The 72,089-nt window shown below is 39.9% G+C and overlaps 1 protein-coding gene and 2 long non-coding RNA genes across 3 annotated transcripts; 1 reads left to right on the top strand and 2 right to left on the bottom strand.

Annotated features, from left to right (window-relative positions):
* Positions 1-41,394: 41,394 nt before the first annotated feature.
* On the top strand, positions 41,395-45,162 carry LOC125277844 (helix-loop-helix protein 2-like). Its single transcript, XM_048206376.1, has 2 exons — positions 41,395-41,903; positions 42,970-45,162. Exon 2 carries the CDS (start codon positions 43,004-43,006, stop codon positions 43,370-43,372), a length of 369 nt encoding a protein of 122 aa, XP_048062333.1. The 5' UTR covers positions 41,395-41,903; positions 42,970-43,003; the 3' UTR covers positions 43,373-45,162.
* Positions 45,163-54,358: 9,196 nt separating this feature from the next.
* LOC125277842 lies at positions 54,359-56,452 on the bottom strand. Its single transcript, XR_007187004.1, has 3 exons — positions 56,067-56,452; positions 55,300-55,395; positions 54,359-55,188 (listed from the first exon to the last, which is right to left on the bottom strand). It is a non-coding gene; the product is annotated as an uncharacterized LOC125277842 (long non-coding RNA).
* A 2,990-nt stretch (positions 56,453-59,442) lies between these two features.
* Positions 59,443-65,007, bottom strand: LOC125277841. Its single transcript, XR_007187003.1, has 2 exons — positions 64,913-65,007; positions 59,443-59,611 (listed from the first exon to the last, which is right to left on the bottom strand). It is a non-coding gene; the product is annotated as an uncharacterized LOC125277841 (long non-coding RNA).
* Positions 65,008-72,089: the final 7,082 nt, after the last annotated feature.

Here is a 72,089-nt window from a genome sequence, read left to right as displayed (position 1 = left end):
TGATGGCACGGACAGTGTGTGTACTGTACAACAGCCCATGCAAGAGTGAACTAAGTGCTTGAAAACAAAGGTCCTCTATAGTGCGCAGTATACACGCCGAACGCGTCTTTCTTCAGCCAAATACTTCAAAAGGCTCGCACGTGCTTCTGTGCGCGAGACAGAACCTGTGTACATATGTTCAGAAAAATTAAGTATAGTATTAATGTTGTCAATAACTTGCTATAGCCTGTAAGCTAAGCTATAGAACAGAATTTTAAATGAGTCATAATGGTTTTCTGAAGAAAAAAAAAAACGACTACGTCTGCACATTTTAAGGTAGGCTACTGCACAAGATGTGAATAAAAGTAACTCATACTCGCTGGGGTTGATACTCTTTATTCAACGAAATAAAATGCACATAAAACGTGACGGAAACATATTTAGAGAAGAAACTTTTAGTAGGCTTAATTTGTTAGGAATAAAACATGCATTAAAAAAGTCTGTGACAGAATAATTAATTCATAACTTCATAACATAAATCTTAGGACTCATCGCATCTGAAATGATGCTATGATCATTCTTAAATTCCAAAGCTTGAGTCGAATCGGTCGAATTCAAACGTAGACTGTGTTGAAAAGCCGTTTTTTGACCATTTTTAAATGCTAAGTCAAAATGATGGAGGAAAGCACATGGTGTTGTCATTCCTAGAATTTTTTTTAACAAGTTTTGTCTGCATGTTAGTGATAATATCTTATTTATATTAAAGTTCTTGGACTCATTCGCATAAGACGCACATCCCGCGAAACCGAGTGGGGCCCGTGAAAATTTTTTGCATATGGGCCCGGGGCTGACTTGCTACGCCACTGAGCAGGAATATTGGACTGCTGTCCCTTTAAGAGTCTATGAACGGTGTTCAACGGACCCAATACTGTTACACACAACATGAGTTCACTTTCTTAGCTATTTAACGATTAAAAACTGACTGTTTATCTGTGTACTCGCCAAGATTGCCTGTGCCGCTGGTTTTGACATACTTTTGTATGTATTTGACAGTTTAAGCGCAGGAAGGCGCTTATTTTGGTACTTGTGACTCTGTTTGACTTCTGTCTCTGAGACTGAGCATGGCTTGTTCGCTTCACGTATATAGATCAGTAGTGCGCGCGCTTTTGGTGTGACCGCGAAACCTGCGGGAATGACTAAAATTAGGCGTGATACAAGCACTACTTAACCGGAGCGAATGAGACGAGAGAGAGGGAGAGAGGAGGCGCCCGCGCGGGTGTGTGTCACTTCACCGTGACAGAGAAGAGAGCGGGAGCGCGCAGCTGACCTTATTGCCTGATTCTCTGACCCGTTTGTTTGCTGGTTTCCATGGTTGCAATACGCGGTGTTTTCCGCCAACTGGCAACCTGTGATGTCGAAATACTATTGGATAAACTGGCAGCACATGGTTTCGCACAGACCAAAACAAAAACAGACATTCCAACAGGGAACGCACATTTTCAAAGTAGAATATCTGGCTGTAGCATGTCTTTCTGAGAAACAAGTAGGTGAACTTAGCATGTTTCTTAAATATCTGCAAACATATTGGGGTATTTTTATGCTTTATTAAAGTAAAAATCTTACATAGAGCCCCTTTAAAGTGTGTACTATTATGCACAGTATTGTGCTGTTGCAACATTAATGCAAAGACTGATAGTTGTGTACAGTGTGGTGTTTTAATTTGAATGGAAATTAATTATGTCTTAGTTAAATCATTTTTATCGATCAGGATTAGTTATAACATATGCTTGAATGTGGGATGTAATGCCATATAAGATTAACATGCTATATATTTTTAAAACGTATTAAACGACAATAGGCTATCTTATATCCCTTTATATATAATATATATATATAATATAATCCCTTAATATATATGTATATATATTATATACTTTATATCCCCCACTGAAGTATATATTGGGAGTTATTTTTATTTTATTTTTTAATGAATAAATTATATAAATAATGTTCGTCGTACGTAATACGATCGGGGAAATTGCTGAATGAGTAGCTGCGTAGCCGTAGCCTAAACTGTTTGACAGCTGGTAATATAAATCCACCTGCCGGTAAATTTGAGCACCGGCCTGAGTGGCCGTATAAGCTACAAACAAGTAGAAAAAAAATGTATTTGTAGATTATATAACAGCAACTTGGAAAACAGAAAAGGTAAGAAGTGATATTTGAGAAAAGAGCATATCAATCTAATAGCCGTAGATGCATAGCGGAACTAACTTTACCCAGCTTTATGTATTTCCCCACCGTCGAAATCAGGCACATAATGTCAGGAAACACGACTCCTGGCTGCATGTCAAGTTGTAAAGAACACATTCAATTCCAACCTTTAGTGTAATCGTTTGTTTTACTCGCGTTTTCGCAGTTTCCCCTGTTAAATCCAGTCGCGCAGCAGGTTCTTTTGCCACTCAGTCCAGCTGAGGGAGCGCGCTTTCGGCGGGAAAGTGACGTCGATGCATACCTTCTATCCGCTTGTTAAGTCGTGACGTAAAGAACGCCGTTTCCGGGTCCAAGCCTCGACTCGTTTCACTTGAGAATGCCATCGACGGCCGTTTATGAGCGCTATTTATTCATATTAAACATCAATCATTTAAAAAAGTTAAACATTTTAAATACTTACAGTCTACACAACAGTCTCCGTGCTCACAGCGTCACAGATATTAATATTTTAATGATTTATAAAAGATGAATCATTGTCTGGCCATCTGGAATTTTGGTATGGAGATAAAGGTTGTAATTATATATTTTTTTGTAGTATTACACCACATCGTGTATGTATATTAGCACCATTTGTTGTTTTCTTGTGGTATGAGATAGAGCGTTAGGACCCGGAAGCGCTGCCGCGTGACGTCAGACTTAACAACCGGATACATCTGTTGCTCATTTTCAATGGGAAAGTGCCCAAGCAACGTTGCTCGGCTATATTGCCCGGTGTTACAATATATTCGGTTCCTGAAATATTCTGTTCCACTGGGTGGCGCTTACGCGAATATTCATGATAGCCTCATTTTGTGGGCGTGTCCTTGAGACAACGCGCAAGCGAACGGAACTGAAAATATTAGTAGACGCTTCTCAAATCGAATCGGTTTAATGGATTATTTCGAAAAGGTAATAAAATATTCCTTTGAATATACCTTTGGAACTTTGTTTTGATGACAGTCTTCATGCCAGCAGCTACTTAAATATTATTTTTGCTCAAAATATTATAATTATGATAGGAAATTATAGTTTAGTTTTATTATATTTAAAGTTTGACAAGGCAGGATATTGCAGCACAAAACCCTGAAATGTGTCAAACATAACACATAGGCTAGGCTACTCAAACAACCTTATGTAGGCCTACCTGATTTAAATTATTTAAAAAGCAGTCAAATAAAATAATTCTGATAATAATAATATCATTTATTTCTGTGAGGTAATACAGCACAAATGCACAGAAAAAAATAAGCAGCTACTTTACAAGATGACGTTATACTTGTTATTATTACCAATGTCATATGGTTTTGTTTTGCTTTTGTGATGTTTCCACATCATACTCATCATCTTGTAAAGTCGCTGTCTGTTTAACATTGGATTTGAGAGCTGAAGTCTTGGATAGCTCTGGCAGTGTGTGATCTGGACATAATGAAGGCTGTTCCCGAATTCCAAGGCCCTGTTTTAATATTTACCTCAGAACCTTTAGCATTTCTTCTTTTCACATATTGTTTTGAATGTCTTTTCAATTTGAGTTACATTCATAGAGTATTTACTTCTGTACTTGTTATAACATTTAATGTAATTAGTATTTATATGATTTGTTGTTTAAAAAAAAAAAACGGTAAATTTTCAGGATAATATTTTAAAGATTATTTTGTGCATTCCAAATAAGCTTTACAGATCTTTAGAAAGGGTTTTAACAATGTTTGTCATGTTTTTTTTCGATTATTGCACATGCACCTACAGTATAGGTCATCAGTTACAATAAATTAGAACACTAAAGAGACCTTTTTACTGACTCTGAAAAACACCAGAATAAAGATGACCAGGGTCTCTGATCACCTGTGAATGTGCTTTAGTCCTGCTGCAGGAGACAAGAGGACTGCAGATGTGAACAGAGCAATAAACTGCAATGTCTGTAATGTAAGATGTCTGAGACAGTGCTACAGGGAGACAGAAGGACATGCAGCTGATTGTCCTTATAGTGCCAAACCACATGTGACCATAAGTCCCACCAGACATGTTTGAGAACGTGAATTGCCTTGATGGAAGAGTGGAGTAACATCTCACAGCAAGAGCTGCAAATCTGGTGCTGAGGATGAGATGCTCTAAAGCAGCTGGTGCAGACTTTCAAATACTGTCCATCAAATGTCTGTGAAATTTGTTCAGTTTATGTCTCAGTTGTTGAATATTTTTGTTTGTACAAATATATTTTTTAAGAAATTTGCTGGGGGAAAAAAAAGAAATTTGCTTTTCCTCAAGTGTGCATTTACTTGTTTGACTTCAATGAAAATTTGTCATGATATCCAGTAAAATATGAGAAAACAGGAAATATTTGTAGTTTAGAGTTGATAAGGGTAGCCTTACTGTGGTGAAAAACACTGAAAATATCAAAATAATCAAGAAATTAAGGATGACAGAATATTCACACCAGTCTATAGCTTAATTTATTAGGACACAGATACATTTGTAGAGGTTTATTTCAAGCTGTCAACACTATGCAGTAGTTATAGTCACAGAATGACAACGAAGGAAGCAAACTAATCAAACTATTCAAAAACTTTTTAAAGCCTCACAAATAAAAACACTAAACAGAAAACACATCAGTTAAGGTTATTCGCTCATGTTTGCTCTGCTGTATCCTTCTGTTTATCTGAATGCCTGCACTCAATCAGGCAAAATAGCTCAGACGATTTATCATATTATACAAACTATGTATTACTTTGAACATGTGAACTGTTGCTTAACACTGAATATTTTATTACCTTTTTGAAATAATCCATTAAACCGATTCGATTTGAGAAGCGTCTACTAATATTTTCAGTTCCATTTGCTTTCGCGTTCTCTCAAGGACACGCCCACAAAATTAGGATATCATGAATATTCGCGTAAGCGCCACCCAGTGGAACAGAATATTTCAGGAACCGAATATATTGTAACACCGGCCCGCAAGTCCGCAGTGGAGGCTTGGCGATGTCCGACAACAAAACAAAAACAAAAATGTTGACCCAGGAACATGTTGAACTCAGCAAAATCAGGTTCTGCTGCTAGGCACAGTATGATGTTGATTTGTGTCATTATGTTTCTGATCGCATTAGTTGTGAAAGTTCATTAGTGTTGCTTGGCTGATTATAGACCTCTTGTACCTGAGTCACATGTTTACACAAATATAATAGGCACACATTTCAGTCTTTCAACTGGACTCATGTGGAGGTCTGTTTTCATTTGTGTATTCACAGCATAAGAAACAGAAGGCATGTTCCATAACTCTGCACAATGGACCACATTATTGTGTACCCTCTCAGTATTAAAGTTTCAATGCTGTAATCAGAAGATGGTCTGTTAATTTTAGGCTAAACATAAGCAGCACTATTACAATATTGTAATTACAGCAGCATAATTAGAACCAGAGAGGCAGGGTAACACTTTACAATAAGGTTCATTAGTTAACATTAGTTAACTACATTAGTTAACATGAACTAATAATGAACTGCACTTATACAGCATTTATTAATCTTTGTTAATGGTTAATTTCAATACATTACATTCTTAAAATCTTGTTGACATTAGTTAATGCACTGTGAACTAACATGAACAAACAATGAATAACTGTATTTTCATTAACTAACGTTAACGCAAATTAGTAAATACAGTAACAAATGTATTGCTCATGGTTAGTTCATGTTAGTTAATACATTAACTAATGTTTAACTAATGAACCTTATTGTAAAGTGTTACCAGAGGCAGTTCTATGGTCTGATTACACACACTGTAAAAAAAAAAAAAAAAAAAAATTTGTTCACTCAACTTATATTTTTTAGTTATCTTTTTGCTTTGACTCAGTTAAGTTTTATTGACTTAATCTACTAAGTATGTTCAACTTAAAAAATTTAGTTGACACAGTTAAAATAGTTGGCCCAACAACTTATTTCAACTAACCTGGACTTGTAAAGATTAGTTGAAATACGATAACTTAAATTTTCAAGTTATCTGTACTAAAATTTATGTTCATTCAACTAAAATTTTTTTCTCAACTTGCAACAGCACATTCAACCAAATAATTAGATTTTTCCATACAAACGATTTTATTTTCCCTTACAATTCAATAACTGTTAAGGGCAAACTCAGTTAACATTCAAAGGATTAATTTTGTCAACTTTTTAACTGTAAAATATAGCGTAAACTTCTCTTAGTAGAAATTCGAAACAATTCTGAATATTTTCAAATACAAACTCAAAACTACATTATACATTACAGAAAAATAATTTAATTTCAAAATAAAACAATCTGTCAAATAAAAAAGGTATTGCAATTTCATAAATTTTAATGGTGAAAATGCATGGAAAGTGTATTCATGTATATATATATATATATATATTATATATATATAAAAAAAAAAGTCTCAGTTCACACAAAAAAAAAATGGTAATACCATTGTTAATTGATCACTCTCATGCCATCCAATACCTGTTAAGACTTGCCTTTGTTGGAAGACGAATTAAGATACTTTTAATGAAATTTGTGAGCTTTCTGTCCCTCCTTTGACAGCCTACGCAACTAGCACTTTCAAGGTCCAGAAAACACATCCTTAAAGTAATCCAAGTGATTTCAGTGGTTTCAGCTCAGTTTTATGAATCATTGCTAGTGTTTCATACCATTTTATTTATTAAATAGTTTTCTCCATCGCATGTTTCCAAAAACATGACAGCACATGCTTCTTGTTAGGGCTGGGCGTTATATCTAACGATATGATCATGCCCATCTAGTCAGTAAAGCCGGTTCCGTGATTACCGCTAAATCGCCATCACCTGCTTTCAAATGGAGCGGCATTTAATAGACAGAGCCATAGATCACTGACAAGCTATGCAATATCGCGTTCATTATCCCAGATGAATCGCCTTCGATAATGAACGCGATATTGCGCACAGCTTGTCAGTGATCTACGGCTCTGTCTAATAAATGCCACTCCATTTAAAAGCAGGTGATGGCAATTTAGCGATAATCACGGAACCGGCTTTACTGACTAGATGGGCATGATCATATTGTTAGATATATCGCCCAGCCCTACTTCTTGTTTGAATGCGAAAGCAGATACTGTTGCATGCAAACAAATATATAAACCATGTAGTCACTTGGATTACTTTAAGAATGTCTTTTACTTCCTTTCTGGACCTTGAAAGTGATAGTTGTGCAAGCTGTCAAAGGAGGGACAGAAAGCTCACAAATTTCATTAAAAATAACTTGATGTGTGTTCAAAAGACGGTTTAGAGCAACATGAGGTTGATTATCTAACAAAAGAATTGTCATTTTGGGTAAACTAACACTAAGACTTTTACATTAATAACACCCCTTAAATTCTGAAATAACTTTAAAACATGAAATCTTGTTTAAAATAGATGTCAGGCCATCGATGCAGAGAACAGAGAACAAAGAAAAACTGTAAAATATTCAAAAAACACAGGCCTTTGATAGTAATACACAACACCTTACCTCAACAACATCTTTAACTTAACAATGTATTTTTAAGGGAGTGCACTCTTGCACTGCACGTATCCGCTCCAATGTTCATCAGCAGCCGCTGAATTACCTCAAAAGTGTATTTGAGGTTTTTTGGGTAGTTTATGTTAAGAGCATAAAGCAATCCCATCATGTTCACATACGCATTTGGTATGTCACCAAGTCCTCGCAGAACAACCGCTTCCTCTATAACAAGGGCCACATCAGAGTCGCATGGAATGGGGTCATTCTTCCACCACTGTGATGATTCCTAGAGTCATGCCCCTGATCATTTCTTCTTCGGAATCTGTGTGCTGTATTAAAAAAAGACAAACTTCAAAATGTGCTTTCACACATACAACACTGCAGCTCAAAGACTTAAACACAACATGAGTATTATTGTTAAGTGCTACCTTCATGACAAGTGGTGCTCGAATACTCATTTCAATCACTTAATCATTCTCTAATATATCTATAAATCAACTTTATATGGATAGTAATTGTATTTCATGGGGATGTAAGGAAATTTCAACATTTACAAGGGCTAGTATGTGATTTTTTTTGTGATTAGTGTGAATAAATTATCCAAATGCATAGAGAGTCCATGAAAATTCATTTTTAAGATGTCCCCAAGGGAAACAATTACAGTCCAAAGAGTGCTATTGCTGATATTACATTGTCCTATACCATAGCCTCTGCTACATTTAATCTTAAACATACTCCATCCACATAGTTAGAAATAATACATTAAAGGGATAGTTCACTTTAAAATGAAAATTCTGTCATCATATACTCACCCTCATGTTGTTTAAAACCTGTATGAATTTCTTTCTTCTGATGTTACAGTTAACTGGTCCCACTGACTTCCACAGTATATATTTTTTCCTACTATGGAAGTCAATGGGACCAGTTAACTGTTTGGTTACTGACATTCTTCAAAATATCTTCCTTTGTGTTCAGCAGAAGAAAGAAATTCATACAGGTTTGAAACAACACAAGGGTGAGTATATGATGATAGAATTTCCAATTTTAAGTGAACTATACCTTTAACTTCAACTATTCAACTGCCTCCAACGTGCCTCCATACTTTCCACATACCTCACAGATCTTTATGAATTGCGATGGATTCTCATGCATGAACCATGGCAGACCCTGCAGTACTGCAACCCGCTTTCGTTGATTTGATGCCTTCCCCCAAAGAAGAGAGAAAAGAAAAAAAGAAAAAAGAAAAAAAGTTTAATGATACTGTTATTAGAAGTTTATTTACTGGCCTGTTGCATTGAAGCGGTTTCACTTTTTACTTTAGTATTCGTTTTTTTCTTTCATCTTCAGAACACAAATTAAGATATTTTTCATGAAATCTAAGAGCTTTCTGATCCTGCATAGACAGCAAGGGAACTACTCATGTATGTTCAAGGCCCAGAAAGGTATAAAAGACATTAAGTTAGTCCATGTGACTATAGTGGTTCAAGCGTAATGTTGTGAAGATACAAGAACACTTTTTGTGCAAAAAACAACAAAAAGCAAACAAACACTTTATTCAACAATTTCTGCTCTTCCATGCCAGTCCTTGACGTGTGGTCACAAGAGTAACACGACACATGCGTGTGCATTCCTCTGCTTGTAAACAAGGCGCAGCGTATCTGGATCCTAAGTCAGAATGCCGGCTCCTACGTCAGCAGCATCACATGCATGTGTTGTGGTACTTTTGTCAATGCACGTCGAATGACACAGAAGAGAAGAAATTGTTATACAAAGACATTTTTATTTTACTTGCCCACAAGAAGTATTCTCGTAGTTTCATTAAGTGAAGGTTGATTTTTGGATGAACTATCCCTTTAAACTGAGATAATTAAGTCCAATACTATACACTGTGAATAAACGGGGTATTTTGCATATTCATAGATCTGTACAATAAATGAAGCAAGTTACAATCAAGCTAAAATATTACGGCCTGTAGAAATTGATTTCACAGGGAAAAAAAAAAACTAAAAAAAATAAATAAAAATAAACTTTAATATGTCATTTTGATTATCAAAGATAAAAGTAGTAATTCATTTTAAATACTTCTGCATTTACAAATGGCATTTAACCTTTGTCTTCAATATTTTGCAGCACTAATAAAAGCTATGCAGGACAAGAAAGGAAATGCTCATAATGTTTATGAAAAAAGTACAGTAGAAATATATGTACTTGCATTTTTATCTAGGCTGTCCATTATGGTCCTAATTTCTGCAATCCCAGCACAGCGCTTTGAACGGTAGGCACAGCAGTTTTTGTAGATTTCGGTCGAGACCCTCATAAAAGGACTTGCTCAGGTCCAGCGACATTAGTCTGTTGAATTCTGCACTGATCTAAAATAATTACATTAAATGACAAACATAACAGCAACATGTTAAACAACACTGCAAAAAATCTAAATATTAAAGTAAACACCATTTTCAGCAGTCTGGGACTTTACCTGTCTCTCACAAAAAATAGCTGGCCACCTCTTTTTCATTTCATATACTGGAGGTTTGGCAAATTTCCCGCTCAGTCTCTGTCACGCACAACCACACACACACACACACACACACACACACACACACACACACACACACACACACACACACACACACACTGAATTCGGTGCAGATATTTCAACTTTACTTTGTCTATTGTGATAAGTTTTATTTTAAATACGAGAGGATCGAAATATCCTGAAATTAAATTAATCTAACGTTAGCATCCACCACATTTCGTAAACTTAATGAAATAATGTAGCCTACGTTAAATAATACATAAATAAAAGAAAAAGAAGTAATAGTTGGCTAGTTTTATAGATTTTTAGCTTTAGTTTGCTGACTATAAACTAGCTAGGCTACATAACCCTTCAGCTTCTTCATGTGCAAAGATGCCTTCAAGTTAACTTTTATGAGATTTATGTAACCATTTATAAGTTACACCTTTCTCCATTTAGGCTATAGTAGAGTAAATGTAACAGTAGCCTATAATAAATCACCTCACCCATTTACTACAAAGCCACCAACCTATCATCAGTGTAAAGAATCTGGATAGATCTTTTTAATTCAGGAACTAATGAAATAGCTGATTCAAAAACAAGTTCATTAAAGCAAGAGACCCAAATCAAAACCCAGCCAAAATATTTTTTCCACTTTGCACACTACCATGTGATCATGCCAATAGCAAAATAGATCCCAAGGGAGTAGCAAGCTACCCCTTTGCAAACCACACATACACTTCTGCTCACATACCCCTTTGATTTAACCAAAGCATCATGGAGACTTGGCATGGCGATGAGTTTAATGAACCCATCAGCCAGCTGGAGCAAAAGGACAAGAGTCAGTCAAAGAGGAGCGCAAAGAGAGAGAAAGGAGTGATCCATTCTGCTACATGCATCTCAAGCCAAAGGGCCAGAAAGATAAGAGGGAAGGCAAGCCAAGGCCAAGAGAGAAAGAGCAAGAGCATGACAAAGGAAGAATTAATCTTTTGAGAACCTATAATGAAGATGGGCCAAAAGTTGAGAATAGGAATAGACAGACTATGTAAAACAGGGCATACAGAGATATGTGAGAGAAAAAAAAAAAAGGTAAACTAAAGGGTAAAGCTGAAGTGGGGGTGTTTAGAATAGATGTAGAGAGAAGTGAGAAATGGGAGATCATGCATTGTTACTGTACATCCAGATGCTTAGACATCTGCACCCACCTGAATTGTTAACTAACTAATGGGGACTTCAGACTACAACACGTATCCTATGCTTTGTCTCTGAGATCTCTCCCCAATGAATTTGTTGGCTTTATTATATGTGTAAATTGGACATACTGTTGACTCAAACTTCACAATTAATTCAAATGTTTGGCAAACAGTAATGAGCAGTTGTCCTGTAAAAAGCTGTCAAATACGTAAATGAGAATGACGTGGCATACAGGATGCTTATAGACCCTTGTGGATGTTAATATAGTGCCTCTCTCTCTCTTTCTCTCTCTGTGTGTATTGAACTACATGTGTTTGTGTGCATGTGTGTGCGTGTGTGCGTGTGCGTGTGCGTGTGGGGGGGGGGGGGGATGCTCCCTGCTGAGACTACAGATGGTAGAAGGGGCTGGCTAGGGCCATGGTGATGGTCACAATTTCACATGGGACCATAGACCCCCTGATCTCACACCTACACCTCCTGTTTGCTACTGGCTAGCTCCACTGTCATTACCACAGCCTGCTGCCTCTGTAAAGGCCAAGCCAGGAGTGGCAAATATGGCAAAGGATGTGCCAATCCATTATAACACACATGCATAACACATGTTTATGTGGCTTAAATTACAACTATACTTGCCATAAAAGCCCTCCCCTTAGATGCAGCATGGAAGTGCATTAAAGGGTTAGTTCACCCAAAAATGAAAATTATGTCATTAATGACTCACCCTCATGTCGTTCCAAACCCGTAAGACCTCTGTTCATCTTCGGAACACAGTTTAAGATATTTTAGATTTAGTCCGAGAGCTTTCTGTCCCTCCATTGAAAATGTATGTACGGTATACTGTCCATGTCCAGAAAGGTAATAAAAACATCAAAGTAGTCCATGTGACATCAGTGGGTTAGTTAGAATTTGTTGAAGCATCGAAAATACATTTTGGTCCAAAAATATCAAAAACTACGACTTTATTCAGTCTTCTCTTCCGGGTCTGTTGTCAATCCGCATTCACGACTCCGCAGTGACGCTGCTGATGTGTTATCTGGTGTGCCCGAGCTTCGTTTACTAGGTGTTACGGTGTGATGCAGTAGAGACGAAGCGTAAGCGGAAATCCAATGATGGGTAGTTTAATGAATAGACACGAAGCAGAAGCATACACACACACACTATACAACGATCAGAACAGACAAGGAGTGAAGGGAGTGAGTCCATATATATATATAGGCAGTGAAGAAGATTAAGTCCAGGTGTGGATGATGAGTGCTGATAAGGAGATGACGAGGGAAGTGAGTGCAGGTGTGGAGAACAAGAGGATCCTGGGAAATGGAGTCCGGGAGACAAGGGATATGTAACAGTACCTCCCCCTCCCGGTAGACGCGACCTCGCGCCGTAGATGAAACACCGGGGAGGGGGGGTGGGCGTCCTGGAGCAGGTAGGACCTGGGTAGGATCGGGCTCATGGCTGGCTGAGGCTGTAGAATTGGCGGCGGAGGCTGGAGATGCGGGCTCGGCGGCGGAGGCTGGAGATGCGGGCTCGGCGGCGGAGGCTGGAGCGGAGGGCTCGGCGGCGGAGGCTGGAGCGGAGGGCTCGGCGGCGGAGGCTGGAGCGGAGGGCTCGGCGGCTGGAGCGGAGGGCTCGGCGGCTGGAGCGGAGGGCTCGGCGGCGGCTGGAGCAGATGCAGCTGGGAGAGGTGTCCAGTCCATCCCCTCATAGGTGATTAAAATCCCCACAGGCACTGGAGCTGGCTCTGTGGAGACTGGAGCGACAGGCTCGGAGAGGACTGAAGCGGTAGACTCGGAGAGGGCTAGAGCAGCCTCTGGAGTGAACTCCCTGGCTGGAGCGGCTTTCTTCCTCCTCCTCCGCTTTCTGGACCCAGCAGAAGAGTGTGGGTCCAATGTGGAACAGGAAAGTAGTTCACTGGAGGGGTATGCGGAGGAAGAAGGAGACTGACTAACTGGCCTGGCCACCTCTGTTTCTGGAGGGACTGGACGAGATGGACACATATCCTGAACCTCATCAACAAAGAAATTAGATCCGTTTAAATACAAAATTAGATTAATGGTTTCGCTCAAGGAAAAAGAATCTTCTGGTTCATCAAAACGGATAGTGTCATCATCCAGTCCGTCCAGAAACAGGGCGTTCAAAAGTGCATCTGACCAGTTAGTCAGAAAAGCAAGCTCTACAAACTCCTCCACATACCTCTCCAGTGAATGTCCAATCTGGAAGAGCCCGATGAGCCGGTCCGCCGCTGACATTGTAGAGAGAGGCACTGGAGAAGCTGGAGCCACCGCATGAAGGAAGATTCCCATCTTTTTAATTGTGGAAGTCCAACGGTATGGGTCTGTTCTTTTGTTACGGTGTGATGCAGTAGAGACGAAGCGTAAGCGGAAATCCACAATAATGGGTAGTTTAATGAATAGACACGAAGCAGAAGCATACACACACACTATACAACAATCAGAACAGACAAGGAGTGAAGGAAGTGAGTCCATATATATAGGCAGTGAAGAAGATTAAGTCCAGGTGTGGATGATGAGTGCTGATGGGGAGATGACGAGGGAAGTGAGTGCAGGTGTGGAGAACAAGAGGATCCTGGGAAATGGAGTCCGGGAGACAAGGGATATGTAACACTAGGGCTGTTAAATTCTAAAAGCATTTTGTTCAGGAACAGACTCATGCACACTTTACACATAAACTTTTTTTAGGGCCTTTACACATATAAATATTCTTCGCGTGAGTGTGATTGATTGTTGTTGTCGATTGATTTATTCTTCTTGTCCTAAACTACAACGGGTAAGATCAAACCCCGCCCAGCAACCGATTCTAAAGATTTCACTGGGTCAGTCATTGCGCTGATTGCCTACACAATGCTGAAATAATCATCCTACCCTAAACCATACTCTGTGTCACGACTGGATCCATTTATTTAGTCTGAACTTTATTTCTTTACATGTGACGTGATTGTGTTGACAAATGAAATCGGCTACAGGCCACGGTTTGTGTTAAAAAAAATATTAAAGAGGAGTTGATTCCCCTTAATGGAATTGATTCCAACCTTTGGAATCAACTCTCAATTCCCAACGCCTCGGAATCGATTCCCAGCCCTATATCATTTACAGTCTGAGGGAGACGCACGCTGTAAACAAAACAACCTTCGCAAACAACGATTTCGACAAAGAGGAAGACTTGCATTTTTTTGCTCAGCCACACGGACGAAGAACTAAGAGCGATGGAAGAAGCTCCTACACAGCAGCAACCTCTGTCACAAGCAGCGTCACTGCGGAGTCATGAACACGGATTGACAACAGACCCGGAAGAGAAGACAATGCTGAATAAAGTCGTAGTTTTTGTTATTTTTGGACCAAAATGTATTTTCGATGCTTCAAAAAATTCTAATTAACCCACTGATGTCACATGGACTACTTTGATGATGTTTTTATTACCTTTCTGGACATGGACAGTATACCATACATCAGGGATGGGCAGTATTTATGATACATGTATTTCAAATACGTATTTCAAATACATAATAGTATTTTGTAATTTGTATTTGATAGGGTTGATGAAAATGGCTTTGTATTTTGTATCAAAATACTTTCGTTTTTTGTATTTTTGTATTTTTAAAATACTGTAAAATACTTTGTAAGAAGTCTACATGATCAGGGATGGGCAGTATATATGATACATGTATTTCAAATACGTATTTCAAATACATAATAGTATTTTGTAATTTGTATTTGATAGGGTTGATGAAAATGGCTTTGTATTTTGTATCAAAATACTTTAGTGTATTGTATTTTTGTATTTTTAAAATACTGTAAAATACTTTGTAAGAAGTCTACATGATGACATGATCATAAAATTGTGGCCTCTGATTGGTGCTTACTCTATAGTTTGCAGAGACTTGTTGAGATCAGAACAGAAAATTGATCCATATGGAAGAAGGTGGTCAAGAAACATGCAGGCTGCCAGCTTTCAATCAATTTTTAGCATGAATTGCTATAATTTTTAACAGTTCATGTTAAGTTTTGGTGTTCATTTTGGTAGCCTAGGCTAAATAGTATACCAATTTACGTAATGTTCATTACTGAGCAGCAACCCCCTATATTTATGATTAACAATCAAATGATTAATTGGTTAAAAACTAGTTGCTATGAATACAAGGTGCCATCAGTTGTCTTCTTGAATGACTTGTTTGTCATTAAGTCAGTGTTGCTGATGCAAAGTAGGCCCTTCGTTACCAAACACCAAGTAACTAAATTAGGATACAATTATGAGTCATTTGCAAACATTATACTGTTGGTTACTTTAAAACTAACCTTCAATTGGGAGATCACAGGGATATGTGAATATTTGTTCTGTTAAAGCCACAATATGTACATTTTCGTCTCTAAGGATCGCTAATTCAAAACAAAGGCAAAGCTCGATGACACCTTGATTTTATGGAATCATGGGATGTATTGTCTTCATGTCTACAGTGGAAAAGAATCGGAACAGGACTCAGGCAGAAATCATGTTTATGGAGAGATTATTAATGTTACTGTGGTATGAAGCAGAGCAGGACCGAATGCTGTGAGAGCAGTAACGAGCCCGAGCGATTACTAATGAGAGACGAGTCGCCGCTTCCGCTTCTTTCTGTCATGTGCACATAGGGTAAAGCAGTGCTGCTTATCATATTAGATATATTTGTGTGTTGAAAGTTGGTATAGTGCTACTTTGTGCGTTCGCTCAGCGGCTACTATGAGACACTTGTTGCACACTGAAGTAAGCTAGATCGATATTAGTCATGGTAAAACATGGTTGTGGCAAGGGGGGCGTGGTTTAGCGGAATCTGCAACGGGAGAGAGAGGGAGGAGATGCGCGGTGTCTGAGTGGATTAGACGCAAATGATAAACACCTGTTTCTTGTTTCAGTAATTGGGCGTGGAGAGAGTATTTAACGCCAGGAGAAACAGGAGCCTGCGAGAGAGAGAAGGACTACTGGCTGTTTCCCCACTCCTGGATGTCTGCTGCTGGAGTGAACTGTGAATTTGCTTTGATTGTTTTGTGCCTATCTGCACACTGTTTTGTTATTATTTGTTTTTGCTTAAAATAAACAGCCAGTAGTCACCGCTGACCCTGTCCTCTTCCCTCCTTATTTACGAACTTTGTTACACTGGTGCCGAAACCCGGGAGGGAAGATGGATGCCGCCGCCATGCCAGAGTCCTCCGCTGCGCCATTTGCGGAAATAATTACATCCCTCACGGTCATGCAACATGACCAACACCAGGCCCTGCAGGACTTAAGACAAGATCAGGAGAGGCGGTTCCAGGCCGTCCTCCAAGCCCAGCAGGAAGACCGCGAGAGGTTCCGGAGCTGGATGGACCGGGAGGCTCGGCCGGGAGCCTCGGACCAACGTGCTGTGCCCGCCCACCTCCCACTCAATAAAATGGGGCCTGAGGACGACCCGGAGGCATTCATCGACCTATTTGAAACATCCGCCGAGATCTGTGGCTGGCCTCGGGACCAGTGGCCGATGCGCCTGGTCCCGTTGCTCTCCGGGGAGTCCCAGGTAGCGGCACAGCAGCTTCCGGTGCGGAGCCTCCTGGACTTCGACGACCTCAAGAGGGCCATCATCCAGCGGGTCGGCCGGAGTCCAGAACAGCATCGCCAGTGTTTCCGCTCCTTGGAGCTAGGCGAGTCCGGCCGACCCTTCGTGATGGCCCAACAGCTCTGGGACTCCTGCCGCAAATGGTTGCTGGCCAACGGAAGTGACGTGGAGGAGATCATCGACCGAGTGGTGCTGGAGCAGTTTACCACTCGGCTCCCAAGGAGAACGGCCGAGTGGGTCCAGTGCCACCGCCCCACGTCGCTGGAGTCGGCTATCCAACTCACGGAGGATCATATGGTGGCGTGCCCCGGGGTCGGCGAACCCTCGTCATCAGCTTCTCTCTCTCCCTCTCTTCCATCTCCTTCTCTCTCTCGCCCTGTCCCTTTACCCAGGTCTCGTCCACCCAGCCCTCCTCGAGTCCCGCCCCGCCCCCGGGGAGGCCATATTCCCTATGCAGCTCCCAGAGTTGCACCAGCCGGGTTGGACGCGGCTCCTGTGTCTCCGCTCTCTCCACGCCAACCGTCTAATCCACCCTCTGCCACTGGAGCGGCGGGGAGGTCTGGGCCGGCCTGTTGGCGTTGCGGGGACCCGGGCCATTTCGTGGACATGTGTCCTGTAATGGAGGTGGGAACAATGGTCCGGGTCCCGGATGCCCCGCAGGCTGCCCCCGGTCAAGCTGGGTGGTACCAAATACCTGTGAGTATCGAGGGGGGTACCTATCAGGCATTGGTGGATTCAGGATGTAACCAAACCTCGATCCATCAAAATCTGATGACAATCCGGGGCATTGGATAATAGCCGCGTGGTTAAGGTGCAGTGTGTGCACGGGGATGTGGTAGAGTATCCTATTGTGCCAGTCATCATTCAATTCAGGGGTCAAAAGCATAGTGTTGAGGTGGCAGTTAACCCGCACTTCCAGCATCCGTTAATTTTGGGAACGAATTGGCCAGCGTTTACAGAATTATTAGGGGCTTTATGTACGGATGCTTCTTGGGGAAAAAATGCACCGAGGGGAGCGTGAGTTTGCAGGCGGGAGAGACTGAATCGGGACCTCTGAGTACTGCCTCAGGGGAACAGAGCGAAATCGAGAGACTTATTCTCTCGGAGCGCGATGACTTCCCCCTGGAGCAGTCTCAGGACGAGACGCTGAAACGTGCGTTTGAACAGGTCAGTACCATCGACGGTCAGCCTCTCCATCCTGGACAACCGCTTACCTATCCATATTTTGCAATTATAAAAAATAGGTTGTATCGAGTGACCCAAGATGCTCAGACAAAAGAAGATACAACCCAGTTGTTAGTTCCAAGGAGCCGCAGGGAAATGCTTTTTCAAGCGGCTCATTCTAATCCAATGGCTGGTCATTTAGGACAGGGAACGACACTAAATCGCCTCATGACCCGATTTTTTTTGGCCGGGCATTCACGAGAATGTGCGCAGGTGGTGCGCGGCTTGTCGTGAATGTCAGTTGGTAAACCCACCGGCCACCCCAAAAGCGCCTTTGTGCCCCCTCCCATTAATGCAGGTCCCCTTCGAGAGAATTGGCATGGACCTCATCGGGCCATTAGAGCGATCAGCAAGAGGACATCGTTTTGCATTGGTCATTGTGGATTATGCAACACGATATCCAGAAGCAGTGGCTCTCCGCAACATTTCCGCTAAGAGTGTTGCTGACACACTGTTTTCTTTAATCTCCCGAGTGGGGATTCCTAAGGAAATCCTCACTGATCAGGGCACGGCGTTTATGTCACGGACGTTACGCAAACTTTACGAATTATTGGGCATTAAATCGATTCGGACCAGCGTCTTTCACCCACAAACGGACGGGCTGGTCAAACGTTTTAATCGCACGCTTTAAACAATGATTCGTAAATTCATTCAGGAAGACGCCAAAAATTGGGACAAATGGTTGGAACCCCTGTTGTTCGCTGTGCGAGAGGTCCCGCAAGCCTCCACGGGGTTTTCCCCCTTCGAGCTTCTCTATGGTCGTCAGCCCAGAGGGGTGTTAGACGTCATAAGAGAGGCTTGGGAGGACGGACCTTCTCAATCTAAAAACGAAATTCAGTATGTGCTGGACCTGAGAACAAAACTCCACACTTTGGGGCGGCTTTCTATGGAAAAAAATTTTTGCAGGCCCAGGACAAACAGAGCCGGCTGTATAACAGGGGGACCAATTTGCGTAAATTTGCACCGGGAGATAAAGTGCTTGTATTACTCCCAACGTCAAGTTCAAAATTACTTGCATCGTGGCAAGGACCGTTTGAGGTCACACGGTAAGTTGGAGAGCTCGATTATGAGGTAATACGCTCAGATAGGAGAGGAGCACGTCAAATTTATCACCTCAATCTCCTAAAAAAATGGAATGAGGGAGAATCAGTGATGCTGGCGACAGTGATTAGCGGAGAGGATGATCTCAGGCCAGAGGCGAATATAAAAAATCAATCTCTCGCACTGGCCCCAGGGGGAGATCACCTCTCGCCCTCCCAGCTCATTGATTTAACCAAATTACAGGCAGAGTTTGCTGACGTGTTTTCTCCCCTACCTGGCCGTACAAACCTCATTCAGCACCATATTGAGACAGAGCCAGGCATGGTGGTTCGCAGCCGGCCATATCGCTTGCCTGAACACAAGAAAAAAGTAGTTCAGGAGGAATTAGGTGCGATGCTTGAAATGGGAGTAATAGAAGAATCCAACAGTAACTGGGCGAGCCCGATAGTTTTGGTTCCTAAGACGGACGGCTCGGTCCGGTTCTGTGTGGATTATCGCAAGGTGAATGCTGTGTCGAAATTCAACGCATATCCAATGCCACGGGTTGACGAATTGCTTGACCGGCTTGGTACGGCTCGTTTTTATTCGACACTGGACTTGACAAAGGGTTATTGGCAGATCCCCTTGTCTCCATTATCCCGAGAAAAGACAGCTTTCACGACGCCGTTTGGATTACACCAATTTGTTACACTTCCGTTCGGGCTGTTCGGGGCACCAGCTACCTTTCAGAGGCTGATGGACAGGGTTTTACGGCCCCATGCTGCATATGCGGCTGCCTATCTAGATGATATCATCATATTCAGTAATGATTGGCGGCGGCATATGCAGCATTTGAGGGCGGTCTTAAAGTCGCTGAGGGGAGTCGGGCTCACGGCCAACCCGAAGAAGTGTGCAATTGGGCGCGTGGAAGTAAAGTATCTGGGCTTCCACTTGGGGCATGGACAGGTGCGTCCCCAAATTGATAAGACTGCAGCAGTTGCGACCTGTCCGTGCCCTAAGACCAAAAAGGAGGTGAGACAGTTCTTGGGGCTGGCGGGATATTATAGAAGGTTTGTGCCTAATTATTCGGACCTCACCAGCCCCTTGACTGATCTTACTAAAAAGGAGGCACCAGATAAGGTCCAGTGGACGGAGCTGTGCCAGCAGGCATTTACCCAAGTAAAGGCTGCTCTGTGTGGCGGGCCATTGCTTCACTCTCCTGATTTCTCTCTCCCTTTTTTGTTGCAGACTGACGCGTTGGACCGGGCGCTGGGTGCGGTCCTGTCCCAGGAGATAGAGAGGGAGGATCGGCCGGTGCTGTACATTAGTCGCAAGCTCTCTAAGAGAGAGACTAAGTACAGCACCGTGGAGAAGGAGTGTTTGGCCATCAGGTGGGCTGTCCTCACCCTCCGCTATTATCTCCTGGGACGGGAATTCACCCTCTGTTCGGACCACACCCCTCTGCAGTGGCTCCACCGCATGAAGGATACCAATGCGCGGATCACCTGTTGGTATCTAGCTTTACAGCCTTTTAAATTCAAGGTGGTCCACAGGCCGGGTGTTCAGATGGCATGGCCGATTTCCTCTCCAGAAATGGGGGGGGGTATGTGGCAAGGGGGGCGTGGTTTAGCGGAATCTGCAACGGGAGAGAGAGGGAGGAGACGCGCGGTGTCTGAGTGGATTAGACGCAAATGATAAACACCTGTTTCTTGTTTCAGTAATTGGGCGTGGAGAGAGTATTTAACGCCAGGAGAAACAGGAGCCTGCGAGAGAGAGAAGGACTACTGGCTGTTTCCCCACTCCTGGATGTCTGCTGCTGGAGTGAACTGTGAATTTGCTTTGATTGTTTTGTGCCTATCTGCACACTGTTTTGTTATTATTTGTTTTTGCTTAAAATAAACAGCCAGTAGTCACCGCTGACCCTGTCCTCTTCCCTCCTTATTTACGAACTTTGTTACAATGGTACTTGCGATAAAGCCTCTTTTGGCATTAAAAAACTACTGTTGGGATTTACTAAAGACACGCAGTATAAAATTAGCGCTGAAAACGCGCGGACTGAGTTGTGTTTGCAGCTGACCTTATTCCATATGTATTTTTAGGAGTTTCCCTTTCAGATGCAAAACTTATGGGAGGAGAGTATTTAAATGAATCACACAATGCGATTTACTAATGTTTGCGCTCGTCAATTTACTGGTATTTACACCATTATTTAACGCCCTAAAAAAGCATGTCTGAACCCATTTTGTGACATGGCTGCAGTTGTTGCTGTTAGGAGGACACACCGCAGAGAACAGAGAGTGTGTGGTAGAAGGATTATTAATTTCTTTGAAATGCCAGAGTAAGACCTTATCCGAACATATCATTTGCCAAGATATGTTGGCCTATAGGCAACTCAACTCTAATTTGCACTGCTCTTGGTATATTGCGTTAGTCATTATGTAAATGTTCTTTAATTTGCATGTCAGCAGATCACGTGCAAAACTTGCCACTCCCATCAACACATTTGTGGATTTGCGCTCTCATGCTAATTTGCCCCGTTTAGTAAATCTGGCCCTTGATGTGTTAAGCAATATAACATGATGAGTTTTCTGTTGATGAATGTATCCAAACAGTTGCTTCCTTGTCTAATAAAACAGTACTAAACAGTAAGTTCTATACAGTACTAAAGTGTCTTTGATGTTTCCATGGTTTTTCGACAAAATAAAATGGGAAATCGAGGGTAACGATGTCATTGATAGGCAACACACGGACACGGTGTGTGTCCTGGTTAAAATTGCCTATTTCTCTGGATTAAAGCCGCCTTTCCACTGCACACGACATTCGCATCCAATTGTCGCATTTCGCCCCCTAGCGGCAGTCGCACGGAACTTTGAAATTGGTAGTGAAGCAACCGTTACCCCCGGCTTATTCCAACCCAGCAACCACCATGGTAAACTGAACGATTTTAATGAATGTAACATTAATGCATGTATGAATATATCCATACAAAGCAAATGACCCTCAATACATCTGAAATAAAAACAAACTAGTATATTTTATAGAGCTTCAACGTAAAAAATTATTTAATAATCATAAAATATCTTTTTTGTTTTACATAATTATTGATAATCACCATTTTAAAGAAATAGTGTTTATATAATAACGTTAAAGTGTTAAAATATTGGTAATTCTAACTTCGTGCTCATCGTTTTGTCTAGAATACATCATATCTGGTCGGCCGGTCGCATACGGTCTAGCCGCAGAAGTTCAAATATTGCAACGCATCCGAAGCTCAAATCGGATCCGAAATTTCCGCATTCGCATATGATCGGAACTCCACGCAGCCCCCGTACTACTCTCCATTGGAAATGAATGACTTCCGGTCCAACGGCTGTCGTTTGTCATGTGAAGTGGAAAGGCGGCTTTAGAATTTCTTGGAAACATTTGGGATAATGTAAGTACACAAGTCAACAAAAATATAACATTGTTTTAGTGGTTTTTGAATATTTTAATCTAAAAATCCTACATATTTGTGCCTTTAACTGGTTGCATATGTCAGATTTATTGCATGACTCGGGCAAAGAAAAGCTGTTGCTTTCAAACATTGTTTACGTAATCAAGTCTGTAATGGTGAAGGGATCGATCAAATAGGCCAATTGATGGAAGGTTTGCGAAGAAATTTCATGCTCCCTTGTAAAAGTATTTTGTAGTATTTTCAAAATACAAAAATGCAGTAGTTTATTTTGATACATGGTGTGGCTGCTGTATTTTGTAGTTTATTTTGATACATTTAAAATTAAGGTATTTGGTATTTTATTTTAAAATCCATTTTGATGTATTTCTGCCCATCCCTGCCGTACATACATTTTCAATGGAGGGACAGAAAGCTCTTGTCAAGCTTATGTCATTAATGACATAATTTTCATTTTTGGGTGAATTAACCATTTAAGGACCTCATTTTTAAATAGGGCCAGTAACAGCTCCTGATTTTATTTCAAAATTTAAGGCCCCGATATACTTCATATAAAATCAAAGAAGGAACTAGTGCGATGTCATTTCAAACAAAATCAAGCCAAAATGAAGTTTGTTTGGAGTTTGTTCCAAGAGTTCGAAACATCTTACCAAAGCCAATTTTCCTGAAAAATTCATTCCGACAGATAAACACCTTTGAACTGCCATTGGTGATTACGCTATAGGTAGGTGTGTTCTAGGGCTCTGCTTTCTTTGACATTTCTGTGTGAATCTTCTCCGGTTCTTCTGTGCAATCTATTGTATAAAGTGCTATTGTCACTTTTGTTTTAGGTTTTGTTTATGTTTATGCTTTCATGTCTTTTATTTTGTAGTTTATCGTAGTCATGTGTCCTATTTTGTTATGTCATTCCCTGTTCCCCTCATGTGATCTGGTCATGTGCTTACTTTGTACGTGTTTTGTTATGATTGGTTCATTGTTTGATTGCTTTTTAAAGGTGTGTCTTGTTTAGTATATATAGCCCTCATGTTACCCCAGTCTCTTGTCTAGCTTTGTTTGTTGTTGTAACTTGCTGTCAGTGACTGTACTTAAGTCAGCTGACAGTCAAGTCATGTTCTAGTACTCAATTTTATGTCATGCTTTAGTTTGGTTTGTTTTGTGTTCTGTTTCATTAAACTGCAGATGGGTTCTAAACTCTACTCACCTTCAGTGGATACCATTACAGCTATATGAACAAACATGACATGACTTGACTGGAGTGTCAAATTGCAGAGCTTGTGCAAATATTTCCATATTGCTATGATCAGGGGGGTATTCCAGAAAGCAGGTTATGTGACATACCCAGGAATGTTTAAGGGTAAGCAAGCGGATAACCTCAACTTTTGGTTCCAAAAAAGGGAGGTAACTTTCAGGGTATGCAAGTAACATAGCAACTTACTCTCTGAACATAACCTGTTCCAGAGCAGATTCTGTTAGTTTACTTCAGAGGTATTAAGAATAAAATAATCATTACCTTGATTAAATAGTGCTTTATATGTGTGGCCTATTGATGAGGCTCCAGTGGGCGTGACAGATTGCGCACAATATTATATATCATTATATTCAAATATAAAATATAAAGCACTCTTAAAACAAGATAGTTTATTTTATTCTAATATATATACACACACATTGTTGATCTGCATTCAGACTTTTTTTTTGCAATAAGATGTTTTCTAAGCTATAATGTATTTCTATAATAAGAGGATTTATGACATCTTACCTTTCAAGCAATGTGGAAGCATAATGACTGAACATAAAAAATAAACTTTTACAGCCATGTTATGTTTGCAAACACAGAATATAGTTCATTCACAGTGATCAAAGATTATTAAACCAAAAGATTGAAAAATTATTGCACAACTGCCAAATAGGTGGTGATATGCATTAAGCATGTAAATCGCCATTAAACAAAAAAAGAAGAAAGAAGTATGACATGCTTTTCATCATCCATTTCCATGGTGACTTGTTGATTCGTCACTCTGTTGAGAATGAGAATGTCAGAGTTTAGGTTGAGGGATGAGAGCAAGGACTCAATTGCAGAAATGAAGGGCTTTTTTATTAATAAGAAATAAAAAACGTCTCAGGTTACCCTGAGAACAGGGAACGAGACTCTGCGTTGTCACGCTTTGGGGAACGTCACACGTGACTCGGTGTCTGAAAAACCAACTATCCAACAACGCCAATGCTCATTAGCCGGCGACAGCCTATGACGTCATCGGGGCGCGACCCGGATGTATAAAAGCGCGCCCGCGGGAGCAGTCATTATCCATCGTCTTGAAGGGACTGCCCAGCAGGCCGCCTGAAACATGGCAAGGAAACGCAGAGTCTCGTTCCCTGTTCTCAGGGAACCATGGTTACATGAGTAACCTGAGACGTTCCCTTTCGAAGGGAACTCAACTCTGCGTTGTCACGCTTTGGGGAACGATATACCAACGCCGCCATGATTGAGGAGAGTGCCTGCCAAAAAATATGGCTGAAACAAAGGTCTCAAAGCAGTCCTCGAACTGCTCAGCAACTCCCCCTCGGGTCACACCAGGCTGTCAGTGACAGTATTCCCTTTGGCCAACAGCCCAAGCTGAACTTCCAAAAGGCTTCTACCCTTCTCTTTTAACAAATAGAGCCTAAAGAAATCGCTAAGGCGTCCGGGACCCACTTTCCCGAAGGAAAAAGTGGTCCCTTTAAGGGAATGTGGCCAAGGAACCAAAGGGAACCTCAGCCAGCCACTCTTGAGGGGAACGTCCCTCATTGCCACCAGGGAGGCCGACCTGGTCTTCTAGGGGAACAGACTTAGTCCAGGCCAACCCTGTCTGAATACAGAGCCTCTAGAATGCATTCTTCAGGAAGAAAAATAGGTAAGAGTGACTGCAGAAAGGCAGAAACCAGCTCAAACCCACACGTAGAGACGGGCATCCTGGAGAGCAGAACTCAGCTGAATGCTATGAACCCTCATATCGAGGGGAGATAATCTGCTCACCTAGGATCTACCCAGTGCTTGATTAATGCACTGAGGAGGCTGTGCGCTGAGAAACCCTGAAAGGGGAGCACAAACCAGCCTGCGGCTGATTCTTAAGATGGGGCCTGATGAAGGCCCAACCATCATAATCAGCTTAGGGAGCTAAGCACTATTACAAACCCAACCCCAAGGGGGAAGCGCAGAGCTCACCTAACAGGTAGACTATGCCAAGAGCCCATAATCATGGAGGCCCGGGAGGGACTTACAACATGACAACAGAAGTACACTTCAGAAAATGATACGTTTTCTTGGTAAAACGCCTTCCTGAACACCTGTCTACGTACAAGGACAGATAACTTCCATAGCAGCCAAGGAAAGCTGCACAGTGCTCCTTAATAATCCACCCAACACAATCCGACAAGCAGTGTACTCAGTAAAAACACTTTTTACTCTTTAAACAAGAGGAGTACAGCGTACGGCAACACGTGTTAAGGAAGGCCTGGAAGGCCTATAACCTCAACAAACACGTGGCATCAGCTCGTGGTAGTGTTTAGGTCCCAAGCCAGGTAAACAACCCGCAAAAGAGGGGGTTGAATCTACCACTTGGGCCCCTGGTCAGCGAAAGTGTATATAACCAGTTCTCAGAGAGAAATACACTCAAAACAAACACCAGTGTGTCCAAAAAAAAAAAAAAAAAAAAAAAAGGCGGCCCGCAGGCTTAGCATCCTCCAGGACACACGGCGTAAGTCTCGTGGCCGTTTCCAGGAGCCTAAAGATCCAACCTAGGTGCTAGGTTGCTCTTAGCTCAACTAGAATCATTGACTCAGAGAGGCAACAATAGGCTAAACCAAACCTCAGTAAGGTTTCACTACTGTCATCTCATCCTAAGCCGCACAGAAAAACACAATCTGTGCCAACATGTAAACTAAAAAGGAGGCCTGAAGGGGCCTGCCGATTCAATGACACGTGGCTTCTGCTCGTGAATTTCCAGGGAACCAAGCTACAGGGAACCAGCTCAAACCCAATTAACCATGGGAAGCTAACTGCTAGGCTACACTTTCCAAACAGGCAAAGTACCCTAAGTTATGTGACTAAAGGGAACCATACACAACCAACATAGCTTAAGGGAGGCTAGTTGAGCCTGCTACCTCAAACAACATGCTGCAGGGCCTGAAGCAGTGTAAATCCAAAACAGTATGTGAGCAGACTGAAATCTATTATACAGCAGAATAAAACTATTGCTAACTAGAAGGAGGCTGAACGGTCTAGCCTACAATCACCGTTATATGCAATATAGCTGATAAACAGATAACTGAAAGGGAGCTGACAGATACTAACTTTTCTCAAAAAGTGATCTAGCTACCCTGAGTATGCAATCCAACAGGTGATGCACTCAATAACCCTGGGGAAAGGATTCACCAACACTTACATAGAGGCCGCTTTTTAAGAAGGCCTACCATAATAAGCGGGTGCCAACCTGTGGCAGCATATCAAGCTCACATACCAAATGTAGGGCAAACGTCTAGAACTCAAAAGAAACTTTGAAATACATGCTATTTGACAGAGAGAAAAAATAAAATCATTGCTACAGATTCTCAAATCTGTTCCAAGCCTTAGAGGACAGAGCTAAAATGCTGGCATAGTAAACTAAAACTTGAAAATATCAAGTGGCTCGGAAGAAAATATTTTTTCCTCTCAGCATGAAAGTTCTAGAGCAGGGGTACTCAAGTTCAGAGGCCAAGAGGGCTGCATTTTAACCAAATGAAATGCGAAGGGCCACAAATTATAACTTTGATCGTAAGACTTTTATTTAGGCCTACTTAAGACAATATTTGTAGTTTTACTGTTTATTTACTAAAAGTGCAGTTTATTATCTAGCTAAGTCTTAATAGTATGGTGTCCTTTTTAAAGTGTCACTGAACATGATAAATGGCATTTAAAAAAGGGACTAATAGCTTGTCTTGCTGTATTCTTAATGTACAAATGCATAAAGAAAAACAAGAACTGATGAAATGAAATCCTTGTTCATTTGAAATGTCTGCATTGTTTTCACAAGAAATTTAAGGTATGGCTGTTGTTCACTGGCTGATGAGAGTTTGTCCGTAAGACAAAAACATTGCAATTTTTATAGTCTTTTTATACTCCATTGCACCTTTTTAACACTTTTTATAGCACCTATTTATACTCAGAGAATAAATGTTTTATCATTCGTATTATTATTAGGCTACCTACCTTTTAATTTGGTCAGAATCCAAAAATCTTTTTTTTTTCTTTCTTTTTTTTTATGTTCAATCACAATCTCATGAATTATTTAACTATAACCAATGTTGTAAACATGATAAATCAGATATTCTCCGTGAGCTCAATGATGTGAGGACAGATCTGTAATGGGAGCGCTGCTTGCTTTCTGTTTATAACACATTGACATTAAGAATAAAAGGTTTGTTTTTCATGCTGCTCGACAACTTGCAAAGTTTGAGGAATGTCAACTGAATTTCATCATGGAAAAATAAGGTTACTTTGTTTTTACTTGCGCGCACAGTCTCGAGCCTTTGATGGCGTTCACGAACACAAGTGCTCGACACATGCGCACTAGAGAGATTCATGCTTGTCTAGTCTTTTTCGCTCAAATAGTTACAATAAAATGTCTTTGTACTTGTTTAAAATTAGAGTTGCTGGTATCTTTTAATCCCCTCAAACGAGCGCTCTTCAACACGGTCGGCTATTGTGTTTGTTGTTACTCTTGTTCTGTCTTCTCCGTTTCTTTTCAGACTGAAACAACAGCCCGTTTCAGTGCTGACACCTTGTGGACAAAGTAAATTAGTGCAAAAACTATTCAATGCGCGCTATTAACTATTCAAAGTGCCTTCAGTTTACATTGTTCTTTGCGGTTAGAAAAACTGCGCTGCGCGCGTTCACTATATGCGTTCTCTGCTGATGATTACAGCGTCACGCGCACTGCACGCCTACCCTAGTGTACGTGTAAAAAAACGAAGTAATATTCACGCTAATTTTGAACGCAAATTATAATAAAAATACATTTATATGTAGCATGATGCGGGCCACAAATTTAATGCTGACGGGCCGGATGCGGCCCGCGGGCCGCCTGTTGAGTACCCCTGTTCTAGAGAGTGGGGCCTAGCAGTAACAATAGCATAAACTTATCCATGCAAAGATAAGGGCCTACCACCTGAGAAACAGCATCAGGTCTTTAACAAAGCAGTCTAAAACCTAGCTGTTACATTCATCGTTGCACCTACATAAGCAATGGGATAATCTGGGCAAAAAATTCAGCCACTCCCTCAGGAGAAGGCCAAAAACTAACATACATATGGGAATTATTTATACATACACCATACATACACTCAGTTCTAGCCTGGCCAAACAACATACAGGCCTATTCAAAATAACAGGCGCTATAATAAGCCTGATCTCTACCTCGAAATCTCAAATAAGAAATACAGCAAAGATCACAGCTATTGCGCTGGTCGGCCGGTTAGGACCACCACAGACGCATAAACTGAAGTGATGAGCGCCAGCTCAAACTATACTGACAATAGTCGAACGGCAGAACATACAGAGAGAACAGCAGCCATTCTGTGGCTCGCTCAGTCAGTCTCAACACTCCAGTTTTTTGCCCAAAAAACCCCTAACATATTTACTGTTACACATTCAGGAAATAATACAGGAATAAAAACAAGGTCGAACATTTAAGCAATTAAATCAGACCTTGTCTTAACTTCCCGCTGCTCGAAGACCAAAGATTCCTTCCTCGTTCTTTCAAAGGAGAAGAATGATATCCCCGGTTCCACAAGCTTACAAACCTTTTCACTATCAAGCCAGAAGGCGGGCCTTCAGAAAAAGTTTCATCATGGGCCGGCCACCGGCCTGACTGTTCAAAGGTGTTATCCTGAACGTGCACAGACTAGAATTAAAAACATATCCCGGGAGGACGAAGAAAAGGGGCGAAGGAAAGTACCACATCCTCCCTCGCCAAGAGAGGGGAGCAATCAGCGGCGTTGATCACGCTGCCAATTGATCACCTCTCTCAAATCACCTCTCCTTTTCTTCGCATCCCGCCGCTTCTGAGACTTACTCCGTGGTGGAGGAGGTGCCCGAGCGGCGACACTGGATCTCTGGCCCTGCCTCTGAGCCTCCGCTCGAGGCGGACCAGAGCCTCCCGGATGTCTGGGCCAAGAACCGGACCTGAGCGGTATGCATTTCTTAAACGCTGCTGAGCGCGCCCTCGCCTCCCTAAACCTTCCAACGACCGCCTCAACGGAACCGCCGAAAAGTTCAGATGGCGAGACTGGGGCATCGAGGAGAGAGCCCTTCTCTTTCTCCCAGATGTCCGCCATGGTGGAGAGCCAAATCCGTGGTTTGGCGCAGCTCAGCCACCGCATCAGGAGACAAACCCTGCCCCTGATCCAGGTCCTTCAGCAGGTCAGCCTGGTACGCTTGCAACACCGCCATCGTGTGCAAAGCAGCACCAGCCTGGCCCGCAGCAGCATATGCTCTGCCGTTCAAACGAGATGTCATCTTAAGGGGTTTAGACGGCAGAACCAGAGCCTTCAGTGTCGGCGCGCTACCCGTGACGAGATAGTTAGCAAATGTCTCGTCAATGGGGGGCATCGACACATACCCATGCTGGCCCAATTCCTCCACATCAGCGAAATTCCCCTGCTGATGCAGATGAATCCTGGCCGAGTATGGGTTCTTCCATGCCTTCCCCACCTCAACATGTAGGTCGGGAAGGAATGGAAGGCTCAAAGGAATTATAGGGTTGTGGTCGGAGAGAAACCGTTCGTCCAACCTGCCACGAACGGGCTCTTTCCTGACACGCTCCCATGGCAGCTGCAGCCTGCCTGCAGCGCATTCCACAACCTCCAGTAATTCCACATATGCTGGACAGGGAGGCTTGGAAGAGAAAGAGGCAACCTCAGTCACTTCTCCCTCTTCCATAGCCAACTCCTGCTCTCGGGGGCTCTCAGCCAGAAGAGCACTCGCTCCCGGATCCAATGATGTCAAGGAGATGGCATCATCGTCATCCAGAAGCTCATCCCCGCCAGCCGCCGCTTGAGGTTGAGAGACCGTGACACCCCTCTCAAACTTAGCGGCGAGCTCCACCTGCGACCCCCATGAATGCAGCCACCGCTCGGCCTCAGTACGAGCAGGACCAGATCCTCCGGGAACAGATGTTGACGTCTCTCCCCTTGAGAAGAGAGTCAGGCGGGAACGGAGCGTTCTCATGGAAAAACGCTCACACAGCTCACAGCCAGTGTCCTCAAACGCTGACCGTGCGTGCTCTTCACCCAGACATAACCAGTGTTGGGCACGTTACTTTAAAAAAGTAATTAGTTATAGTTACTAGTTACTTCTCACAAATAGTAACGGAGTTAGTAACTGAGTTACATCATAATAAAAGTAACTATTTACCAGGGAAAGTAACTATTGCGTTACTTTAAAAAAAAAAAAAATTAAAAAAAAAAAAATATGACAAATAAATTGAATGCCCCCAATATTGCATATAAGTCTAAGAATAAATTATTCTTGATGCGACTCCTGACTCATGATCCGCTCTTGCTCACGACATGAAATTTCTCTGTACTGTGTTGGTAGCCATTAAAGAAAACGTAGTTTCATATTTATGTTTAAATAGTCCTATGTTATGTTTTAAATCCATTTATTCGATTATGAAAAGTGAACAGCGTGAGTAAGATGCATCATAAGATGCGCAAATATATCGGGAGACATGGAGTGGGTCAGACATGATTTTAAACACTTCATTAAGTTTTGTTTTATAGAAAGCCTCTCTTTAAAGTGAATTTCATTTTGTAAAAATTGTATCTTAATTTTAATCAATGTTTCATCAACCAATTGCTTGGATTTAATATATAACAAGCAAATATAGCAGACAATAAAATCATGACATGGAGGCGCGGGCGCGATCACTGGCGCGTGAACTGGAGTGCGTCTTATAGGCTAAATGAACCAAAACTCAGAGGCTGCTTGCCTTGCAGACATGAGAAATATATCTATAGAATGCTTGAAATATCTAATTTAACGAAAATGAAGTAATTAAACATGAAAAGAAAGAGGCTACTCTGATTATATAGCCTAATCCGAATGAAATGTGCGTTATCTCTCTAGGCGCGTCCATATGAGCAGATGATCAGCAATGAGAATCAGCAATGTCAACTTCATCTTTGCAGCCGACACTGATTCAGAAAACATTACTTTATTAATAAACAATTAAAATGTCTCCTTGCTTTTTTTGTCACACTCATAATCATTACCTTTGCCGGTTCTTTATGGCAATTATGCGTGCCCTTGAGTGCTATATAGCCTATATTATGTAAACGCTCCTTATTATGGTTTATTCTCTCCAGTATTTAAGAAATTAAATTAATATAAATGTGATTAGTCAACTAATAGCTTAAATGGACAACTACTAGTCGACTAGAAAAAAACTCATTTCACATATTTTCGATCAAGCATCAAAAAGGGTATTCTGGTTTGAGCTCGCGCTTCGCGCGCATGCTCTGACAGACACACACACAGCGCATCATACATTATTATCAGTTTAAAATTTTATTTGTGTATGACTAACCGCAGCACACACCAGAGAAAAAAACTTTGCAGGTCCTATGACTGAGAGAGAGCTTACTCGGATGAAAACCGCTTCAGTGAGCTCAATTATAGTAACGCGGCATTTTTTTTGTCAGTAACGCTAACGGCGTTGTAACGGGAGAAAAAGTAATTCGTTTGATTACTCGTTACTGAAAAAAGTAACGCCGTTAGTAACGCGTTATTTATAACGCCGTTATTCCCATCACTGGACATAACACACATAGGGTGTGAGGATCCTCCGGGGTCAGAAACCTCGGACAAGGATCCGCACACTTCCTAAAACTTTTGCCCTCAGACATAGTTTTCTCAAGATACTCACAGTTTCGAATTTAGAGAAATCAGACAGTGGCAAGACACAGGCAGTCCGTGAAAGACGAAAAGATAATGACTGCTCCCGCAGGCGCGCTTTTATACATCCGGGTCGCGCCCCGATGATGTCATAGGCTGTCGCCGGCCAATGAGCATTGGCGTTGTTGGATAGTTGGTTTTTCAGACACTGAGTCACGTGTGACGTTCCCCAAAGCGTGACAACGCAGAGTTGAGTTCCCTTCGAAAGGGAACTACCCTGAGGGGGAAAACAAAACTTGACTTGATGGGAAACCACACAGAGGGAACATTAGACAACAAACATGCACAAGACTGCAAACACAAGGAGAATAAATAGGACAGCAAACAAGGCAGGTAACGAGGGAGGACAGGTGGGGTAAATTAACCAATAATCAGGTAACAAGATAGGTGGGGTTAGACAATAGACGTGAGCACATGGCACAAGGAAACACATGACAAGCCATGTGCTCACACCAAACATGACAAAAACACAAGCAGTGAAAACAAATCACAAGCCATGTGCTCACACAAAATGAGTCCTGAACATGCAGCTAATGAAAAACTTCATAAGCCACGTGTTCACACAAAATAAGACACGAAAGCAACCAGCCAGCGAAAAACACAAACTGCATGCTACATAGCACAAGACAAAACATAACATGAACATGCAGCCAGTGAGTACTCAGACTGAGTGTTCACACAAAACATGGCATTAAAGCATGTGGCAGGTGTTAAACCACGTGCTACACAAACACCACCACAAGAGCGCCTGGACAATGAAACATAAACCAAGCGCTCCAAGACACACGAGACAAGAGTGCACAGTGAGAGGACACACAACCCGTGCGCTCACAATAAAGACAGAACAGGGAGCGCAAGTGTCCGAACCGCGACACGAAACCAAAACTGAACTAGACATGAGTGCCGGGATCTGAACACCACATTCCCAACACGAAACAAGACACACAGACAAGAGAGCGCACGGCTCGAGCACACTCGAGACATACTCTCACAAAAAGACAAGACAATATGGGTGTGTCAGGGCTCTGTCACAAAACCAAGAAATAAACAAGACCGAAGTGACAGAACCCTGACAGAGAATGTCTTGCGTATTAACTGTGAACATACTCTGAACATCACACAACAGACAACAAAAGACGGGAGAAACAAGGGGAAGGAGGGAGGGGAGCCAAGTCAGAGCCAGTGGGAATGTCCACAAAGTCATAAGGAGGAACCAGGGTGGGATGGGCGGGTTGAGCCAAGGAAGCTGAGGCTAAGGCTCAGGAGTCCTGGCTGAGGGCCAGGGCAGAGACGGAGGGACGGACCAGGTGGGCTCCAGAGGCCCAGGAGCCTTGGCAGGCAGCAGGGGCAGAGCTGGCATCAAGAGCAGAGCCGGCAGGGCAAGGCGCTGGACCGGAGCTGGCAGTGCAGGCATCAAGGGCGGAGCTGGCAGGGCAAGGTGCTGGGGCAGAGCCAGCAATGCAGGCATCAAGGGTAGAGCAGGAGGACAAAAATACTGAGGTGGAGCCGACAGGGTAGGCAGCATGGGCGGGGCTGGCAGGGCAGGCATCAAGAGCAGAGCCAGCAGGACAAAGCACTAGGACGGAGCCGGCAGTGCAGGCATCAAGGATGGCGCCAGGAGGGCAAGGAGCTTGGGCGGCCCTGACAGGGCAAGAAGCTTGTGAAGCACCAGGAGGACAAGGAGCTTGGGAGGCGCCGAGAGGGCAAGGAGCTTGGGAGGTATCGAGAGGGCCTCTGGGGTAGCCTCCGGGCCGGCAGAGGGCTCTTAGATGGCCTCTGGGCCTACAGTAGTCTCTAGGACGGCCTCCGGGCCTACAGCGGGCTCTGGGACGGCCTCTGGGCCTTGAGGGACAAAAGAAGCCTTCTTCCTTCTCTTCCTCCATTTGTGAGGGCGAGGTGGTAGGATTGAGCTTACTGCCTCTGGGTGTGCTGCAGCGTCTTCAGTCATAAGTCAGAGCCAAGTCAGAGCCAGCGGGAATGTCCACAAAGTCAGGGAAGGGATGGACCAGACGGACTTCGGCAGCCCAGGAGTCTTGGCAAGCAGCATGGGTGGAGCCGCCATCAAGAGCAGAGCCAGCAGGGCAAGGCGCTGGGGTGGAGCCAGCAGTGCAGGCATCAAGGACTGAGCCGGCAGGGCAAGGTGCTGGGGCGGAGCCGGCAATGCAGGCATCAAGGGCGGAGCCAGCTGTACAAAGCACTGGGGTGGAGCCAACAGGGCAGGCAGCATGGATGGGGCCGGCAGGGCATGCAGCTTGGGTGGAGCCGGCAGGGCAAGGCGCTGTTGCAGAGCTGGCAGTGCAGGCATCAAGAGCGGAGCCTGCTTGACAGGCATCAAGGGCAGCACTTCTGGGGATGCTGCAGCAGGAGGATTCCAATGCCAATCAAGGAAATCAACAAATTCCCCAAAAGTCAGGTGATCCAGCTCAAGGTCTTAAATTGGAGAATGCTGTCATAGAGGGGGCTGGAGAGAGTGGAGGCTGGTGGACGGCGCAAACCCTTCCTCTGCTGAGTGCTCATTATGGCATGTTCCTTCTGTCAGGGTTTAGGTTGAGGGATAAGAGCAAGAACTCAATTGCAGAAATGAAGGGCTTTTATTATTAATAAAAAATAAAACAATACACAGACAAAACTACCCCAAGGGGGAAAACAGAACTTACCAACAAGACAAGACTTGACTTGACTTGACTTGACTTGACTTGACTTGACTTGACTTGACGGAAAACCACACAGAGGGAACATTAGACAACAAACACGTACAGGACTGCAATCACAAGGAGAATAAATAGGTGAGCAAACAAGGCAGATAACGAAGGAGGACAGGTGGGGCAAATGAACCAATAATCTGATAACAAGATGGGTGGGATTAGACAATAGACATGAGCATATGGCACAAGAAAACATATGACAAGCCATGTGCTCACACCAAACATGACAAAAACACAAGCACATGGCCAGTGAAAACAAATCACAAGCCATGTGCTCACACAAAACAAGAAACTCTTGTTAATGAGCAACCCATGCGCTCACAATAAAGACAGAACAGGGAGCGTGGGTGTCCGAACCCCGACACGAAACCAAACTGAACTAGACATGAGTGCCGGGATCCGAACACCAGGCTCCCAACATGAAACAAGTCATGCAGACAAGAGAGTGCACGGCTCGAGCACAATCGAGACCCTACACTCACAAAAAGACAAGACAATACGGGTGTGTCAGGGCTCTGTCACAAAACCAAGAAATAAAGTAGACCGAAGTGACAGAACCATGACAGAGAATATCTTGTGTGTTAACTGTGAGCATACTCTGGGTTGGCTAAAGCTTGAGTAAGCAAGATTTGGGTTAATCAACCGAGAGTTCAGGGTATGTTTGAAGGTAAGATAACCTTGCTTCCTGGAATACCCCCCAGATGTTTTCATTAACTGCTGTTTTCTCATCACTGTCATTTTTGTTGTGTTTATATAACATATATACATATTCATCTAAATGCCACTCCCTTGCTAAAAGTATACCTCAGCAAAGATATTTCGAACTTCTTTTTACTCCTAAGCAAAGAATTAAAAAGAACCTTGCCATGAGTATATCAGGGACTTTAAAATTATGTAAGTTTAGTGGGTTGAAATTCATTACAGTGAATCATTGAATAAAGTCAATATATTATTTGCTTCATCATATGAAGTGAACACAGGGAAACAAAAAAAATTAAATCCTTAGTAAATTCAGAGCTTTTTAGAATCAGATTTGAGATATATATCTCATATACACTGTATGACACCCAAACACAACAATCTGGGCACCATTTATAATTAAACTACCCAATTATATGTATCTCTAGGTGGTTATTAAACTTACTGCAAAAATATGTCCAAAAGAAAACATGTTGCTGAAGATGAAAAGGGGCACCTGCAGAGAGAGTAAAAGTGAACTTACTTGCTAGCTTTAGATCATAGGTCGGTGCACCACTGTTGGCTCTTGTCTGAAGAAAGAGTGATTCAGCTGTTAAGCTGTTTGTGTTCTGTAATTGTTCTTGTCTGACACAGATCTCTTGGAGTTCTAGTTGCAGGACAAGAGGTCTCTGTCTGCCTCTCTGACCCGCTGCAATTAGACTGACTCCCTGTGTGCTTCCTGTCAGTATAGCCCTTCCTTTTTCATATGACATGCCTCTGATACGCACATGCACACAAAGTCACATCAACTTGGACACATGGCTTAAGGCAACTTGTCTATCACAATAAACCCCCCACCCACCCCCAATCTCCCTCGCCCCATTCTTCAGTTACCACCACCAGTTCTTTGTCTATACCCCTCCCACATCCCCCCATGGTTCATACTGGCACTATGAAGCAAGTTGCAACTAGCCCTTGTCTCAACACCCTCCATTCTGTGGCTTAGGGCCACAGCAATTCAGTGGAGCCTCCTTCATCGTTTTAATAAGCTTGTTAGGCATGGTTGGTCACCACAACACACAGATGCCTGATAAACAAACACAAATACTTCTGTGATCCCTCTTGGTTATCTGGGAATATTGTGATACTAGAACCACATAACCAACTCACTATTGTCAAGAAAGGTCAGTGCCACAAAATCATTGATGCTGAAAGACTTTTTAACCGAAGGTTTCAGGTTCCTGTAAAAATGAATTTATATTATGCAAAATAGAAATGTTATATAACACATTTTATATAAATACCTCTAAAATATGTATTTGTTGGCATTATATATAATCATCTATTGCAAAGATGTTACACCATGAAATAATGGTGTTTTTCCACAATTGTGTTTTTCCACAATTGTGTTTTAACTTTGTTTTAATATTTTTACATTGTTTTAATATTTGGGGCAATTGTTCATTGTACATTTTGGAATTGTATATATCATACATCTGAACTTGCCTGTTTGATTCCCCATGGCCACAACTCCAGCAGGGTCTCCCTCAGAATCAGCTGGACCCTTTAGCTGCCCCCTGCAATGACAACTTTGTACCCATCTCGCTCCATGACATTTTGCTTCAGTTTCAACAGTCTAACATCCTCTGTGGATGTGCTCTCCATTGGCCATACTGGGCAAGTATATATGCACATTGTCACATCTCTCAAGGATCTTGTGAAAACTTCTCAAGGATCATTATGAAATTAATATTAGCCACAGAAGAGGTGCAGACTTTGCAATCAATACTGGCCCACATCAGGGGTGCCGCAGGATTTTATCTCAGGGTACGCACAGAACCCCCCACTGTCTTTTTCCAGCTCATGCACTTAGAAAATTTGATGCATGTAACTAATGGATGCTTCGTGATTTTTTTGTTTTGTTTTGTTTTTTAGGTTATATCTGAGCGGCTTTGTCCCGATATGTGTGTATTGTTTTTAGAGAAACATGTAATTAACGAAGAAAAACAAAGCCTTTCCAATCAAATCGTTTCGCTTTGGGTGTTGGAATGTTTGAACTCAGACCACTACTCTACAGGTATATGGAAGTTCAAGTCCATTTACAAACATTTTAAATATATAAGCCTGTAGCCTATATTACATTATCATATGTTCTGTCATAAATAGTAGCTAGCCTATAAAAACAATAAAATAACAGCACAATTAACTTGCCTCAAACTCAGTATTAGTATTATTATAATTATTTATTTATTTATTTATTTTTGTTACATTTAGTTTATTGCCACACTTTAAAATTGAATTATATTATCAGAAAATTAAACACATTTAGCGTCGTCAGGCTTTTGTTTGTGCTTAAAGAGTTAGTTCACCCAAAAATGAAAATAATGTAATTTATTACTCACCCTCATGCTGTTCCACACCCGTAAGTCCTTCGTTAATCTTCGGAACACAAATTAAGATATTTTTGTTGAAATTCGATGGCTCTGTGAGGCCTCCATAGCCAGCAATGACATATCCTCTCTCAAGATCCATTAATGTACTAAAAACATATTTAAATCAGTTCATGTGAGTACAGTGGTTCAATATTAATATTATAAAGCGATGAGAATATTTTTGGTGCAGCAAAAAAACAAAAGAACGACTTATTTAGTGATGGCCGATTTCAAAACACTGCTTCAGGAAGCTTCGGAGTGTTATGATTCTTCTGTGTCGAATCATGATTCGGATCACGTGTCAAACTGCTGAAATCATGTGACTTTGGCGCTCCGAACCACTGATTCGACACGCTGATTCATAATGCTCCGAAGCTTCCTGAAGCAGTGTTTTGAAATCGGCCATCACGATATAAGTCATTATTTTATTTTTTTGGCGCACCAAAAATATTCTTGTCGCTTTATAATATTAATATTGAACCACTGTACTCACATGAACTGATATAAATATGTTTTTAGTACCTTTATGGATCTTGAGAGAGGAAATGTCATTGCTCCCTATGCAGGCCTCACGGAGCCACTGGATTTCAACAAAAATATCTTAATTTGCGTTCCGAAGATTAACGAAGGTCTTACGGGTGTGTAACGGCATGAGGGTGAGTAATAAATGACAGAATTTTCATTTTTGGATGAACTAACCTTTTAATGGATAAAACAACTTAGCTGCGCACTCAGGTTTATGGCTGCTGTAAATTTTACCTGCCACAAGATGGCACTGTTTTCAACACTCTTGATGCTTTGAAACTTTTCTGAAACATTTAGAGAAAATCTTTAAAGATTTAAGAAGCTTAATTTCTCCATCCCTACTTAATAGTTTTAGGCCTTTTTGCAAATGTTTCAATCGAATTTAGCTGTTTTCGAGAGCGTTTACTCATTTTGAGCCTGTTTTTAAACATTAACTATCTGTAATGTCATTTTTCATGTGTGAAAAAAGCGACGAAACTAAACTAGCCAATCAGATTCTTTTCACCCATATCCCCCACGCCCACCCATGCACGCACATACACACATTTTACTTTAAAACACACAAACGCAGACCTCTATTTATTCTCATTCTCTCTTGCTTTTTTATTTTCTGTCATAAGTGTACGCAGACATATTTTAATAATCAATTTAAATATTATGTAAAAAATAAAAACGGCATTATTTAGCGCGCCCTCTCATGGTGCGCACAGTGCGTACAGTCGTACGGCTGCAGGCACCACTGGCCCACATATAAGAAGAGACAACTACATAATTATGAATTTTGAGCGAACTATTCTTTATTCCTTAGTCCGTCCACATTTATACGCAGAAATTACCATTGGCGTGCATATAACGCACGTGTTTAACGTGCATATAATACACACTTTCGCGTACATATGATACTCAATTTTCGGCATGCATATGATAGCCCACGCACTTTTGGCGTGCATATGATACGCAATTTGTTGGCGTGCATATGATACGCACTTTTGGCGTAGCTTACATAGGCCTATAATACCCCCCTACCCCGCACCACTAATCCTACCCATTGCGTATCATATGCACGCAAAAAGTAATTTCAGCGTATGAACAGCACGCCAAATACAAATATAAACTCCTGCTATAGATACGCAGTACTTGTGTTGCATCGCCGCAATAGTGGATGCGCCTATATGCGCCTATATGAGAATATTTGTATTCCATTTGAATTGGTTTATTTAATACGCTGTACGCTATCTATAGATATATTTTTCATATCTTTGAGGCAAGTATACACGGGGTTTCGGTTTATTTTTGAAGCGCTCAAATTTAGAGACCAAGACGGCAGAAAGAGCACCCTTTCATTATTTTACAAAAGCACAACGTTTTATTGTTATTGTGAGTGCACACAAATAAAAGTAGACTATTGCTCTTGGATTTTAAATGCAAGTGATCGCACCGGCGCCTCTCATGCAGTGAGCGCTGCTATGCTTTCACACTACGCACAAACACTTGCATAACGCAGTTGTCGGTGAATGATAGGCGAGCGTTTGGATGTCCGGCCGATGTAGCGTACTGTAATTACCAAAGAGCAGCTGTTATGATCTGGCAATCATATTTCGCCTTGGTCCTGACCGCATCACTGTCTTTACTGGGCGAAGGAATATTTGCATTTACTGTATTCACATGTAATTGTATTTGCTACTCATATGCTGGACTGTCATGGTTTTGGCTAAAGCAGCCAGGACACTACTGAATGATGCGCATCAGAGGGGATTTTGAAGTGGGTATACGCAGTGACGACGGATAAAGAAGTGGGTATACGCCGTACTACACATATATATATATGAATATGAATGTGTGTGATGTGTGTGTGTGTGTGTGTGTGTGTGTGTGTGTGTGTGTGTCTGACCTCAGTGTGTTTCCCTACCGTCCACCACAGTGACCCTCGTGTGTGTGTATATGTTAAAACACTGTGGTATCAAATGTTCAGACATGTTCTGATGTGTTACACCTAATTTAGGTTTTTTATGTTGTAATAGGCTATTTGATAGTGTTATAATATTTGATAATATTTTCTTCTATTATACAGATGGTTTTATTTTTGTTTAATGTATATATGCTTTGGCAATGTTGTACTATTTACAGTCATGCCAATAAAGCAATTTTGAATTTGAATTTGTGTGTGAGTGTGTGGGTGGTAAGTAAATATATATATATATATATATATATATATATATATATATATATATATATATATATATATATATATATATATATATATATATAGCGGACCTGGAGGAGATGGGTGGAGAGGGGCAAGAGAAGAAGGTATGATGCGAAGGGGCGGTGTTAGACAACACCACCCCACAAATATATTCCAGCCCTCTGTCATTCTGAACAGCTTTTACTAGAAATATTCTCTCATACCCTGATCCGTTATAGCACGATCAGGCGACGGAGCTCTGGCGAAAGAGAAGGATTTAACGGAGATGGTTTTCGATTAAAGGGCTGTTTTATCGCCAGTTGATTCTCAAGTAATCGCAGTCTCGCTCAAGAGGACTGACAACATTTCACTACTTTTTTCTACAATCTTATCGACAGAGCAATCTCTATTGTCTAGAGTCTGGGGTCACTATGCATCACCCCCATATTTTTATCTCAAGATCGAAGGCATCATCCATTATTTTTACAAACGAAAAACAGTGAAAGGCAGAATTACTCAGCATCACAATTTTGACAGAAACAGATATCACTTTGTTATCGGAGGATCACAAAGTAGATGAAGAAATATAATATAACACGGCGGGAAGATGCTCAATGCAAGAAATTACATAAAGACACGAGGATAGAGTAAAGAGTTGGACAGCTTGTAAAGGACAAGGTTCTTCTTTCTGGAGCTGTCTAGTGCATAACACGGTTTGTTCATTTATTCATTTATAACTGTCGTTTTATATGTTTTTTTCTACTTGTATTCTCTCAGAGGTATAGTGAGGTAACATTTATTATAGCTTATAGGGATGTTAATCAGTAATTTCAGTATTCGTATTAGTAAAATGTTTAGACCTTTGAGTAAGGCTACAATTATTTTGAAAACTGTTCCGCGTAAATGCATTAACAATTCACAACTTTTGCTTTACACCTTTTCTTTTAAGTTATACGATTTAGAGTTACTCTGTATAAATATAGTTCACACACCAGTCATTAAAGTTTTTCATTGCCTTTTCACATTGCACTTTTTTTTCAAAACTTAACAATAAATAAAACATGTAGATGTTGTAAATATAACTTTTACAACGTGACTGTCCTTTATCAATTGTGAGCAAGAATTTTTGCTGATCTAAAAGCAAAGTTCCCACAACAGATGTTAACCTTTTGAACCAATTATTATTCTGGTTCCATTTTGTCCTGTCAGGTTGCACGCGCCAAGCATTATAGTGTGACAGATGGATGACTTTAATTGTTTAATTTCCAAAATGATCATATTTGCATTTAATATTGTAGTCCTATATAGGAAGGTTCTGAAAACATATGTAAATAGACAACATAAAAAGTTGTGCATTTGCGAGGTCCATTTGTGTGTGTTATTAGACATGCAAAACAGTTGTATTTTAACAAAAATGTAAAGGTGTTGGCCTCTTTTAAAAAATATTTTAATCAAATGTCAGACGCTTACAGTTGAAACGCGCATTTCTCCCAATAGCTTTAGTAGTATAAAATGTTTTAAATGTAGGCCTACCACAATATTTGCTATGCACCTTCTACAAATACAGTGTCACGACCATTCATTTTTTGTGAGAGCTGTTATGAAAATGTTATTGTTTATGTGTGCGAAGAAGAGAAAAAATGTTGGGGAAGATAAACATAGAAACAAAGAAACGGCAGATAAAGAATCTTGAGAAAGAAAAAAAACTATGGAAAAGTCAAATTCGTTTGTTGTTTTATTGACTTAATTGTAATTAAGCACGAAGTATTTGTGTTTCAGGACTAAAGCACGGTGAACCTGTTTGAAACTGAAAATGATGCTGAGTCCAGAACAAACTGATTCAGATCTGCCGTGGAGCCAGTCAGACGCTGAAACTATGCTGAACGATATAAAGGTTGGCTGCATCACGGATGAGGCCATGGAGGGAGAGGGCAAGACGAAGTCTCTGGCCCCGCAAACCCTCAGCAGGGAGGAAAAGAGGAGGCGTAGACGCGCCACAGCCAAATACCGTTCAGCCCATGCCACTCGCGAGAGAATCCGGGTTGAAGCCTTCAATGTTGCCTTTGCCGAACTGAGGAAGCTGTTACCTACCCTGCCCCCTGACAAAAAGCTGTCCAAGATTGAAATTCTGAGACTAGCTATTTGTTACATTTCATATCTAAATCATGTGTTGGATGTTTAGCAGAAGGACCATATTTATGATTAGTAGCCTAACGTACTCCAAGGACACATGGGGGGCCTATTTTCGGCAAACAACACAGTATCCTAATTTCGCAGTTTGTGGTCTGACATTTTGTCTTTTTGCGCTACCAACATAACAAGTGCAATTGGAAGAGATAGAAACCACGTAAGATGGCTACCACCCAAGTGTTCATTAGACAGGTATTAATGAATTTAATTAGATATTATGGATTAGAGCGAAAATAATACCCCTTTAACCAAAATGGTGATTGCTCAAAGAGTCGTGAAACATTTAAGACTGTGGTCCCTGCTTTAAGCTATAGGCTACACAGAATAAATGATGCAATAAGGTCGAGAGGGACTTAAAACAAATTGAATAACTTATGTTATTATATGGACACACCAGTGTAGAGCATTTTTTTCTAGCTCGAAAAAAGAGATAACCCGGCCCGGTTGCATCACTCTGTATAACAGTGAGGAAAAAACAACCCCTCTCCTCTAATAGCTGCTCTGTAGATGTAGTTGTTGTTCAATCAGGAGGAAATGACGTATAAGTGCCACTTGAATTATGACATCGTGACCATAACCACTCGTATTTAAATATTTATTTGTTATTTATTATACTTGTTGAATATGTTTTCATATGATTCACGTCATTTTAATTAATTAATTTATTTATTTTGAAAGATTGTTGTTTAGAATAATGTACGTTGGTTGTAGGCTATATAGGCTAGGTAAAAGAAAAGTTACCGTGTGTTAGACTTTGTCATTCAGTAACGATAAGAAAAATGTTAAGCATCAACTTGCACATTTAGTGTTTATTTATTTGATATATCTATATATTTTGTGATGCAATTAGATAAATCTGCTGTTTTTCCTTATGAGTTTGTCATGCATTAGAACAACGAATTTATTACAACGAAATCTTTTTTGAATAACTGGTATGTAAATCAATGGTCCACTAATCTCGATTGAATTGTAGGCCTATGATTTATGAGATAACAGACTGGCATATCATTGTATGACCAAAAATTACATCGCAAGTCACATTTTCTTTCACGTGTGTTCACGTGCTGATGTCTGAGATGTTTATATTTACCACCACACAAAAATTATACAATAGGCCTAAGTTAAATTTCGTTATAGTAAGTTATTTTTTAGTGAAAACATATCTGCTATCCAAAGATCTTTCTTGACTTTTCAGGGTCGTGCCCTTTGCCTTTTATTGTTTTATGCACATATTTTGTAGTAAAGTCGCTGTGACAGCCGGGTTTTTTTTTTTTTTTTTTTTTTTTTTTTTTAAGGTAGCCTAGTTTTGATTTTCATATTTTGTGGTTTATTCGTTTATCTTTTTTAAATAAATTAACAATCAAAACATGTTGATTCTTTAATCACAAATGACGAATAGCTAATAAAACAAAATAATGTCTATTTATTAAATTTAATAAGCTTAAAGATAATACGATTAAAGATAAATTTGCCAAGATATGTAAATTCAGTGAAAAACGGATGAACAGTGGTCAGTCACGTTAGGCATTGGAGTGTGGGTTTTGCTCTACGTGTGTTTGCTCCTTGTTCTCCCTCTTGGCTGAAAGGCCGTTTCCCCAGAGAGGGGGCAGGTGTTACTCCAGACGAGCCAAGACAACCAAATTACTGGCCGTCTGGCACCTCCCGTGGGAAACACACGCACACACACACACACACACACACACACACACACACACACACACACACACACACACACACACACACACGCACACGTTTGATTTTGTGAATTGTGGGGACATTCCATAGGCGTAATGGTTTTATACTGTAAAACCGTATTTTCTATCCCCCTACACTACTAATACCCCTAAACCTACCCATCACGGAAAACTGTGCGCATTTTTACTTTCTCAAAAAAACTCACTCTGTATGATTTATAAGCCTTTTGAAAAATGGGGACATGGGGTAATGTCCTCATGAGACACCATCTCCTTGTAATACCTATGTCATACCCATGCCATTATATAAATTTGTGTCCTGATATGTCACAAAAACGCGCGTACACACACACACACACAGAAAGAAAGAGAGAGAGAGAGAGAGAGAGAGAGAGAGAGAGAGAGGAATATTTATACTTATACCATTTATACATACACATAATACATTTATATATACATAACATAGCAATTCAATATGCCATAAGTAAAAGTAAAAACAAGCATAAGTAGCCTATGCTAAAACATGAAGCAATTAGGCCATTAGCATAGTTTATCTGTAATTTTCGAAATGTTTAAAAAACTGAAAAATTGAGAACATAATTAGACATTATTTACTTACATACAAAAAAATATTATCAATGTTCAGTGTTTTTCTGACAGTGGATGGAGGTCTTTTGCTGTTATCCTTAGGTTCTTTTTCACCTCTCACGATTGTCTGTTGTGTTCTTAGAGTGATCTTTGCAGGATGCCCTCTCTTAGCGAAAGTAGCAACAGTCCAGAATTTTATACATTTGCAGACACGGTATCTTACAGTGGATTCATGAACACCCAGGTCTTTAGCAAAGCTTTTGTAGCCTTTTCAAGCATCACTGTAATGGACTTTGTAAAGGTCCTGTGAAAGCTTTTGGGATCAAGGCAAAGTCCATACTAACCAGGGCTGCATTTCCCAAAAGCATCATGAGCCCAAGTTGATCGTGAAGACCATTGTCACCAATGTTCTTTAGGATCAGCTTCGCTCACAATAATTTTGGGAAACGCATCCCACATTTTCTTGATAAGAGCAGATTTGTCAGTAACCAGACTTTGTGTGCCTTTATTTACAGGGTACTTGTGGAACCCACAATTCCAATCTCAACTCTTAACTTATTTTTTTAGGTTAACATTTTTTTCAGCCTGCCGTGTCAATAATCACCCAATGTCTTCAATAAAGATTTGAAAAGTACTGTTTGTGTGTTATTATTTTAGTCATATTTTATTTTTCTATAATTGTGACATCCATGAAGATCGGACCATATTTTTTGAATAATCAATGCAGAAATGTAGATATTTTCAAAGGGTTCACAAACTTATTCTTACCACTGTATATATAAAACAAGCAAATTCTCACATCCAGAAATAATCAGTATAGTTACCCCAGACTCCCTTGTACAGTGGTTTCTCAAGCAAACGACAGGAATATATGTTTGGATTATCACTCATTCAAAACCTCAGTTCTCTCTCTGACCACAGTGTTTGTCATCCTTATAAATGTACTACACTTTACAGTCAGTGGTTTTAGAAGTATCACTTTCCTTGATAAAATATTTTGGTATACTGTTTAATTTACATTTTCTCTTCACTTGTTGACAATAACAGAACATTTACACATACACAACAGCACTCAAATTCATACACTGGCTCAGTGATTGAATGATAGTGGTTAATGCAACTTCGTAATGTCTTGAGACCACCAGAAAGGATTTAAAAGAGCATCTCTTATAATCCAAGGCTTAACATGCTTTTTCCATACTATAATTATCTATGGTTATTGTAGGCTGATGTCTCTAAAAAGATTTGACAGTACAAGTAGTAGTGCATTATAAAATGAATAAAGTGTCATACAGCAAACATAACACCAGTTTCAATAAAATTATGGAAAGAGAACAGAGCAGTGTATTTCTTAATTGTGGAGGAAGCCACAATTAATTTGTCATGTAGTATCCTAGTGTTAATTTCAGAAACAAAGAATTAAGAGAGTTGTCTTTCCAGTACATTAAACACATGCCAGAAAGATCAAGATCAAACACTACAGTGAGTAATTAGCTTTTTGTCAAACTTGTTGTTAATGATATATTCTGTGTGGATTGATTGGGTTTAATTTAGCCAATGATGTTTTAAATTTGACTGAAATTATGAAAATTGAATGAAATGCAAAACACTCTAAATAAAAACTATATCGCATGGACAAATGCATCACCCACTGATAATTTATAATTACTTTTTAATAGTTTTGACTTCATTGAGGAGTATTTGTGATAAACGGCCTATCCATTTAGTTAATTTGTGCCCATGCTGCAATTCCAAAACATACCCTAAACTAAAATTGCCAGCTGTAGCCCTGTTTTGAGTGGGTAACAGACTGCGAATGTAGCCAGCACATGTGTGTTTGTTTATGAGAAAAGGCCATATTGCTTCACTCTTCACCATGGATTATGTAATGGCAAAGACCTACAAGTGACCATATGTCAGGAAGTGTACAGATGGCCAAGAATTCTATTCACTATCGTCCTGTTTGTGGGTTCTCACACCATAATAATTCAGGTACACTTTTCTAGAATTCAGAATGGGACAAATATACATAGGAACACATTCCCATTTGTTCCAAGTGAAGCTTCTTGTCTTCTGACTAGAGAAACACAAGAAGAAGCAGCCATATGTCCACATGACTTAGCACTTAAAATGCAGAAGGGAGTGTCTGAGTCTTTCATCTTCCTCCATTATAATTGTGCTCTGTCTTCAGTGCCTAAAGCCCATCTCCCAATGCATCTTCAGCTTACCCCTTTTCACTCAATCCCTTGATATCCATCAGAAGTGTGCATTGTAGAGTGAGTGTATATGTGTATTGCTCTAGCAGTGAGGTACAAAGGCAGATCCATGTGTTGAAATGTGGCCCCGAGGATGGGCCACATTATGCTTGCCCACTTCACCAGCAGGGAACCAGGCTGGAGCTGGCTCATGGCCCTTTGTCTCCAAACAGATGGAAATACACTAGAGTAGAGAGAGTGAGAGAGAAGGAGAGAAGAGAAGAAAGGGAATACAGAAAAAAGAAGTCAGTCTGTTCTCATTACCTCGCATATTGAGAGCGACACACTCACAATACGTCAGTGTCGGATAAGCGTTGTCTTATTCAAGCTCATGCTCAGGCCATCTGTACACACAGCACGCATGCATTATCACATACAGCAGTCAACTCCCTGTAAGTAAAGTAACTCACAAGCTTTATTTTTATATCACTAAATCAAGTGGCAGTTTTAAAAGTATAATGTATTTCTATTAGCACATATATATATATATATATATATATATATATATACACACACCGTTCAAAAGTTTGGGATTTTTAATGTTTTTGAAAGAATGTTTTCTGTCCACTTATATATATATATATATATATATATATATATATATATATAAAATTGAAGGTGATGTCTCCCTTCAAACCGGTTACAGTCTTCAACCCCATCACACTATTCTCAACCTTGTCACATTAATATTTTTGGAAAAAATAAGGAAGACAATTAAAAATTAAAGCATTTCTTGCTGAACTGACATGTTAAGGACTAGCACAATAAAATTGTGGTTTTACTTGAACATCTAAATTGAACACTTTTTTTTTTTTTTTTTTTTTTTTACAACCATTAAAATACCACAGATACAAATACTACTAAACCAATCTGTTACCGGGTTGAGAATAAAAGGTGTTTAAATTTGAAGAATAAAAAAAACTGAAAATAATAAAAGGTCTTTAATGCCTGAGGTTGGAAAATATGATTTGTTGGAGGTTTGATATGTACCTAATGATGTGGAGTATTTAGAAATTAATTATATGTAGTTTGAAAAAAATATTGAAATAGTTGAATATTGAAATAATAGTTTAAATATCACCGAATCCCAGGAATTACCCATTTTCGCTATAGCTAAAGCTTATAAACAGCAGGGTTGCCAACTCTCACGCATCTGGCGTGACACTCACGCTTTCAGCATCAATCTCACGCTCTCACGCACACGCAAGAAATGTCACGCCAAAATCCATTTTTCTCCCCTCTCAATCCGTTACTTTCTGTTGATGACTAGACCACAGCGTATTAATGACAGGAGAGGAGTTTAAGGCCCACAGCTGTTACATCTCCCTACAACGTTCTCGCTGCAGTATTCTCTGATCGTTGATTGGCTGAAAACCTTGCACCTGATACGTCAGTTGCGTGTGAGAAGTTCAGAGAGAGTTCGGAGCATAGGTTCGGAGTCGGAGTCGGCATGTGTGAAAGTTTGGAAGAAAATCAAGGTAAGCAAATAATAAAATGGTGAGCCTTGTCACTACAGACGTAGCCTTGCCTAATCAGTCTGTGTGCCGAGACTAAGTACAGACTTCAACGTGCGTTATGATGTGGGCTAGCTAAATTGCTCAATAAAAATAGTCTCATGTAGGGTCCGAAATTAACACCCGCCAAGCCCCAAATGCGGGTAGATTTTCCGTTTGGCGAGCAAATCTCAAAAGGCTCTCCGCCACACTGGCGGGTTCATACCAAATATGACATTTTCAGCGCGCACGAGCAGAGAGAGAGAGAGAGCCCCGGCCGCGCGCGCGCACTCAGAGCGGCCAAAGCGTCAAGCTTCCCCGTACTTTTTGACAAGCGTCTTTGACAAAGCGGCCAGAGCTTCTTTGCAGCTCAAGTCGGCGGCGGTGTGTACGTACAGTTAACGCTCTATTTGTTGAAGGCGCTGAGGAAAAAGGATATGTGAAGCTCCTGCCACTGGAAGAAGCGGTCGCCGCCCTTTTGTGGCCGCGCACCCATCAAAGCCGCGCAGAACGTCTTCAGCACTCCCGGATCGTGCACACTCCGCCGCTGGCCAGGCTGCTTCTGCTTTACACACCATGACCGTTATTTTCTCGAGAAAATGAGTTTTCTCATAGCGTTTGCAACGCAATACTCGTTCCCTTATCTCTCAGGGAACGTAAGTAACCGAGTACGTTACGTTTTGTTATATAACAACCGATATGACAACTTTAGCACATTTATCAGATACATTCATTCAGTGTTTTCCATTAATAACCCTCTGCTGCCGCCACCGTTTCATAATGAACTGAAAATTCAAAACATACTAGCCTACGTTTGCCAACGAACTAAAATCGAAACTGTCATATGGCTTTGTGCCTTTATAAAACAGCAAAGGACAGTGATTAAGTATACAGTCTGTGCTGCTTGTTTTAAAGAGAAGTGAGCGCATTTGCGCACGCGATCAGCTGGTGATCAAAATAAAAGCTCAAGGATATATCTTTTAAAAAGAAATGAGTAGGCCTACAAAAGTATTGTAAAAAAAAAAAAAAAAATGTTTGAACCCTTTTTAATGTCCAGGTACAAGGCAATGCTGTTTCTTTGTTCAATTTGCACACTGTACATGGGTTGAAGCTCTTAATTTTGAGTTTCCAGAGTGCACCAGATTGATGCATTTAACCTTAAAATGTACAAAATTTTCTTCCGGGGGGACATGCCCCCGGACCCCCCTAGCGGAGGTACATCCAACAAAGTTTTACAAATTACAGTCTCAAATAATGTTCATTTTCTGAACAAGAATACGACAACAAAAGCTCCTTTCATGTCAGTAAAGCTATTAATAGAAAATTGAAATGTCTTTGGACAAATATAGATTTGGGCTAAGCCCCGAATGTTTACAATGTCTGGCTCCGCCCCTGTCAGGTAACAAAACTGACAAAAAATAAAATTAATTATTTCACCCCAATGATACTAAGTAAACATGGACTGACATTGATTTTTAAAATTAGGGTTACCAAACATTTTCTCCGCGCACACGCGTAAACTGAAATTTTTACAAAGTCTCACTCCAGCCAAAGTCCCAAAGTTGGCAACCCTGTAAACAGGGAGAGAGTCATCCATCTCTCGGACACCAAACTAAATGATCTCTTGGGCCCAAACAGGCCGCTGAATAGCGACCATCTGCACAATGACTTCTTTAAACTTGAAAGACGTGTGTGTTGTAGATAGCCTGGGCATTCTTTTAAAAACTGAAAAGGTGTCGTCCACACTTCCCTATACCATTTAATAAGGAAACGTTTCGGTAGCCTATAGCCCCTTTAAATTTCTCCAAAATAAATTTGGGTATTTTTTTAACAGAGAAGGCAACGTTTAGGTCCAGTAATCTGAAGGATTTAAAGAAACTTTGTGATGAGTCCTGACGAGATGGTTAAAACATTTTGATAATAGGCTACTTACGTAATATTTGTCACTTCAAGGATCTAACGACATAAAATGGTCAAACAGCCTATGTAGATCTTTCTGAAATTACATCGCCCTCTGTCGGTTAATTCTAGATGTTGCATATTCAAGCGCTATGCTCTAAACATAGACACGCACTACATGCATTTGTCCACAAGATTGTGATCTTTGCTTATAAAAGTGAGTGACATTTGCTGTTGACATTTGTTGTCTGTACTAACAAATTTATTAATGTTTGCGCATTGTCTTCAGAAAGAAAGAATCACAAAGCTGCAAATAAACGTGAATGGCAGTAACTACACTTCATTCCAGTTATCATACGTAATCACTGCTGTCTAAGATTTCAGAAGTTGGCCAGGGACTTGGCATGAATAATTAAACAGTTGTAATGCAACTGGTCTCACCATAATAAATAAATAAATAAATAAAAACAAAAAACAAAGTCAAAGGTCATGAACTCAGTATGACCCAAGTCCTTAATAATCAGTGTTATGCATTAAATTATATTATTATTATTATATTTAAAAAAAAAAAAAAAAAAAAAAAAATCACTGCTGAAATGAGAAGAAATAAATCTGCTAGCATCTGTTGACTAACTTTATAGAAATGTGACCACAAGCTTCAAGTGTACTATTATCATTAAAGGCATTATTTGTCACATTTGTCATGTTGATTTATATGGAATGCCAAGTCTGCCGAAATTAAAAATAAATAAATAAATACATAAATAAATAAATATACAAAGACATTTAAAAAAAACCCAAAATAAATAGATAAATAAATAAACAAATATACAAAGAAAAGCAAAAAAAAATTTATTTATACATTTATTTCCTTATTTATGTATATATTTATTTTTTTCTTTTATTTATTTACACATTTATTCATTTCGATTTCAATTTATTTCCACATTTGTTTATTTCCATATTTGTTCATTTCCACATTTATTCATTTCTACATTTCTTTATTTCTACATTTCTTTATTTTTACATTTATTTCTTTGTCCGTAGGGTAATGAGGAGGGTGTGGTTTACCTCAGACATAGCAATCGAGCTCAGAGTAGACGAGGGCGAAGCGTTGAGGCCACTGTCACAGATCCCTTGTCTCCCTGGACTACATTTCCCATGATCCTCCTGTTCTCCACACCTGCACTCACTTCCCTCGTCATCTCCCCATCTTCACGGATCACCTGCACCTGGACTCTATTATCAGCACTCCCTTTATATTGCACTCACTCCCTTCACTCCTCGTCCGTTCTCTGTTGTGTTAAGTGTTAGTTTGGTGTTCTCTGTCTATGTTTATTAAAGTACTTCTATTATTGTGGAAATCCGTATCTGCCTCGTCTCTGCACCAGCAACACGTAACAGCCTCAGTGATACCTTGAACAAATTAACAAATATGGAAATAAATAAATAAATAAAAATTGAAATGAATAAATGTATAAATAAATAAAAGTGAATAAATGTGGAAAAAATAAATATATACATAAATAAGGAAATAAATGTATAAATTATTATTATTTTTTTGTTTGTTTGTTTTTTTGCCTTTCTATGTATATTTATTCTTATATTTATTTATTTATTTTTGCTTTTTTACATTTCTTTGTATATTTATTTATGTATTTATTTATTTTTAATTTTGACAGACTTGGCATTCCATAAGGACTTATGCCCATATTCCACAGGTGAAAAATGTATACGGAACCAGAAATTCTTTCAGTCCTCTTAAAACTATGGTATCTGTAAGGATTGTAAAATGGCAGTAGAACAGACTAATCTTATCACAAAATTTATTTATAATCACAAAATTTATGTCCCAGAACAGTTTAGAGCACTCTGGGAATATGCAACCTTTCTAAGTTCAGAGGTCTTCAACCCTGCTCCTGAAGACCCTTATTTTAAACCTTCTTCAATGCAACTGCCTGTGATTTTTCCAGTGATCCTGGAGACCTTGATTAGCTGGTTCAGGTGTGTTTGATCAGGCTTGGAGCTGAACTCTGCAGTATAGCTGCATCCCAATTCAGAGGCTGCATCCTTTGAAGGCCACAAAGGTCGGAATGAGGCCACAAAGGTCGTTGTTAAATGGGACGGTCTAGCCCAGGGGTAGGCAAGTTTGGTCCTAGAGAGCCGCTGTCCTGCAGAGTTTAGCTCCAACCCTGAAAAAAAAAACCTTCAGCTGCTTATAGCCTTAGTGGCTGCGTCCGAAACCGCCTACTCAATGAGTAGGTACTTAATTTCAATAAGTACTTACTTAATGAGCGCTAAAAGAGTAGGTACTTAACAGCCAAATCTCGTTGAGTATGAATGAGATCCGAGAATAATCCGCCATGTTGACGTTATCATGTGACCTACGACGTTATCGCAAGCGCAACAACTGAAAAGAAATGAGTGACTAATGTGATTTATTTTTTGTTACAAAAACCCAAATTCGCGTGAATATATTGTTAATTTCTTTTTATATGCAAAAATGTCCATCCACAAGCAAAGGTGGCATAAATCTCATTTGTTTTCCTCTTTTTCTTGTTGAATTAGCTTAGTTTCATCCCTCAGGCTTATAAATTAAAAATAAATAACTTTTATGCATTATGATGTATTCAAAATATTTAATCTTGTCATCATGCTTTATGTCTGTGTATATAAACGCAAACTATGATGTATACAAACCCATATTTGTTTTGTTTTTTGTCATTATTATTGTTCATTGTTAAAGATACACTATGGTATTTTCCATGATCTTGTATGTAAATTGTAGATCCTGCAATAAAAATAAAGATATGAGCAACAGGTGCACCAACACCTCACAGCACCAGTAACTGAACCCTACCTAGAGCAGTTTTCCGCAGTGTTAACGATGTCTGAAGCCAAAGAAGACATCAGCAGCTGCTCGAAGATCTCGTCTTTGGAGAAGACTGGTTTTATACTCAAAGTAGTAAAAAGTACTTAAAATTAAGATTACACCAGAATGAACTGCTTTTCTAACACACCCCAACACTTACACACAATAATGATGATAAATGCTGACCAAAACTTAATTATATTACTTTTCATTTTACTTCTTTAATAAAACAAGCAAAATGTAATGTTTAGTTATATGACAGCTGTGCATGAACACACACTAGACAAATACAGCTGATGTGAATACATCTCCATTTACAGTCAATTCATGCATTAATTCATTGCTTATTAAAATATATACATTTACTGATAATAGCATAATTAATAAGTAAAGAATTAATAAAAGTAATAATGACAAATAAATGCATATACAAGTCAACAACACACAAAACAAAGCTTTATTCAAATGTATTGATCTAACAATCAGGTATTTACAGTCCTGTTGTCATCTCAACACAGCTGTGCCAATTCTGCAGCTTTATTCTGATCAAGCAGCTGATGAACACCTTCATCATCATGTTCCTCACTGCTGAAGATGATGATGATGATGATGGACCCCTGAACCCCTCAACCTTGGAGCAGGAGTGGGAGAAGATGTGCGGGACAATCTGCTGCTGCAAACATTCATGTGCTCTCCATCAGCAGATTAAAACATTTTACATTTAATTCATGTCAGCATTCTGTTTCTTGCATATTTCATTTCATATTTTTCAATTGCTAATTCTTGTCATGGCTTCATTAGTTTTGTGGTGTGGTGGTCTAAACCACTGAGCTGGTCAGCAGAAGGTTGCTGGTTCAATCTCTGCAGCGTCTCCTCCAGTGTGTCCTTGATCGAGTCACTTGGAAGGAGGAGTGATGGAGGATCTCGTCCATAACACTGAACCATTCCCAGGATCTGCTGTGGCTCTCCATCCTCAGTGCTCACACCAGTCTGAGGACATTCACATCCTACAATAATGCACAAATATAATACAAAAGCAGTCATTTTAACAACACAATGTCATTTGATTTCTGTATTAGAAATAACAAAATGATCTTACTTTATATTTTGTTACTTACTTTATATATATTTTTATTTTGTTTCAGGTTTTCCTCTTTTTTTATCTAACAAATACTGTCGTCAGCTTTTCTTGCAGGTCCTGCTCCACCAAAGCTCTGCAGCAAATGCACAGACATCAAGAATCAGAAAAGTGCTGTAATAAGTCTGTTTAAATTCCAATAATTAAAATAAACTAGACTTTAGATTTAAATAGACTTTGTATTCATTTCTGTAGTATCCTCACTCAAAGCCTTTGATGGCATCATTCCCCAGACATCAGACAAGATTCAAGTTTCCTCTGAGATTTATGTGCTCAAATCTACATTCACATGTTGATGATGTGTTAACTCACTTCTTATCCAATACAAATGTTCCTTAATTTATTAACAATACTAATGGACAAATAAAATAGATTAAACTTATGTGTAGTTACTGTAGATTTGTTTATTTACATTATTTTCATTCATGTAATGTAAAAGTGTTGACAACAGTGAATAGCACACACACATCACTCATAATACGTAATCCAGCACTCATAAGTCATAATATTTGAAGAAGATGTTCGTGTCAGATGTTAAATAAACATTTAGTAAGCATCTTTAAGATGTATATGGTTTAGAATATGTAAATCCACTTTGGAGAATTAAGGTGTGTTTATCCCGTTATCTATACATAATAAATCGTGTTTTTACTGCAAAATCACAACAATAGTGTCTAGCATCTTTACACATTCAGCAGTTTACTCTACAGTAGTTCAACAAATGTATTTTTGGTTTTCAATACTCACATTTGACAGCATCCGCGCCGCTTTTCTCCTCCGTGTTCGATTATGACGTATCCTCTCCCGTGGCCTGCTGGGATAGAAAAGTATCCAGCAAGGAATACTTCAGAATCTGGGCGGAAGCAGTAGGCCATCCGGGAACTCCTCGACTACTTTATGATTACTGAGGTTTCTGACATACTTAATTGCTCGCCTACTGCTTTCCCCTATTATATATTAGGTAAGTAGGCGGTTTCGGACGCACTTTAAGTAGGCGCACGTCCGAATCTCGCGAGAATTAGTACGTCACGCAGGTCATTTTCGCCTACTCTTTTTGCTTCAGACATACTTATTCGCTCGCCTACTGCTTTTCCCCTACTAAATAGTAGAGAAGTAGGCGGTTTCGGACGCAGCCAGTAATCCTGAAGAGCTTGATTAGCTTGTTCAGGTGTGTTTGATTAAGGTTGGAGCTAAACTCAGCAGGACAGTGGCTCTCTAGGACCGAACTTGCCTACCCCTGGTCTAGCCGGAGGATTGTTCTTGTTGTCATCTAGCAACACTGTGACAGCTGCTGTTAAAGAGTGGCAGTAACTTTTGTAGTGGATTTTTTTTTTTTTTTTAAGTTATATTAAACTGTCAGAAAACAAAACAGTTTTTTTTGTTATTATAATAATAAATGTTTTAAGAATTATACAATTATTATTAACTATAATAAATTATTATATTATTATTATCATAAATATTATGGTATAAGGATAATTAAGAAAGTTCATTTCTGAGGGGAAAATAAATAATGTCAAGGCCAATGTAAACTCTACACTGTAAAAAGAATTGTTGGTTTAACTTAAAGTTAAAAAAGATAAGGAGAAGGTGGCTAAGTGCAAAAAAATAAGGTTTTTTTTACAGCTTGATTATATAAATGTTTTGTTTTTTTATTGATGACAAGGACATTTTAAGATATGGAACTTGCAGGATGTAATAATGATACAAAACCCTCTTATATGCCAAAAGACCAAGGAAATTTATTTTTCATGTCATGACCCCTTTAATTTCAAACCCTGTTGTTTGGTATATTGTTTATTATTGGTGCTATACAGTGTATTATTTTTGTTCTGCATATTCCTTTCTTTTCTTTATTCTTAGTTACCTACAGTAGGTGGGATATTGCTTATTATTGGTGCTATACAGTGTATTATTTTTGTTCTGCATATTCTTTTCTTTATTCCTAGATACCTACAATAGGCATCAGGCTACTCACTGCAGAGCCATGGGTGGAGTATAACCTCCAGCTCCCCCTCTCTCGACCTACTGTGTGCCTGATGGGTGGAGCTGCATCCTCCAACTACACCCTAACCCTATCTCTCCACCCATTAAACAGGTTAAGCTCCACCCCTGAAGTCCAGAGAGGTAGAGCTGGAGGTCGTTTTGCTCTGCAGTGAGCACCCCCTAGTGCGTCATGTTCGTAATTGCACTTTCTTCTCACTTCTAAAGGAAGCACTGCCTCTCAGCAAATACCAATGTGTCGAACTGATTCTACCTCAAGAATGTCGGTCACTTTCAGTGTGGGACGTGTCCACGAATTAAATATAAAAGAAATTCGTTGTTCCATGCATCTCCATAGGAATTCAACGATTCGGTAAAGGTGAGTTGTTTTGTTTTTTCGACGTTGTCCAGCATGCTTTCTCGGTGATCACAATAAGCATTCTGCCGCCGTGAGTTTAGCTTGCTATAGAAGTGCTATGACACTTATGAATTCTCAATCTTGTATTGTTTCGATATCCTCTCCTTAACTGAATATTAAAGCTTTTCCCGTATTTCTTTATCAATCTTACTCTGTGTAGGTTAGCACATGATTTCCACCAGCTAAACAGCAGAACACAACTGCCCATGTAACGTTATGCTCCACACTGAAAATGACATGTTTTACTTGCAGCACGTTCCCACAATTACAGTTACAGTGAAACATAGTCGAAAATGCGCAGCTTTGAAGAAGACTTCTAGGTGCGACTTTACAGATTCTAAATTCGTCTCTTTGGGGCCAGTATTGTTACATAGTTAACATTTTAACTGGATACTTGGGCACATGGGAGAAACACAGCAATAGGTGTCGCTGACACGATTCTTACGTGACAATCTGAAAGTCGCTTCTTCCCTTCCAAACTTAATTCTCTCTTGTTTGGGAAGGGTTTCATTGTTTTACAGCGGACTTTCCTTGGTTTATGTCGGTTAGTCGAAGGGTATCTATAATAAATTCTATGGTTGGAGTAGTGCAAGACGCTTGAGGCCTTGAAAAGACCTGGGTTTTTCCTAAAGCGCCCTCCATTTGTTTAAGTTGCGGCAGGCTACAGGTAGAATTGAGAGACGGCAAGCAAACAGTTATGGGTTTCTCGTCATTTAAATAAAACACATGCTTGAGTTAAAGAATGTAAAAAAAAAAAAAAAAAAAAAAAAAAAAAATGTACATAAGTAAAAAGCTCATTTTGAAACATAACTGACTGAATCTCTCATCTTTGTCATCTTTCTCTGTGGCCATTTAAAACATTCCAGCAGTCATTTCCTGAAGTTTGGTGCTTTGAGCTTGTCATATAAAAACACTGTGGTAGTGCGTTTTGCTGGAAAACGTGCACAACCTTCGACCAAAGTTAAAACCAGGTTTTTCTAATCATCCTATTAATTATTTAACACTGCCAGTATAGCTTATACCTGTGCTTGAACCTCTGATGGCTAGAAATGTTATGATAATAATCTGTACAGTTTACACAGGATTACACAGGACTGTGAAAATGTCTGTTACCTACTGTCATGCAGCTACAATTTCAAAGCAATTTAATGATGGCTGCACCCTTTTGTGTTTGACAGACAGCAATGAGATGCCTCTTTAATGGCATGTTTAAATCTCATATGTTTGGACCCGGTTTCACAGACAAGGCTTAGGCTAGATTTAGCCACGATTAGGCCTTAGTTCAATAAGGACATTTAAGTAGCTTTTATAAACATGCCAAAAAAAAAATCTTGAGACAAAACAATGCAAGTTGCTTTCAGTTAAAACGGCTCAAAAATACATGGGGGATGGTTTTGAATATAAGCTGTGGTTTATGTCACACAGAGAAGTGGTGCTCAGCCTCAACACTGTAAAGAGATTGCTGATTACAGTATTTGGTAAAAAATTTACCCCAAAAATCACATTAACTCATGAACATTTGTCTTTATAATATTCTTTTTAATCGTTGACCATTTTCTTTTTAGAAGTACAAATTACAAATCTTGACCTAGAGGTCATGAAGAAGAAAAAAATAACCAAGATCACCAAAGTCCTTTTGTAGACCAAATGGACCAAAGACCATTTGTATCTGTAGCATTGTAAAACATACACAAACTGAAATGCAAAACGGGCCTTAAAAATATAAAATACAGTAAAAGAAAGTGTGTTGTTACATTTTAGTAATTTTGCCAGTCAAAGTTGACAAGCTCTCTGATAAGAAACACCTCAAGGGGTTCAGGCTGATTCTTTTCTTTGGAAAAAGGTGCGACTTTGGTGTGTGGTGTCATCAGAGTATGTTCTCGGAATAAACCTGCAAGCACAACAAAAATACATTATTTTTCAGACCGGTGTTTGCTCTCAAACTTGCTGTATGTACTTTTACATTAAAGGTGCCATAGAACGCAAAAGCTGTAATATAAGTCTGAATGTGTCTGTGAAGTTTCAGCTCAAAATACCCCATAGATTTTTTTTTAATTCATTTTTTTAACTGCCTATTTTGGGGCATCATTAAATATGTGCCGATTCAGGCTGTGGCCCCTTTAAATTCTCGTGCTCCCCGCCCCCAAGCTCGCGACTGCCTTAAACAGCATAAACAAAGTTCACACAGCTAATATAACCCTCAAAATGGATCTTTACAAAGTGTTCGTCATGCAGCATGTCTAATCGCGTAAGTACAGTGTTTATTTGGATGTTTACATTTGATTCTGAATGAGTTTGAGAGTATGCTCCGTGGCTAAAGCTAACATTACACACTGTTGGAGAGATTTATAAAGAATGAAGTTGTGTTTATGAATTATACAGACTAGGGATGTGTCACGATTTTCGAATATTCGATTAGTTGATTTAATTATAGAATATCGAATAGATTGTGCGATTGTCGTCTTAAAAAAATCCTCATGTTTTCAATGGTGACACGTTCATGTAACCAGAGGGTGGCGCGCGCGCTGCCAATAACGCACCTAAAAAGCTGTCAATCAACTCTTAGACAACAGCAGAACATAGACAAGCGTGGCATATAACAGTGACGTCATAATCAATGTTCACACGACACACGTGCCGTCATTCAAGCTGTTCACAATGATATAACGCGTTTAGGCAGCCTAAAATCAATATGGCTTGAGGTAGGCTTGCTGCGATAGTCGGTGTTGCCGGTGTTCAGGAACAACATCGGTATCATCACTTGTCACCGCTCCCGAATTCGCGATAATTTGAAAGTGAAAGTAAAATTCCCTCAGTCATTCATGGTGCGTGTCCACTATAAGGTGCCGGACTGGACAAAAGCGAGGCGAACGCCGCGAGCGAGCGACACTGATAGTCCACTGGCGAAGAGCGAGCGTTTTCAGTTTATTCATGTGGAAGCTCAACGTAGGAATTAATTGAAAGCACTCGCTCTGCTTCGCACTGTTATGAATGGCCGTGCGGATTTTACTTTCACTTATATTAAAGAACATATTAATATGTTTCAGCACATTACAATCATTATATGGCTTGAGTTAAGACAGCATATTCCCCAATGAATTAAACAGTTTATCAATATCATACAGATAGAAAGCGTGAATGGTCTCTCTCCCTCTCTCTGTTTGTGTGTGCGTGTGTGCAGGGGAGGGGTGCGATTTTCGAATAATAATCGAATAATTCCCAGCGATTTTCGAATATTATTTTTGCTTGAAATGCCCATCCCTAATACAGACTGCAAGTGTTTAATGAAAATAACGACGGCTCTTGTCTCCGTGAATACAGTAAGAAAAGATGGTAACTTTAACCACATTTAACAGTACATTAGCAACATGCTAACGAAACATTTAGAAAGACAATTTACAAATATCACTAAAAATATGGATCATGTCAGTTATTATTGCTCCATCTGCCATTTTTCACTATTGTTCTTGCTTGCTTACCGAGTCTGATGATTCAGCTGTGCACAGATCCAGACGTTAATACTGCCTGCCCTTGTCTAATGCCTTGAACATGAGCTGGCATATGCAAATATTGGGGGCGTACATATTAATGATCCCGACTGTTACGTAACAAATCAAATTTACATAAGAAGGAGGAAACAATGGTGTTTGAGACTCACTGTATGTCATTTCCATGTACTGAACTCTTGTTATTCAACTATGCCAAGGTATAGGGCTGGGCGATATATGCGTGTCACACGCATTTCGTCAGTAAAGCCGGTTCCCTGATTACCGCGAAATCGCATGCGATAGATCGCCCAGCCCTACCAAGGTAAATTACATTTTTCATTCTACGACACCTTTAATAAAAGCACTACTAAATCTGATTCTGAATGGACCTACAGGGATGGTACATAATTAGCTGATAACCTTTACATTTAAATAATTAAAGCTTCATTCTTTATAATGCATTCCTGTAGCTCAAAAAGTAGAGCAAGTTGCTAGAATGCTGAAATAATGGACTTGATTTCCAGCGAATGAATACAATAATAAAAATAAATAAAATAACCTAATAAAACTTAAATATAAAACTGTAAAGATGAGATAAGATCCATAGTGGAAAAAAATATATACTAGAATTGATTTGAAATTAGGGTTGTTCCGATTCCGATACTAGTATCGGAAATACCACCGATACCACAAAAATTTCTGGCATCGGTATCGGCGAGTATTTAAACTCACGTACCGATCCGATACCATTTTCTTAAACAATACCTAGTTGTGCCCGCTATCTTTGCTTAACGCAGCAAATCGGAAATCAATTCTTCTTCGCGGCTCAGAATGCAAACACAGGAAGTTGTGCTGTGTTGCCACAAGCAACCACTGTTTAGAGCAGCGGAGAAGTGAAAACGCGCTAGCAGTATGTCTGCTGTTTGGCAGTATTTCAGACCAGTAAAACGGCGACATGTCTCATATGCAATGCTGCAATTTCGAGGGGTGGCACAAGTATTGGCAACTTTAACACAAATAACTTAATAAAGCATTTGAAGACGCGTCACCCCGCGCAACACGATGGTTACATAATGCTGCGTTCACACCAGACGCGAATGAAGCGATAAGCGCGAGTGATTTACATGTTAAGTCAATGCAAAGACGCGAATTGACTTCCTGCGGCGCGATTCGCGTGAATGACGCGGTGCGAATTGAGCGATTCGGGCGTTTGACGCGCTTAAGATGGAGAAGGATGAGGCGTGCCAGCTTCATTCAAACAAAGAGAAAAGTTTTCAAAAGACAAATAAAGATAACCGACAAAATTGTCGGGTTTATTGTTCTGGATGACCAGCTGCTGTCAGTCGTCGAAAACGTGAGATTTTTATTTAACAAAATTGTTTCTGGACTTCAAGTTTTAAATAGATTATTTTCTTATATAATTATATTCTTAGATTTATTTGTTGCACTGTTTTTATAGTTATATTGTAAAACTAATATACCTTTTTCAGTTTACAGTGTTAGATTTGTGGCTGCATTTGAAGTTCTTTTTCACTTAAAATAAATAAATAATATAACTGACAAATGTATGTCAGATAATAAAAATACTCTAGTTCACTGTATGTTTTTGTTCTTGTTTTATTAAGGGATAAGTCTGAAGCACACCATAAATAATTCTATCAATTCATACAGGGCTAGTAGTGTGTGTATATATATATATACCCAGGTATCGGATCGGTACTCGGTATCGGCCGATACCCTGAGCTCAGGTATCGGAATCGGTATCGGGAATGGAAAAGGGGTATCGGAACATCTCTATTTGAAATACATTTATTTTGTGCTAAGTGTACTACAAAAACATTTACATATTTATGTGCTTAAAGGTGCCCTAGAATTAAAAATTGAATTTATCTTGGCATAGTTAAATAACAAGAGTTCAGTACATGGAAATGACATACAGTGAGTCTCAAACACCATTGTTTCCTCCTTTTTATATAAATCTCATTTGTTTAAAAGACCTCCAACGAACAGGTGAATCTCAACATAACACCGACTGTTACGTAACAGTCGGGGTGTACGCCCCCAATATTTGCATATGCCAGCTCATGTTCAAGCATTAGACAAGGGCAGGCAGTATTAACGTCTGGATGTGCACAGCTGAATCAGACTAGGTAAGCAAGCAAGGACAACAGCGAAAAATGGCAGATGGAGCAATAATAACCGACATGATCCATGATATCATGATATTTTTAGTGATATTTGTAAATTGACAATCTAAATGTTTCGTTAGCATGTTGCTAATTTACTGTTAAATGTGGTTAAAGTTACCATCGTTTCTTATTGTATTCACGGAGACAAAACTTTATTTTAATATTTTAAACACTTGCAGTCTGTATAATTCATAAACACAACTTCATTCTTTATAAATCTCTCCAACAGTGTGTAATGTTAGCTTTAGCCACGGAGCACTATCAAACTCATTCAGAATCAAATGTAAACATCCAAATAAATACCATACTTACGCGATTAGACATGCTGCATGACGAACGCTTTGTAAAGAACAATTTTGAGGGTTATATTAGCTGTGTGAACTTTGTTTATGCTGTTAAAGGCAAGAGCGAGCTCCGTGGGCGGGGAGTGTGAGCATTTAAAGGGGTCGCAGCCTAAATCGGCTCATATTTAATGATGCCTCAAAATAGGCAGTTAAAAAAATGAATAAAAAAAAATCTATGGGGTATTTTGAGCTGAAACTTCACAGACACATTCAGGGGACACCTTAGACTTATTATTTTACATCTTTGAAAGGTGCCGTAGAACGTCTTTTTAATTTATTTGTGTACTACAAAAACATTTACATATTTATGTGCTTAATAAAAATATCCTGCAATTGTTCTTTTGGTATATAAACTGGTATACTTAAAGTCTGCTAAATTGGAACAACTAATTTTGTACTTAATGCACTTTAATTGTGCAGAAGTAGTGCTGATGTTCAACTAAAGATATACTTAAGTATATTTGTGCTAAAGTGGAACTATTGCAAGTATACTTTAGGTACACTTTTAATATCTTGCATATCTTGCTCAGAGATCACACAATCCTTATTAATAGTGTTAAAACACATTTTAGGCGAAATATTAAGAAATGTGCATTGTACAATAAAGAAGTACTCCAAATAAAGTTTAATTATAATTTTATATCAGTAAGATATGTCAATAAATATGTTAATGGATTTGAAGTATACTATGTATGAAATAAATGTATTTTAAATAGATTTTGGTATAGGTTGTCTTTTTACTAGGGATATGATGTTGTAATAAGTACATTATGGTGTTTATAGTTAAAAAATCAAGAACACATACACTGATGGATGATTGTTTAAAAGCATTTTAACTCTTAACTCTGCTGCTTGGTTTAATTGCCAGGTACATTATATTATGTTTGCCTGCTTAACTAGCGCTATTCACCTTTTTAGATGTTATTAATGACTGCAATCCCAAGAATAGACTCTAAAATATACCTCCGACTTTGCAGACGACATTATCCAGACCACAAACTTGAAAATAAAACAAAAGATGGCTTAACTCAGTTTTCTTCAGTATTTCACGTTAGCTCACTGCTAACGTTGTTACATCTGCCTAACTAGCTAACTTGTGATAATGAGGCAGCAGAGCATACAAAAGTTATGTAGTAGTTTACTTAGGCTAATTTTGATGACGTTAACCTACCAGTTGATGGTATCACCATTATGACAGCAATGAAAAATCTCCAACACACACCTCCGAGCCCGATGTTGCAGTTGACATTATCCAGATCACAAACCTGAAAATAAATCAGAACATGTACTTGAAAATATTGTTTAAAAACCCCACTTAATCAGTGGTGTCGTCTATCTTACTTTTCAACTGTATTTAACGTTAGTTAGCTGCTGTTAACGTTAAGTTACCGACAACTCCGCCTGTGAAACTAACTTAAATTAAGCGGAACACACAAACGTTATGTTGGTTTTACTGAAGATTATTTTGGCCAAGATAGGTTAACTTAACTTACTCACTAGTTAGTTATCACCGTTATGACAGTGATCCGGCCGACAATCAGTCAGAAAAAAGGTACCAAAACCCTTCCGACGTGAAAAACGACATGATTAATCATGTTAGTTTGCTGTTATCATTATAAGTGAGAACATTTGGAAATGTTTGTTTTTACATAAAATATAAATAATACTAACCTTTTTGGTGAGTTACTGGTACATCTTTTATCCAATTACCACCACTTCCACCATACAAATTAAAAAAAAAGAAATCTCTCTTGCCATTGGTCAGTTTTTCACGGTCAAGTTCACTAGTGTAAATGGATTTACAGTAGAATTACAGTAGTGACCATATATTTACCATAATCCATTGCTGTTTACAGTTTTTACACTATCTTACTGATACTTATTACAGTAAAATACTGTTCAAATTACAGAAATCTGTTACAGTGAATACATAAACAACAGATTTGGGACTGATACCTCTAAGGTCATGCATGTGTTATAAAAAGCTTAATTGAAAATTAATGGTAATTGTTAATAGAGGTAGACCAATACATTAGTGTTACTGTTTAGTTAGCACCAATAATTGTTTTTTTGGAACTATCAGTATCACACGTTGCTATCTGTGTTTATAATAAACTCATTTAAGCCTTGCTAATTTTAAACATTGATGAGCAAGATGCGAAAGAGAACTCGCACACGCTGTGAGAAGATTTGTGTACGAGCTCATACGAAGCTTAAAACGGAGTTCTCTTTCAAGTCTTGCGCTTGAACGGACAAATTCACACACACATTATGCCAACAAGCCCATTTTGGCGAGTATCCTAGCAAACATAGTTGGACAGATTTGGAACTACTTAAGGTTGAGTAAATCCCTTTAAGCTGAAACCATTAGTTGGCCTACATCACCTTCCAGGTGGGTTGATCATATATCTTCACCAGGGTGACTCTTTGTGAGTCGTTACAAATGTCTTTCCCTCATTGGTAAGGGTTCCACACCGTTGGCTGAAGTTGGTCCTCCTCTGGGTTTTTTTCGGCCAATTCGACATGTTGAATCGGCGTCAAAGCTCATCGGTCATTCGGGCTGTCTGATCATTCTGATTGGCTGTTCAGCTACTGCCACCTGCTGGTACAGAAAGACATTTCTTCTTACGCAGGTGCAGAATGGATGTGCTACTTGGCCGTCGGGTGTCGAGCGTCGGTTTGGTGTGTCAGGGCAACTTTGGACCCAGATGCTGCTGACGTGAGCCAACTCCGCAGTCTGCTTTCGTCGCCACTAGCCGGGCTTAAGTTGAGAGGCTTGGACTCAGGTGTCACACACTCCAACCATTTTGCTGATTATTGCAACAAAAAATTCCCATGAAATCACAAACGCACCACCCACTGGTCCTTACTGGTGGAGAAGTGAAGCATTTACTTCTTTTACTACTTTACTGCATTTACTACTTAAGTATTTGTTTTAGTGACAACATGTATTAACTCTTCTCATCTGGCCGGTCATCCTTATTGGTGTGACCTGTGTAAGTTTCATGTGGGCTGCAAAAGGAAAAAAGTGTGGGGTGGACAGGGCAAGCTAATTTAATTAAAGGTTAAAGGTTTGTTTTTCTTTTCTTAGTTTGTGTTTTAATATAAATCATTAGCTTTGTTGTTATGTTAGTGTTGTTAATAATTTCCACACTGCTCTTTGATACAGTCACCAGCTGGTGTGCCCAGGTTGACCACTAGAGGGCACTCTTTTCCTGACCTTTGCCACTCAGCCAAAAACTTCCCATTCCCATAATTCTTTGACTCATCATCATTGCATTCAGCTGTGCATAATTACTGTGTTTGTGTCAGCCTATTTATGCCATGTTCTCTCTGTTCTTTCTCATCAAGGTTTTGTAGTTTTTACACTGCACATCTGAGCACTCTCTCTTGTCTCTTGGTTTTTGTGGAGTTTTTGATGTATTTAGATTACTTGCAGTTAGACTTACTTGCACTTAGACTTTACTTGTATTTAGACTACGATTCTGGATTTCCAAATAAATCTGCGCTTGGATCTAAATCAAGTCTCAGAGCAGATTCTGTGACAGAAAACCCAGTTGTTTCCCCAGCCACTAAGGAGTGGAGGACATGACGTGATAACTTGACTGCCCTACGGCAACAGGGAATGGAGGTTGGGTGGTCTAGCTTCGCTATTTTGGACTTTGTTGGTGGGGCTGGAGTATAATGATTCAGATCTTATAGAGATTTTTAATGAATGCTTGGACTACCCTTTGCCTTCTTGGGAGGTGAAGGAAGTTATGACTCTAGGTTTTTGGGCTTTATTGGCTAAATCCCAAATGGCACACTTCTAGGCACTTTTGGTCTTGTGGACTTAAAATGGCTGCCACGTGCACGTGTCTGTTAAGTCCACAAGACCGTAGGGTGTCCTATTCATCATTTTAGGTTCGCGAGCACCCCCCTTTGCAGCCACTATGCACCCTCGATGAACACTTCAGCTGAGCCCACACGTTTGCGAGCTATGCAGAGGCATATTACCCGGCAAAGCGGCATTATGTCATGAAAGTGCCAACTCGAGACCAGTGCCATCTAGCCCACCGGCTTCAGCGCTCTCAAGCCTGCCGGTGCTGTCTGTCCCAGAGGTCGTTCCCTTGTCCTCTGTATTCCCCGTTATGGCAATGGCCAATTTGTTTGTTAGGGCCACATACTGCCCGTCTGCTCCAGAGCCCGCCCCAGCCCGTGAGTACGCTCCAGCATCTGCTCTAGTCAATGAGTCTGCTCCAGAATCTGTTTCTGCAGAAAAGACTCTATTCCAGAGCTCACTCCAGCCCATGAGACTGCTCTAGCCAAAGAGTCTACTCCAGAGGCCACTCCAGCCCATGAGTTTGCTCCAGTCCATGATTTTTTTTTTTTTTTTTTTTGGCTGCCCAGCTGTGACCAAGGAGATCACCCCTGAATTTACTGTAGTCTTTGATACGACCAAGGAGGTTGCCCCAGAACTTCCTGCTTGACCGCAGAGATTGTATGTGAACTTCCCATCTGTCTCGATGTGACCACAAATGTCATACCTAAGCTTCCTGGTTGTTTCGACGCAACCCCAGAGGTTGTACATGAACTGCCTGCCTGCCTCAACATGACTAAAACGGTCGTTCACAAACTTCCTGTTAACCAGAGACGCTGCTGACCCAGTTATGTCCATGGTGGACACCCTCAAACTACCTGACTGTTTTGACATGGCCCTTGTGGCCAACACTAACCTCTCTGCACCTTGTGTTTCAGTTTTGCCTGTTCAGCTGTGTTGGCTTTTAGTTCTGCCAGATCTGCCGTGGGAGACTTCAAGCCTGTCTACTCAGCTGTGGTGGTGGGTCTTCATGTCCATCTCTGCTGCTGTGGTGGTCATCTACTCTGCCGTGGGGATCTTTAAGCCCATCCGTGCTGCTGTGGTTGTTGCTCAGCAAGCAATTTTATGTCTATTAGACGTCTAATAGCCGTCAAAACATAGCCCGGCCGTCTAGGCTAAAACAAGGCAAAATTTGGGCTGTCAGTGAAAATCTAATAGACGTCTAACCATAACCCAAAAATAGACTAGTCATCAATTAGACGACTACATATATATGTCTAATAGACGGTGAATATGCATCTAGGCTAAAATAAGGCTGAATTTGGGCTGTCAGTGAAAATCTAATAGACGTCTAACCATAACCCAAGAGTAGACTAGTCATCAATTAGACGACTATTAGACAACTACATATTTATGTCTAATAAAGACGGTTAATACGGGTCTAGGCTAAAATAAGACAAAATTGGGGCTGTCAGTGAAAATCTAATAGACGTCTAACTATAGCCTAAAAATAGACTAGTCATCAATTACACTACTAATGAATGATTACATCTATACATGCAATAGACAACTAAATAATGACTAAAGGATTCTTTTCACTTAAATATAACAGGTTCTCATAAATGACAATCCGCCCAAACAAATTAAATATAAAAGGTTTTATTTAGAAAAAGAACTCAAGATAATGCACAGTGATGAAAAAAAATAATAAATTAAATTTTACAAATACAATACAAAATATAGCTGCAAGCAGCAATTACGGGGCCAAGCACAAAAACGGCACAAGAAGCAAGCCAACACGACTGGGAGCATCAGGCTAACTGCAGCAGTGAGCAATTAAAGACCTATTAACCTGTTAACCAGCACTGGCACGCCGACGCACCAAAGCTTCTTTGTTTAAATTAGCTCAAATTTACTGTTAGATTTAATATAATTACCTTGACAAACTATACATCATTAAAAAGATCTAAGACTCCAGCTTCAATTTTTAATCTTTATTTTACTCTCAACATCGTATAGTGACCGTTATTTGTTAATATGCGTCGGGAGTTATGAATATGAGAAACGGAGTCGTTACCTTTTCATTGAAATATGAGCGTCAGCTTCAGCCATTGAGAAAAAAACTCTGTACGATCATCAAGTAAAAACTCCACAAAATAACATCCCTCGGGGCTTTTAGCTTAAAAGCATGCACATTTGGAGAAATATTGATGCACTGTCATACGTTTATGTCAATTTTCTATACAGAGGAGTCATATTTATTCAATTTTTACCCAAAACGCGCTGTTTTCATCATATGAGCGCTGTATACACTGACTACTGTGTGTCCAAATCATACCCGAAGCCGGAGGGCGCTCTGTGCACCTTTAGTCCACAAATAACACAGCATGAACAAGAGGCAATCATGTGACATACACGGGACTAACAGAGGCTACCAGACATCGCTATAATCATTGATATAAACATACAGAACGTCACTTTTGAAAGTAATAAATACACGATTGTGACGATATGTGGTTTATCTGTGTTATTCACGCCATGTCAGGTATTCATAATAGTAGATTATATTTATAATGCAATGCTAATCGAGATAGCTTTTCTCATTGTGCAGAATAGCCTAAAATGATATATTTTCTGTCTGATTTTTGATCCAAAGCCACATCACATCAAAGAAGGTTATTTAAAACAATCGACTAGTAAGTTTGGAGAAAAAACGTGGTTTTAATCTTATAAATTGTCATGTTTTGTTGGTGTGCTAAGCTAATATGCTAACGAGCCCAGATATGCACCTGTTCTAATCTAAAGCTAATGCAAATAAATAATTCTTAATAGTAAAGCTCACTTTTTTTCTCTCTTTTTTTTCCAAGAAGGGCATTAGATACAGTTTGAAAGAAGATGAAGTGAGAAGTTTGGTGAATGAAATGAGGGATTAAATCATCTTGAATAGAACATCAGTAATTATAATAGAGACAAAAGAAAAGAATAATAAGAGCCATAAGCTGGCTGGAGAGGTGTGAATGTGTTCAGGGAGACTGAAACTGAATGGGGCACTTAGCACCACAAACACAATATCGACAATACCCTTGAATAGATGACAATAAACATCAGTTAACATTTTAGAGTCCTTTCTAAATAAAGTCTCATGACATGGTCTTGAGAAACATGTAATAAAACTCAGAGTTTTAAACCTATCATCTTCAGATTTGAAATATAACATGGTCAGACATGTGGCTTTAGCTGCAGTGCATTTCTAGATTGCCACAAGGCCAACTTCACTTTCATTTTCATAAATATATTTCATAAAAATAAATTTCTAATAACTTTTCAAAATTTCAAAGCTATTTTAAACTATTTTCTTCTTTGTGACAATAATTAATTATGAGTTTACCATAAACTGCAAAGTGTCTGCTTTCAAATGAGACCTTACTTATGCTTTTAGTGCAAAGGGTTCATGAACTGTATCTGTTTTAGTTTGGGTATGTCATTTTTTGGGATTTTCCAAAAGCGGGGGTGCTGGCTAACAGGTTAAGATCATTTTAGGCAAAAGAGCTGAAAAATGATCAAAAATGAGGATTTACTGGTTCATCACTTTCGACCAATTGGTGGCGCTGTGTCCAAATTGTTGTGGTATGGTCAGAGTGAGGTGACAATGACACTTGCAAAGTTTGGTGTCAATATGTCAAAGCACTGAAGAGATACAGCTTCAAGTGTCGTTTTTGCATCATGCCTCAAATTCTTTGCTCTGTTATACAAAAACCGTTTGACATATGGACTTGAAATCCATAACTTTTTGTCGGCATGGTCTGAAGATGACACGGTTCAATTTTGGTGAAAATCGGAGCAACGGTCTAGGAGGAGTTCGAAAAAGTATGTTTTTAAAGAAAAACAATATGGTGGACAGGAAGTTCAGCTGACTATAGCAAATTTGATATCCGTGTTCTCGGCATGACCCAAGGAATCTACTGAGACCAGTTTCATTACAATTGATTAATATATTCAAACGTTATTAACATTTTTGTAAATTTCATAATAACTTTTGACCACAAGGTGGCGCTGGTCCGAAACTTCTCAGGCTCCTTCAGGGCATTGTGCTGATGACCCATACCAAGTTTCGTAACGATACTTGAATGCGTTCATAAAATACAGCATTTTAGCACAAAATTCAAAATGGCCGACGGCCAAAATGGTTGAAATGGGAAAATTGGATATCATTCGACTCGGCATGACTGCCCGAATCCAACGAGACCAAAGTTATGATTTTTGGACAAACCCATCGGAAGTTATAAGTGAAAATATACATTTTTCATATTTCCGCACCAGTAGGTGGCGCTGCTCCGAAACACTGCATGATGCCTCAGGTCATGCTTGTGATGACATGTACCAAGTTTTTGTCTGAATAAGATAAAGCGTTGCGGAGATACAGCTTCAAGAGTGTGTTTTACATCATGCATCAAATTCATTGCTCCAGTATACAAAAACAGTTTTACATATCGACTTGAAATCCATAACTTTTTGTCGGCATGGTCTGAAGATGATACGGTTCGATTTT

This window comes from Megalobrama amblycephala, linkage group LG11 (assembly GCF_018812025.1).
Source record: "Megalobrama amblycephala isolate DHTTF-2021 linkage group LG11, ASM1881202v1, whole genome shotgun sequence".
Lineage (NCBI taxonomy): Eukaryota > Metazoa > Chordata > Actinopteri > Cypriniformes > Xenocyprididae > Megalobrama > Megalobrama amblycephala.
This window is presented reverse-complemented; position numbering and strand designations above follow the sequence as displayed.

What these genes read in the sequence shown, in the direction of transcription:
- LOC125277844 (XM_048206376.1), top strand. Translation starts at nt 43,004, where the DNA reads ATGATGCTGAGTCCAGAACAAACTGATTCAGATCTGCCGTGGAGCCAG.